Genomic DNA, 61,094 nt, shown 5'->3' with positions numbered 1-61,094 from the left:
CTTTCAAAATAGAGTGATGAAATAAATATTCATGTATCGGATAAGATCCGTAAGTACGTGATAATACTAGAAATTCTGCTTGTATGCATTGGTATTTCACCAATCATTGATTGCCACAAAGATGGTAAAACGACTAGGTATAATCGAAACAAAAAAAAATTATAATCGAATTTATAGTTATAACAACGAGAACATCGAAAATTTTTTCTTTTGACTGATTATCATCTCAACAACTTTTCATTCATATCAAATTTGGTTTGTGACCTTCGCACAAATCAATCTCGATTTGACCTTCATCTCAACAAATCAAACTGGACTTGTCCTCTCGCAAGTCTTCTTTTGATTGATCATCATCTCACTAACTTCATTAATATCAAATTTGGTTTGCGACCTTTGCACAAATTAAATTGGACTTGACCTTTCGCAAGTCTTCATTTGACTGAACATGATCTCAATAACTTTTAATTCATATCAAATTAGGTTTGTGACCTTCACACAAATCAAACTGGACTTGTCCTCTCGCAAGTCTTCTTTTGATTGATCATCATCTCAATAATTTTTCGTTCATATCAAATCTGGGTTGTGACCTTCACACAAATTAAACTGGACTTGACCTCTCGCAAGTCTTCTTTTGATTGATCATCATCTCAATAGCTTTTAATTCATATCAAATTTGGTTTGTGACCTTCGCACAAATCAATTTGGACTTGACCTCTCGCCAGTCTTCTTTTGGTTGATCATCATCTCAATAACTTTTCATTCATATCAAATTTGGTTTGTGACCTTCGCACAAATTAAATTGCACTTGTCCTCTCGCAAGTCTTCTTTTAATTGATCATCATCTTAATAACTTTTCATGGTTAGATATACAATTTTGTTTGTGACCTTAACACAAATAAAACTGGACTTGTCCTCTCGCAAGTCTTCTTTTGATTGATCATCATCTCAATAGCTTTTCATGCATATCAAATTTGGTTTTTGACCTTCGCACAAATTAAACTGGACTTGACCTCTCCCAATCCTTCTTTTGATTGATAATCATCTCAATAACTTTTCATGCTTATGAAATTTGGTTTGTGACCTTCGCACAAATCAAACTGGATTTGACCTCTCGCAAGTCTTCTTTTGACTGAACATCATCTCAATAACTTCATGTATATCAAATATGGTTTGTGACCTTCGCACAAATAAAACTGGACTCACTTCTCGCAATTATTCTTTTTATTCATTCCCCTTTCGATCATTTTAAACTTTGTTTCTGAACTCAAGCACAAACCGAAATTTTCTTCTTATTAAAAATTGATATTATGTTCTGTTACCTTCAGTGTTCATGTTCAGTAAAATAAACATGATTATTACCAAACCAAATCATATCGCTAAATTTTTGTTGTTATTCATTTTCGTTGTTTTGATATATTTCAAAAACTAAAGATTTCTCCTTCACGCAATATTATATATTTATTATTATCATTATTTTTTATGTTTAAGTTAACCATTCCAAAATCGATAAATTAAGTTCAGAGTCTCCCCAAACTTCAGACCTAATTGTTGTTCGTAATAAGTTTACGTTTACACAGTCCGCCATGCCTGAGCGACGAAGAAAGTGAATCCAAATCCTGTTCTTCAAGAGATCCGACATTATTGAAAATTCTTTTTTTTTTTTGCTTTTGTAGTGCTAGACTATTCAAATGCACATTAATCAAGCAGAATTTCATAATCACAACCATAGAATAACAAAATCGCTCAAAGGGAGAAACGAGTTGATAATGTATCAACACGATAATCGACATTCACAGTTTTTAGCATTTACACTATCATCTTCAGCGATTGTTGAGTTCAAAATGCTATAAGGTACACCGGGGTAAGTTGGGACGCGGGGTAAGTGGGGACGGTGGCTATTAAAACAATACTATCAACTATTTTTTCAAACTTTTAATGCAGAATGTTAAATTTACTTGTAATCTATCCAATAACTGTAAAAGAGACACGGTTCTGACAATAACGGATGTTTACGATGACTTTTCGTAAATTTTCTATTTTTAACTACGATGTGGAGTTGATGTGCATCTTTTTCAATCGCGAATTTCTCGTAAACTAGCTGGCTCTTGACGAAAAACTCTACATGGAAACAATCCTTACATTCCTAACATTAGAACATTAGAACAATCCTAACATTAGAACTTACTAGGAGTAAAATACGTCTGGCCTGGTAGAGGCGGTGCTATCCTTGTAAAACAAACAGATACTTCTAAACCAGATGTTATTAAAACAAAACTTGAAATGAACCATTTTATGAGCAAGCACATCACTCAAGGAAAAAGCGTTTCATCAATTCCCAAGGAAACCCCATCTCCTAAACGCAAAAGGAATAATGATTCAGAATTAAAATAAATTTTATTTGTAAAAGGTCTTGTGATTACCTTTTATATAAATAATTTAATGGATAATCTAATTAATGTATACCATGACAATGTCGATGATTTTAATTTAAGAACTTGTGATAACAATTTAGGAAATTTAAGAGTTTTGCAATGGAATATATGTAGTATGAATAGTTTAAATAAGTTTGACTGTGTGTTGCAGACTATTGAACATTTAAATGTCTGTATTGATGTAATTGTTATTTGTGAAACTTGGGTTGCGAAGCATAATTGTAATATTTATAACATTCCAGGATACACCTCGATCTTTTCTTGCCGTGACCAGTCCTATGGAGGTCTAGCTATGTATATTAAAACAAATTTAAAGTTCAAAATTACTGAAAATAAGGTCATTGAAGGTTTCCATAGGATAAGCATTCAAATATCTTTGAGTGGTCAAGTTTTTAGTGTTCATGGCATCTATAGACCACCCGCATTTCCATTTAACTCATTTTGCGATCAAATTGAATCCTTGTTAGCGTCTGTTGCCGATAACCATTCTTGTCTTATTGTAGGTGATTTTAATGTCCCCATAAATTTAACCAATTTAAATACAGTTACGAAATATAAGTCGATTTTGGAATCCTTTGGTTATGTTTGCACAAACTCCTTCCCCACTAGACCAAAAACTAATAATATTTTAGACCACGTCATTTCTAAGCAGATTGATCTAGGCCGACTGAAAAATGACACTATTTTTACTGATGTGAGCGACCATTTACAGGTTATTACATCCTTTAAGTTATCAAGTAATAAACAAATGGCAACTTTAACGAAAGAAATTACTGATCATTGTAAACTGAACAATTTATTTTTGAATTATTTGAATAATGTTCAACTACCAGATAACGTGAATGTTGGTTTGCAAGATATCACAACATCTTACAGCCATTTTCGATCAATGTCTACTAGGACAATAAAAAAAAATGTAAAATTGAAAGGCAACTACTGTCCATGGATGTCACTAGATCTTTGGACACTCATAAAAATTAAAAACAACTATTTAAAACGTTCTAAAAGGCACCCCGATGATGTCCAACTAAAACAAATGTTGAGTCATATAAATAAAAAATTGTATTTAAAAAAACAGGAATGCAAAAAGTTATATTATGAACGTTTACTGAACAACACACCACATTCGAAGCTTTGGAGAAATATAAACACCCTCATGGGTAAAAACAAACCAACCACATCAATCAACCTGTCTGATGAAGAAGGCAGCACTACCAACAATTTAGAAGTTTGTGAAAAATTAAACAGGCACTTTTCCACAATTGGCAAAAGGTTAGCTGAGGAAATTCCAATTGACCCTGGCTCTGACCATTTATCCCGTATTGAACATGTACAAAATACAATATTTCTACATCCAGCTACTGTGAATGAGGTAAGGGTAGTCATTCTATCCCTTAAAAATAAGAAGGGCTGTGGACCTGATAATTTCCCAGTAAGTGTCTTAAAAAATTACCATGACAAATTCTCTATCATACTTAAGGAATATTTTAATTACATTTTAGAGACTGGAATTTATCCTGAATGCCTCAAAATCGCAAAAGTTATTCCTGTTTTTAAGGCTGGCGATTCCCATGATATAAACAACTACCGTCCAATATCTACCTTAAGTGTTTTTAGTAAAGTGTTTGAAAAACTTCTTGTGACCAGAATTGTAAATTTCCTGAACCAGCATGACATACTTTATAAGCTGCAATATGGTTTCAGATCCGGCTCGAGCACACTAATTGCCATCTCAGAACTAGTCGACTCCATTATTTCTAAAATTGATTCCAAAAATATTGTGGGAGCATTGTTTTTGGACCTTAAAAAAGCTTTCGATACATTGAATCACGAAATATTACTATCCAAACTAGACAAATATGGAATAAGAGGAACAGCTAATAATATCCTTCGCAGTTACTTAGAGGGGCGGAAGCAATTTGTAGTGATTGAAAATACCAAAAGCGTGGTAAGAAATATTGATATAGGTGTACCACAAGGTAGCAATATAGGTCCGTTACTTTTTTTGTTGTATGTTAATGATCTCTGTAACTTACCATTAAAAGGCACAGCACGCCTATTCGCTGATGATACAGCAATTTTCTACTCAGCAGCATCTACTGATATTATCATTCAACAAATTGAAAATGACTTGAAATTGTTATCTAAATATTTTAATACCAACTTGCTCTCACTCAACTATACGAAAACCAAATACATGTTATTTCATTCTTCACATAAAAGATTACCTCCGAATATTGACCCAACGATAAATGGAAATGTTATTGAGAGGGTAAAATGCTTTAAATATTTAGGAATCTACCTAGATGAAACTCTTTGTTGGAGTCGTCACACAGAATATCTAGAGAAAAAAGTTTCTCCTCTTTGTGGTATCCTATGGAAATTGAGAAATTTTGTGCCTCAACATGTTTTATTGAAATTTTACTTTGCGTTTATTCACTCTCATATTAACTATCTTATTATGATATGGGGAAGAGCTTCCTTGTCAAATTTACAAAAACTTCAAACTCTCCAGAATAGATGCTTAAAAAATATTTATAGACTACCGTTGCTCTTTCCTACCCAACAGCTCTACACCTTAAGAGCCCATAACATTCTTCCATTAAAAGATCTTTGCGATTTACAAACTGTAATATATGTCTACGACAATTTACACACAAGTTTCAGTAATCAAAACATCCATTTTACAACGGGATTGCGTACTCATAACACTCGCCAGTCAGATTTTTTACAACGAAGCCGATCCGTGACATCCTTAGGTCAAAAAAGAATATCATTTATTGGTCCAACTAAGTACAATGCCTTGCCTAATGAAATAAAAACCATCAACAACCGTTCCACGTTCAAAATCAAAGTAATACAGCTATTAAAAGAAAAATTGAGTCGTTAAAAACCGATCGATCAGTGACCAGTTTTCTTCTTTTATAATTAATTTTTGTAGCAATTTAGTTTCTTTGTGTGTTCTTTTTTTTTTTTTTATTAATTATTTAAATTATAATGTCTTATTTGATTAAATGTTTGCTTAGTAGTATTAATATCAAATAGTGGATCTCTTTAAAGGAAATCTGTTTTCCATTGAGATCCATGTAGTATTTAATTTAGTATTATCATTACATTTCCTCGCACTAAATTTAAACATTTCAGTTCTCAGCATGAGTAAAATTTTGCCCGCGTTTTTTATTAATTTTTGTTGCTGCCAGACATGCTGAGAACAGTAGCGTCCATTACCAGGGGGCTCTAATGAGCTTTTTGGTGTGGGGGAGTGTGGTGGGCCGCTACAAAAAAAAAAAAACAACAAGTTAGAAAAAGAAACGGCGATTAAAAATTAAGAAAAAAGAGTTTATTTTCAAAAATCTAAAATATTGTCTCCAAACCCTACCTGGGGTAAGTGGGGACGGCTTCAAACATACTTGATGGTTAGATATTTTTTAAATTTTCTCTCCTTCATTCAATACATTTTAGCTTTATTTAGCATACGAACCATGAAAAGTTGGGAAAAAACTTGTGTTTTCTGGAATAGGCATAAATTTTCGATAAAAGCGGATCTCGTGTGTGCAACATAAATTACACACAATTATCACTACCATGAACTTTTTTCCAAAATTTTTGACGGTTCGAGCAATAAAGTAACGTATTCAACCAAGAAAACACAAGTTTGTTGAAAATTTCCTGAGAAATCAAAGGGAAAATCTACCGTCCCCACTTACCCCATAAAGCGGGGTAAGTGAAGACACCAGCAGTCCATAACACTTCACGTGATAACTTTTTTCGCTTTTCGTTTATCAAGCTCATCTCTTCAGCATTTGTAAACAACATGTTCTGCATCACATTGAATGCAATTTTATCAAAATTGATCAACTGCTGATTTTTTAATGATTTTTTAAAGTTGAACTATACGAAAAACCGTCCCCACTTACCCCGGTGTACCTTAATATATTGTTTTTAGAACTGTCCCAATAAGCATTCCTTGCAATACTTAACTCAACTAAAAATACGAAGTTTTAAATATCAAACCGTTTTTTTTCCATTCAAATATTTTTATAGTTGAAAAGCATTTTGGATTTGACGATTTAAGGTGGATGTGAGTAGCCAATCAAGCTAAGCTAAGCTATATACACTATATCATCTTCAAACTTATAACAGAACTAGCTGATTTTACCCGGCCTTACTCGGGTTCGCATAAAATATAAATCAAAATGAGTCGTTGGACTTTTCGAAATTTTGGAAGCTTTGTATTCATCATTAGATATAAGAAATTTCGCCAATTTTAGGCCATGTGAGCTATGTAAGTTTTGTTAGTCTTTTTTATGTTTTGATTGAGAATATTTATTGTTTTCCTCGTGTTCATAATTTAAAAAAAATTGTTTGTATTTAAAGAAATCTAAACTATTTCCCTAGAATGCTTGTTCATCCTATCATAACAAACATTTTTTTCACCCACCATTTCTAAGGAAGCTTGAATAGCATTTACCTGATATCTTCAGCTGATTAAACTGTTTTTTTTTACTTTCACATCCCCCATTCAATATAAACTTCTTTTGGAAATCATTCCAATTTTCAAGTTACATGATCTCCCTGTACAATGGTATATTCAAGTTTTAGTTACTTAGAAATTTTCTAAAAAGACTTTCGAATCTTGTTGAATTATGTTCAAAACTCACATTGCATGTTTTCAATTGTATGTGTCTTTTTAAAATCACACTGCTTTATGAGTACTTGTTCTTAAACGTTAAAAGTTCCACTAATAGTTTTTTAAAGTTATCGAGAACAAACTATCTCTGAACCGAAGTTACCATTATAATGCTATGAAATAGATTCCATTTGAGTTATATTTCAATGTTTCCATTGTTGGACACAATCATCTCATTAATTATTGTGAAAAGTGATCAATGTTATCAAATCACATTGATGACCAAAAATGACTCAAAAGTTAGAGATTTGCCAATGAATGTGAATTGTATAAAACTCAAAACCTTAGATTTAATTTCTTACTCAATTTTCTAAACTCCCGTTTGAATTCCTCGAAGGCTATCTAAGAGGCTGAAAGCCGAATCTAATAAATTTTTCTTTCTCTATGAAAAATCCCATAAATATTAAAATGGTTGGCTCTTAAAAGCTGGAATTTATGAAAATCGGTTCAAAAGTTTGCTACGAATCGGTAATTATCTTGCGAGATTAAAAGGCGCAAACTATACCGTCGGCACTTAAGCGCCATCCACTAAGAGTAGATGTGCCAACGGTCATCAATCAGTTAGCCCGGACTCTTACCCCAGGGGGGGACAATTTAAATTTGCGCGGATCTCGTTTGTTGAAACTAGGCAATCTCAAGGGAAATATCGGAAGTATAGCGAACAAATTTTGGAAGTAAAATAAACTTACCGACGACGCGCCAATCACTTCCGTCAAGCGTCTTAGCGCAGACCTTCAATTGGCCTCCAAGGACCAGGTTCAACAACCAGTAGGCACTTCCGCTATCCGATATTCCGTTAACCGAACCGAATGCACAACAATAACGTGTCGGAGACTACCAGCTTCAGCAATTATTAGATTTCCGATTCTATATTCCAACGACTACGGACTACGAATTTTCCGATTTCTGAGCGACTTTTCCAATCAGTGTCTCGAATATAAGAGACCGGTTTTCAGTTTCCCAGCTAGCAAGAAGGCTTCCCGATCGCATCCCCCTATGAGGTTGGCTTCGGGTTTTTGCCAAGACAATGCTAGTAGATCGCGCGCGAAATTCCAGCATTTCTTCTCAGCGGTTGTATGTACGCTACACCGACAAGCCATTTTACTTCTGGTAGCCCTCTTGACGTCGGATCGTGAAGTTCAATCCGCTTCAACAGGGCCGGTTCATTATTCGCTACCTAGAGATATTAAACTTGAGATTGCCAGTAAAAAGAATTCAAATATAAACATAAGTTGCAACGCAACATTACCCCCCTCTTAAAAGAAATGACATACGATCGTTAACGCGGTGCGCTTGCCCATAAAATTCAGTTGCCACTCCTGTGTGGTCTTGATTAAATTAATTGGATTTCAACAAGAATTCAAAGTGTTTCAATTAAAGCTTAAATTTAATACAAAATAATTACCGATTAACTAAGCAAGTTCCAATTCATACCAATTCGGGGTCATATACGTTCATCGTGGTAAACCACTCCGTCTCTATTTCATCCATCGGTAAACCGAGGAGTTACTGACCTTCAACGTCGTCGACTCGGGTCTCCAGCGAAAAAGTTGAATTTGGAAGACGCTGAATTTTAATGGCATGACGATTATGAAAATTATTCTACTTATACTCTATTAGTTCATTCAAATCTAGGTAATTAGAAATAAAACAAAAATAATAAGCGACCAAAAAAAACTACCACCTATTTTAAAAATACAAGCTAAAGTTTAAAACAAATTTAGGCATCAGCTAGGTAGTCGTTCAAACATTCAAAAATCTTCGGTTATATACCGCCGTTCCCGAGGTCAGATGAATCCAATCTCTGGAACGCTTGTATGACCGTGGCTCCCTTGTTCCAGATTCGAAGACCGAAGTCGAGGCGGTGATTGAGTCTTGCAAGCATAGGAATACTTCCCCCAACATCCTCAGCTTCATTCCGGAAGGGGTTACACACACACGAGCCCCAAAGAGCTCTAAATGATTGAATAGCTATCTAGAATTCCTAATCTTCCAAGTTCCTCTAGTATTTTGGTTCTACCATTCGATTTAACCCAACCAAAATTATTGTTTCACACTTAAGTTTTAAAAGCGCAATTAAAATTGTCACCCTTGAAACTATTGCATGGCCGTGGCTCCCTTGCTCCAGAATTTAAGTCCGAAGTCGAGGCGGTGATTGAGTCTTGCAAGCATAGGAATACTTCCCCCAACATCCTCAGCTTCATTCCGGAGGGGGTGACACACACACGGACTCAAATAATTGGGTTTGAATTAAATGAAAAGCAGAAGAAAATACAAAAGAAAACGGAAAAGAACGAGCTAACAACTTCTATACTGCAGTTCATCAGTGCTTTTTCATGAACTCCGTGCTATATGAGCCTATTTTTCCGGTTTCAACGTCCTCTAGGAGGTAGGTGTTAGAACCTTGCTTTTTCCGAACGATGCATTTGATAAACAAAGGCCCCAACTTGGCGCAATAGTTCTTCGAAGCGTCAGACAGAGTGAAATTTTTCCTCCAAACTGTGTCTCCCACAGAATACTGTATCGGGCGTGTTCGAAGGTCATATCGAGCCTTGGAATTCTCGTATGCCTTTTTAATGTTTTCCTTAACAATTTCCCGAACTTGTTTCAACTTTACCAACGCTCTGGTTCTATCGATGTTATCAGATATCGAAGGCATTTCAGAAGAACGCATTTCTTTACCGTAGTTCAAATAGAAGGGTGTATATTTGGTAGAATCGTGAACTGAAGTATTAATTGAACACACAATTTCCGGAATTAATCTGTCCCACTCCCTTTGGTCACTTCCCAAATAACAACGGATAGAAGTCCCGATAATACGATTAGTTCGTTCGGTGGGATTGGCCTGTGGATGGTAATATGAGTTCTTCCAGTGCTTAACCTTAAGATCGCTCAACAACTTGGTGAAATTTTGGGAAATAAACTGTTTACCATTGTCCGTCACTACTATTTCCGGAACTCCAAACCTACACTGAATCTCTTCCCTGAAAAATTGAATCAACGCCTCACTATTGGCTGCTCGATAGGGCTTTGCAATCACCCATTTCGAAAACCAATCTGTAGCAACCAACAAAACGGAATTTCCCTTTTTAGATCTGGGAAAATGTGTCACAAAATCCATGGATACGACTTGAAAAGGATAGTCGCCCGGTTTCTGGGCTCCCATTGGAGCTACCTCACAGCGATTAGTAGGCTTAGAGCGCTTGCAGACTTCACAACTTCCCACATACCGATGAACGTCTCGTAATACTCCCGGCCAATAGTATTGCTGCCAGACTCGCTTGGCTGTTTTGTTGATACCTGAATGACATCCTTGTGGACTATCGTGACAAAACCGGATAGTATCAACCCTCTCGAATTCAGGAACGACTTTTTTCCACGCTAATGCTGAATCCGGAGTTTTAGTTTCATCAAAATACTGAAGACTACCTTTAACTACTCGAAACAAAGGAAAATCTTGGGATTCTCGGAAACGTTTCTAATCATTTTTGAATACCATTTATCTGGACACTGCAAACTCGAAACAACTACATCAACATCTGGAATCCTCGATAAAGCATCCGGAACTGTATTTATAGCCCCCTTTTTGTATACAACATCAAAATCATAAGAGCCGAGCTTCATGGCCCAGCGCGCCAGGCGTCCATACGGGTCCTTCAGACTCTTCAAACAAGTCAACGCTTGATGATCCGTATACACGATGAAATGCGAACCTTCTACATAATGTCTGAAATGTTCAATGGCCTTCACCACGGCTAAGCATTCTTTTTCAGACACATGATAATTTTTCTGAGCACCTACCAGCTTTTTACTCATAAACGCTATTACCTTTTCGTCGGACCCTTCTCCTTGACAAAGAACCGCACCAATAGCATTTCCACTTGCATCGCATTCTATCCTGAAAGGTTTACTATAATCAGGCACAGAAAGAACAGCTGCAGACACAAGAGCTGACTTCAGCTCATAAAAAGATTGTTTTGCTTCCTCCGTCATGTAAAAGGTTTCACCTTTCTTTGTGACATCGGTCAAAGCGGCAGCTACCTTTGAATACTGTGGAATGAACCGCCAATAATATCCCGCCATCCCTAAAAATCTACGAACCTCTGTACACGATCTTGGAATGGGATAGTTTACTATAGCAGAAACTTTTCCTGGATCAGTACGAATTCCCTCCTTGTCCAAAACATATCCCAAGTACTGCACGGATGGTACACAAAAGAAGGATTTCGCTTTATTAACTGTAATTCCCGCGGAAGACAACCGATGGGACACCTCTTTTAACATGTGCAAATGGTCTTGAAAATTAGCAGTAGCAATCAACACGTCGTCTAAAAAATTCCATACTTTTGGTTGGAGATCCACACCTAACACTCGGGAAACCACCCTACTTAGGGTAGCAGGAGCATTAGTCAATCCAAACGGCATGACCTTGAAATGGTAAAGACCTCGACCGGGAACTGTGAAAGCTGTTTTGCATTTGTCCGATTTCTTCAAGGGAATTTGCCAAAAACTATCACTCAGATCAATTGTTGAAAGGTAAGCAGTTCCCTCTATTTTACTTAAAATGTCTTCTATAAACGGTAAAGGATAAGCATCTTTGCGAGTTACTTCGTTGAGTTTTCGAGCATCCAAACACAAACGTACTCTTCCATTTTTCTTCGCTACACAAACTAATGGATTATTCCAAGAACTTTTTGAAGGCTCAACAACATCGAGGGCTAACATCCTATCCAACTCAGCATGCACTTGATCAAGGCGGAACTTAGATATAGGGTAATACCTTTGCTTGATAGGTTTTGCATCTCCCGTATCTATTTCATGCTCCATGATAGAGGTTCTTCCTAAATTTTGTTCTGAAGTATACGAAAATTGTTCCACCACTGTAGTCAGTGAGTCTTGTTCAACTTGACTACGCTTACTCATCTTCTGTTCATCAACTAGTGAATCGACTAAAACCACAGAAACGTTCTTTTCAGGTTTCACAAACTGAGGAATGATTTTAAATGCTTTCCAGAAATCACTCCCCAAGATTAAGGACTTTTGAATGGTGGGAAGAAGTAATGTTGGTAGAACTCTAATTTTACCTTGAACATTGTATGGAATGTCAATATATTCTACAGCAACATGAGATGAGCCATCCGCCGTTGAAATCAGCTGATGAGTGGAATGTCTATCTAATTTCAGTTTTGTAATTCGTGAAATTCCTTGTTTCCCCAAAATGCTACACATCGCACCAGAATCTAACAACCCAACGAACTCTCTACCCAGAATAACAATTTTCAGATGCGGACGGTTATCATTTTCTACATAGCAAACTAACGAATTTATTTCTACTGACAAATGGTTATTATGAAGAGGCAAATCTCGTTTCGCAAAGCTCGACCCCTCTTCTAATTTTTCGAGCTCGCTTGACCTTTTCCCATAGCATGATTCTTTTTATTCGGACAGTTGGCCGAAGTTACTCCGCGGTGTCCGCATTTGTAGCAAATCATTTCACCCCTAGGTTTGGGACAAGAATAAAAGAAGTGATCCTCTGAAGAGCAATTCCAACACTTCCGCTTTACTTCCCTAGAATCGGCCGCTAAAGCGGCAACATTTCGAAGCTCACGTTCTTGTCCATCCTCTTCTGCTTCGGGGCATGTCTGCGAATAATCTTCGGGTTCTTCTAAAAATTGGTGACCATCTCCGTAAAATGGTCTAGATTCTATTTGGTGGACATTTTTAGGACGATCTGGGGTGGATAGAGAAGGTTCCAACATGAAATAGCGCGGAAGTTTACGCGAATACCGCCTTCGATCGAGTAAAAATTTCGCTGATTCGATTTTCTTACAAATTGAAACCAGCTCATCGCTAGACTTAGGGTCATGAGCGGCAACTTTCTCTAAGTAAAAGGTGCTAAGATTTTTACGAAGGTAGTAGAGCTTTTACCCATCTGTTAAAGGATATCTTATCCAGCGAAACAAAATACCCATGGCTGAAAAGTAGGAGGTAAAAGATTCTTCTTCTCCCTGTATTCTTGATTCGATTTCCTCCATAAGCAATTCATCGTAATGAGGCGGCAAAAATTGTTCACGAAATTTTCTCTGGAAATCATCCCAAGACAAAAATGACAAATACTTTTCCCTATACCATCGCAAAGCAGTTCCGGTTAAAAGATGCACTATCGCGGATAGCATATCCCCATCTGACACATGTTCAGCTCGCTTATACAGCAAAACTGTATCTAAAAACTCATTAGGACTTAAACCACTATCATTACTAAAGCTAATCCTCCACTGCACAGTGGTCCAAACAGGCCTGAAATGGAACTTTTTTCCTGGTGACTTTGTCTTTCATTTTAGCTATTAGATGTCTTCAGAACATTTACTAGTAAGATTGTTTCCCAAAACGTGAAAGTATCAAAAATTAGTCACAGCCTACTACGATAAAAATAAAAACACTAAATTTTTTGTTTGAAGAGATAAAGACCAAATTTGTTCTACAAAGTTGTAGATATCATCAAAATATGAAACTTTGTTGAAATAACAAAAGCTTTCTCTATTCAGTGCAGAGTTATAAAGCTTTTAGTTTAAAACATACTTAAAATTTGTTTTTTGTACTTAACTATTGTAAATTTTGAACTTACAAAAATATGATGTTCACAACACTTATTGCGATACTCAATACGCACATTTTGCACTAGATCTTAAGTCTCTACGACCTTGTCTTCCGAAGTTATCGCAATTTCAAGTTTTATTTTTGCTTAATTTCACGAATTTCTAGGGTAAAATGGGGCAAGTGGATTCAAAAACTAAATTCCACATCTTAAAGTATAACTCAAGTACTACAAACTTAGCCAAAAACTACTTGTCTCCACGCGCCCGTTTTTGAGAACGGTCGACATAAATTTGTTGAATTCTTAGATTTTAACGAGAAAATAGAGTTTTATTGTCATCTTTGAAATAAAAACATGCTTAAAATGCACATAATTTTATCAGTTTTCAACTGAAATCATCAAATAGCACATCAAAACGCATTTAAATTTTAACACCTTTTCAAATTTAATATTAAAAAAAAAATTAACTAAAAGCATTTCCAGTTAAAACCGTAAAAACGCTTCAAAAATTGTTTAAAGGTACAAACGGTATCATCAAAAATTCTCTAAAAATACCATTCAATAGCTCGTTTGTTGTTGCAACTTTCATTTGAAGACATCAAAACAGATAGTTCATTCCTTGGGAAGATATGACAGAATTATTAACAATCAATCTCTATTTTCTCGTTAAAATCTAAGAATTCAACAAATTTATGCCGACCGTACTCAAAAAACGGGCGCGTGGAGACAAGTAGTTTTTGGCTAAGTTTGTAGTACATGAATTATACTTCAAGATGTGGTATTTAGTTTTTGGGACCACTTGCCCCATTTTACCCTAGAAATTCGTGAAATTAAGCCAAAATAAAACTTGAAATTGCAAAACTTCTGAAGACAAGGTCGTAGAGACTTAAGATCTAGTGCAAAATGTGCGTATTGAGTATCGCAATAAGTGTTGTGAACATCATATTTATGTAAGTTCAAAATTTACAATAGTTAAGTACAAAAAACAAATTTTAAGTATGTTTTAAACTAAAAGCTTTATAACTCTGCACTGAATAGAGATAAAGCTTTTGTTATTTCAACAAAGTTTCATATTTTGATGATATCTACAACTTTGTAGAACAAATTTGGTCTTTATCTCTTCAAACAAAAAAGTTTGTGTTTTTATTTTTATCGTAGTAGGCTGTGACTAATTTTTGATACTTTCACGTTATGGGAAACAATCTTACTAGTAAATGTTCTGAAGACATCTAATAGCTAAAATGAAAGACAAAAGCACCAGGAATAAAGTTCCATTTCAGACCCTTTTGGACCACTGTGCACTGGTGGATCGGTTTCGATTTCGGCCTACCATAACTTGGCGATGGGGTGCTACGACTTGCTAATAGATCTACGTATTGTTGATTTCGAGTGTTAACGGATTCCTCTATTTGATGTAGCATTGATTGTAAAACACCAACCTGCGCGCTAAGTACCTCGTGACGATTTTCAACACTGTCAGAAACGCGAGCTGCGGGGTCGGGGTAAAATTGATCGAAAGTAGTAGAGTTCGGGCGCGAATGAAAAGGGTTCTGTCGTTGAGAAGGAGCAAGAAGGTTCCGATTAGTTTTGGGCACGGTTCCGGTTCTACTGACTCTCGGTGTAGCAGGAAACTCATACGGCGGTAGCTCTTCGTCCGAATCTATCCGAATGCCATCAAACATAGTAACGTTTTCTGAACAATTCCTAGAAAGCTTATCGATTCTGTTAGCGATATCGCTAATAGTTCGATTGATATCATCGTCTTGAAATGTAATTCTCGATTTCGATTTTGCTTTAGCTGGAGTTGGGTCTGATACGGTCGTGTTATCTGTGAAGGAATCCGGGAAATTTTCCACAATTTGCTCAAGGATGGACCTCGTTTGTATGAGGATGATTTCACGCGAGGTTTTAATATCGCTATCTAGTTCAGGTAGTCTAACTCCCCTATCATTTAAATGAACGAACTGAGAATAGTAAGGAGAAACCTCTTCAAACTTTTTGGTTTCCATAGCTTCTTCCAATTTTGGATATAACTTTTCGATGTACTGCAAAATTGTTTTTATTTCCAACTGTAAGTCGACTAAAGCATCCAAATTTGGGCAATTGATTTGACCCAAACTTTCTTTCATCATCGTTTCTTCCAAAATCCGTTCCCTTAATCCCCTGTTCAAAGTGTTGGAGATCGATCGAATGGAACACTCATAGATGAGCTGTTCTTCAAATAGATGTTTTATATCCATCTTATTCATGTTACCAAAATTACACAATCAACTCTTTGAAACTAAAAGAAAAAGTAAACTGACTACAACCAACTCCTATAAGTAACAAAATATCGTAAAAAAAATTTAGATAACTTTTCCCAGTTGCAGATTAAAAAAAAATATTAGCAAATAATAACACTCTTCGGTTCCACGAAAAATCGTTTTTTTTTTTCACGGCTTTGGGCATTTATCAACAAACCCTGCAGAGCAACTTCCCCATTCAGAAAAATAAACGCATATATCGCATACAGTATTAAAAAGCTAATTATTGAAAATCACAAAAAAATTAATTCAAAGATAATGAATGTAGAAATGAACCACCCTAATTGCATGAAACCAACTAAAAATAGAGTTCTTTAAAGACTCGAAATAAAAAAAAACCAGAACTAAATCTTCGAATAAGAATAATTCAGCATGCCTCGAAACCCGAAATTCCTGATAGCAAAAATGATCAAAATTATTCGCAACACTTAACCTGCGATCAAAAAAAATCTCTAAGGGAAACAAATAAAATGTAGCCACAGCAGTATTAACGAACTTACCCCGGATTGCTATCGAAGCCTAGAAATAATATGCGTTATTGCACAACATCAGATTCCCCCGACGATCCCGCAAAGTCAAACTGAATGCAGTTTAACACTTCCTTTTTTCCAGAAAAAAACGATCAGCCGATTTTAGAGTCTTGTAAAACAACAACTGTATGAAGCAGCAAAATGAGATGAAATCGTGGTACCTACTAGATTATTTCTTAGCTTAGCTTAGCTTGGTTGACTACTCATATCCACCTTAAATCATCGAACTGGAAACGCAGTGTAGATATGTTCATACAACGAAAAAAAAAGTATTCAGATATGACGATATATGATATGCTTAGATATGATCATTTTTTAAACTTCAGATAACATTTTTGATTATACTTTGCTCAACTTATGCATTTCCAATTCCATGATCGCTGGCGTGGCTAGACAGAACAAGTTCTACTTCGCCAATGGTTGCTACTCCGCGATTAACCGAGGCCATCAACTTTGTGCAAAGGCCAATAGAATGCTGCTTGGGATTAGCAGTACATTCTCGTTGCACAAAATTCATGCTCTCTCTCTTTGAATATGGTTAATAGCAGCGCCGGCCACGTCCTAGTAGTCAATGGGGGAAACATGAAAGGATGTTAGTTAGTTGGATATTTTCTAGGTTCAATCAACAACCATTTGTTCCTAGATATTCCAAATACTAGCTTTGAAAAATTTAGAAACAAAGGTAAGTCAATATCGCCAACTATGGAAACCGTCTGTACGTCTGCGAATCTATATTCAAATATCCATGGAAAGGGTTTTGTTAGTAGGGAAGGGTTTATAGATCAGGATCCATTTTGGTTAATGGTGCGATCGTTTTTCCTACACCTTCTATGCTCCTAGATTTTTCTTAAGGAAACTCCTATTTCTATCCTCGAGGCAGTGAAAAAAAGTTTAAAAGTTAAGTTAAAAAATGTGTTTCAATTTTCTTTTAACTAACTTGTTTTCCTAATTCTTGTTCCTGATATACCAATGTGTTTTCAAAAACGACGCTTCAGAGTGAAGACTACCAAACTTCGATGAATATGAGGAGATATTTAAAATATTAAAATTTTGTTGGTGGATGAAGTGAATCTCCTATTTGTTCTTTTAATTTTTGTTATGTAGATTGTGATAACTGAATTATATCGTTTTTAGAAACTCATCGGTACATTTCAACTCTTTGCCTCGTATTGATTACAATATTGCACGGAGGGAACACATCAACCAAAAACGTTGGTTATTCATAGTATAACAATAATTTCCGTGATGAATATATGATTATTTTTTAAACCCCCTAGCAGTAATTTCTAGATTTTCAAAACAATCTTAGTTCAAAGAAATGTATTGTATAATTTATTTACTTACTATTAGTTATCACACATATTTATTGTATGAACCGTCAACTATTTTTTCTGAATATTAAAAAACGGAAAAAGGATCCATCTAATAGCCTGTTTCGATCCTAATGAGTTAAAAAGCGAATTATAAAAATTAAAGTAACCTATACGTTAAAATTCTTGTGAAAAAAAAACAAGATTCTTAATAACTGTGTTTAATTTCAGAATTCAGAAAAGCAAATAAATATAAACTTCTGAAATAAGAAAAATGGTAAAAAACATATTTAAGGGTGAAAAATTCACCAGAGATGGGCTTGTAAAACATTTAATAAAATCTCATAAAAATCTTACTATTTCATTTAAGCTTCAACAATGCCTTTTCACCCAATGGATGGAATAAGAAAGCCGATCATCCCAATTCGATTTACGAAGCCTATAAATTATTTAAAAATAGAAGCGAATTACTAGAAACTAAACATAGCGCTCCTACAATACATTTTGATTCATTAACAGAAACAATGCTTCTGTCTCGATAATACCTCAAACCTACAAATGTTTCATCTGCGAACTGTATACCCCAAAAAAAATAACATATTAACTTTTAATTAGTCGAAATTTTAACATTATTTATTACCATATTTCAATGTTGACCGTGTGTTCTGATGCCAAAGACTTCTTATCGTTCCAAGCAAGTTTTCAATCGCGCCTTCAGGAATACGGTATTATTAATAGATAATCAAATGACTGCAGGTAACACTTACGCCTGGCATGATACTATCCATTAGTTTGCTACTGATATCTTAATTTTGTTTTACTACACATGGAGGTATGGATTAAACTGTCTGTAACGCTGCAACTGCCGTAACGCTTACGCCTGGCATGATACTGTTCATACGTTTGCTAGTGACATCTAGATGTTGTTTTGCTACACACGATAGTACGGATTAGACTGTCATGAAAAAACAGAATACAACTATGATTTTCCAGGAAACTGTTTTACTTCACAGGAAAACAATCAATCTACGGAAAAACATAATTCAACTCAAACTAGGTACCTTACACCATCAAACATACCAATTAAAATGAACTTGCAATTCGAATTAGTATCTAAATTTCTACAACTATAAAAGAGATAGACGTGATGAAATATATTTGTTCATCTAAATGTCATATATATATTTATATATTTAACGACTGTTAAAAGGAACATGATTTTTAAAAGAATCAGCAAACGGCTGACCAAACCGAAGATTTTAATATTCATAATAGAAATGGGTACTTAGCTTCATGTTGTCGATGGTGAGGCGAAATAGGATCAAACGCTAACGCTAGCGAAGATAAGAACCATCTGTTACGTTTTGCTTAGCGCCATCTTCATTTGTTTTATGATCGTTGAAGTTTCCAAAACAAATATCACTTTCGTGTCATCCGATGACCAAATTATGAAAATTTATTTCACGATTTATTCCAAGTACATAATATTATTTATACAAAATCCGCACTGAACTTTATCCGGCACACTTCAGTTATCGATTGCACTAAATTTTTCGAAATTAACCCAACTAGAACCTACACAAGTAAATTTTTATTCTTTAGCAGAAAAAAATCGCGTCTAACCAAAAACAGGGCTACCAGTCCTCTCCCGTGGTACCTACTAGATTATTTCTGTAACAAAACTAAAAGATAAAGAGAAACTCACCAATGGACATGGTCATGTGGAGTGTTCCATTGTACTGGCATTTCACTTGCCACGATTGAAATATGCCTATTTTTCCCAATTTTGGCAGAACAGATTTCTGCTCACCGTATTTTTTTATTCTTCAGCACTTTATCACACGTTTCGACAAATTAGCTCAAGCAAAAGATAAAAAAAACGCGAACCACTACACCAGGGTAAACTAACTCGATAGACGGACTTCGGCGACTAAGAATTGTTCTCGATCTGTATTCGATCGACCTCCTCCTCGCTCAAAATAATTTGCTGGGAGATGATCAAGCTAGGAACTCAATTATAGCACAATTATCAGTTTGCCAAAAAGCGATGCCTTGCAGAAGCGAGAATGATCGGTACTATTACTTTTTTTTCTATTTGCAAACTTATGCTGGTTTACACTTTTTTTGGATAGTAAGCAATTCAGATTTTGAATGATTTTTAATTTTGTAATAAATTTTATTTAGAATACAACGATTTATTTAAAAAAAACACACTTCAATTACAAATTAAGCCATCAATTTGGGCGCCATTGCTACGAATCGGTAATTATCTTGCGAGATTAAAAGGCGCAAACTATACCGTCGGCACTTAAGCGCCATCCACTAAGAGTAGATGTGCCAACGGTCATCAATCAGTTAGCCCGGACTCTTACCCCAGGGGGGGACAATTTAAATTTGCGCGGATCTCGTTTGTTGAAACTAGGCAATCTCAAGGGAAATATCGGAAGTATAGCGAACAGATTTTGGAAGTAAAATAAACTTACCGACGACGCGCCAATCACTTCCGTCAAGCGTCTTAGCGCAGACCTTCAATTGGCCTCCAAGGACCAGGTTCAACAACCAGTAGGCACTTCCGCTATCCGATATTCCGTTAACCGAACCGAATGCACAACAATAACGTGTCGGAGACTACCAGCTTCAGCAATTATTAGATTTCCGATTCTATATTCCAACGACTACGGACTACGAATTTTCCGATTTCTGAGCGACTTTTCCAATCAGTGTCTCCAATATAAGAGACCGGTTTTCAGTTTCCCAGCTAGCAAGAAGGCTTCCCGATCGCATCCCCCTATGAGGTTGGCTTCGGGTTTTTGCCAAGACAATGCTAGTAGATCGCGCGCGAAATTCCAGCATTTCTTCTCAGCGGTTGTATGTACGCTACACCGACAAGCCATTTTACTTCTGGTAGCCCTCTTGACGTCGGATCGTGAAGTTCAATCCGCTTCAACAGGGCCGGTTCATTATTCGCTACCTAGAGATATTAAACTTGAGATTGCCAGTAAAAAGAATTCAAATATAAACATAAGTTGCAACGCAACAAGTTTTTCAACATTCAGCCCAAATAGTTGTTCAGCTGAAAAAGTCAGTTCATTGTTCACTGTTCAGTTCACTGTTTGTTTTTGTAGACCCTCAAAGCCCCCCAGCGGCGGTAAAGAGCTGTGATAAACACTATGTACAATTCTTGTCAATATCTATATTCCTAACAGGCTAGTTAGATTTTTCAACTCAAAATGTAGGCATATTATGGCATCCAAATATCTCGTACCGGTTTCACGTGCTTTGAAGTAGAATGACAAAAAACACCCACCAAAATTTTCCCTTTAAAATTTTGAATGCTCACCAAGCTTTGATTTGCTATCCAGTACACGTGAACTTTAGATGGTCGTTTCTAACGCCCAGTCCATGGGGGTGGTGAAAACAATCCCGCCAAAGGAAACGAAAATCGGTCGACAAAATGGTGCCATGACTTTTGGTTCGTGGGAGAAAAAACGAAAGTTGTATGGGAGGGTCCCTTTTCTTAGATGGGAGGGGCTCAAAACTATTACTAAAACCTTACCATGGTCCAAATACATAACTGTACCAAATTTCAGGCTGATCGGTTAAGCGGTGTGGATTTGTATAAGGTGCATACAAACAAACAAACATATATAGTCCAACTCATCTTTATATATTAGATAGTATCAAATCCAATTTCGTTTACATGTATTGATATTATAATTTAATCAAAATTCCAATAATGGTTCTTATTGCTGTATCCTTGTCAAACGATTATATTAAATTCAAAGAACAGAAGTTTTATGCAATTTTGTGGGCAAAATAATCCAATTGAACAGGAATCCAACTCACTTTTTTCGAAATCGTTTAAATACACTTAACATTTTTCCAATAGTGCTTTAGATATAAATCAAACTACTCATTCGACACATGTAGCTTTCTCACCATAAATTGTATTTAAACTTTTAACTTTTCATCTAGCAAATATCAAAATTTTCAATCAATCAATCAATCACTTATACCGTATTTGTTTATGCCGAGTGCTGCACTGCTGCACCACTAGGTGCTGTCAAACTGTTTGTTTATTCGGACAGTGTTGCACTGGTTTTGACCTGGTGTTGCACTGCCATCGGGCGGTGTTGCCTCGAAAATTTTGTCAGTGTTGCGAGAGAGCGTGTGAGTGAGTGAGGTAGCAATACACTGGCGACGATTTGTATTAGTTTTTATCGGGTACGGTGGAACACTGAACGAGGGGAGAAAACAAATCTAGAGTTTGTTTTGATTAGGTCGTAAGAGCCATTAAACGAGTTTCGAGGAAATCGCAAGGAAAGTTTCAAAACACCTTTTTAATTCTAGTATTAAAACTATTGTTCAGAATTGTCTGAAAACATGGTTTTCAATCGTTAAAATGATAAAGAATATGCCTGTGTATTCGATATGAGCATTACTTTGGTTCTTACAAGTCAACATGTACTTACAACCTTTGGCATTGATGGTTTGGCGCAAACGTCATTTTGTCAATTTTTGAATTCAATCTTGATAATTGATTGAATTTGCTCAAAACTTCGCTATTCCGTTTGAATTGTGTGTAGTAAAGATAAAATTAATCGGAAACACAAATACCTCTTAGAAGTTCCTGCTCAATGGTTCTTTGAATCGGTGCTGCACCGGACTGTCCTTCGGCGAAATGTTTCTTTGAGACAGGACACTATAAGCTGTGCTATAAGTTACCACCTGTGTCTCAGTTGATCCAGCAAGTACAGCGTAAATGTTTCCAGGACTTACAAATTGTTCAGGAAGTATCTGTTGTAGTCAAAAAAAATGTATGAATGTATCTGCTGGTACAAATTATCACATATCTCACTTACCCAGCAAAATGTTAAGCCACTCGTTCTTCTAAGCCAGCTCACACACTCTAACAACCGATTTTTATCTCATTTATTCGCATTTGTTTCACAAAATTTCATGCACTTCCTTCAAAAAGGCAAAAGGACCGAACAACCAATCAGCCGAACTGTTGTTTAGGTCCTTTTGCATGCACGGCAATTTAGCGCAATGCAAAAGGTCGTTAAAACCAAATTGCACTCAAAAATGAGAAAGTCATTATGAGTCTAAAATTCAAATAGTTTTGTTAAAGTTAATTAATGACTAAATGATTTCATGTTTTCAGTAAACATAGAATACACTTTTTACAATCGTTTGCAGTCTAAAACTCAATTTTGTTTATAATGGTTCATACGACCTAATCAAAACAAACTCTAGAAATACGGTATTACTGTTATAAAAATTTCGCCCGTCACGCTTGACCCGACTAGTTTTGTTTTATCAAACGACTGGCACTGTTCTCAATTGACGGAGCCTCACTACTCGCATGACGGATAGAGCACGACAACAATCAACATTTCTCCATCATCGACTGGCGAAGCTCCTACACATGGTCAAAATTTCTCCTGAGAGTGACTGGCAAATCTCTTCACTCTTCACACTTCGATCGGCTGCTGACGGCAGGTACAACTAATTGAACGACTTGCTGGCAGAGAGCAACAATAGCAATAAAAAACTGAAAGACTTTAAATTTTACCCTCACTTAGCAGAATTGCTAGCATTTCCTTGAAAAGTTCTCAAGTTATGCTGGCGCGCTCGTAATTAATTCAATCTCAATGAATACTAAGAAAAATAATATTTCATTCCGATGATTTCATGACATGAAAATTAGAAATTATCCCAGTAACCGCAATATCTCCCGACAAATATGGGAGACCGACAGCTTCTTTCAGCAATGTGAATGTATACATATACTAGCTGACCCGGTGTGCTTTGCTTCACTTTCCAAAAATAAATAGAATTTGAAATAAAAAGTGAAATTTTGTTCAAATTTCAACATAATTCAGAAATAAACGCTTCAAAAAGAGAGTTGTAACTGGAGCTTCGAAGTTCAGTACAAAGATCATTGAATGATGTTTTCTTAAAATTAATCTCTAAATATGTTTTTCAAGATCTGAAACTTTTAATCTGTTTTATAAGTTTCATAAACTACTATAAAATCATTTTTAGTTTCTAAATGATGTAACATTTTTCTTTATTTGTCTGATAAGTTAACAAATTATGCCAAATATAATATGAATAAAGACTTGTCTCCTTCTTTCCGACTTTCCGAGTACGCAAACAAACTCTCTTCCTTTTGCTTGATAAGTTCTCGATTTCTACCAACAAACCAGGCGGCGGCAACGCTATTCAAACCGTATGGAGCACATCTCTCAAATTTCCCCTTTTTTCCCCTCGTTTTGCAGGGATCTGCAACAAACTTGTATTGCCCTGTCTGGGTTAGTAAATTGCAGATCCCTGCAACGTTACACGATTTGTCTATGTATCGTGTGACCAACATCTTTTAAACATGTGCTCGTGAATCTCGTTTTTAAGCTTTTTTTCCTCAGATTTAAGCTTTTTTTGCCTTGAGAGCATAGGAGACGAAAGCTTAAATCTGAGGAAAAAAGCTTAAATCTGTCAAAACGAGGGGAAAAAAGGGGAAATTTGAGAGATGTGCTCCATACGGTTTGAATAGCGTTGCCGCCGCCTGGTAAATTGTCAAGCTATACAACCCAATTTATAAGAAAACTGCATTTGTTCCTCTCTTCTTCATACTTCAATGCAAAAGCGTTTGTAACAAGCAGAGAAAGATATCTCATACCCAATACCTTCGCATATTCAAATCATGTTAATATTTTTTTTCGCAATATATGTACTAAACTTGTAGACATAACACATTACAACTTGAAGTGATGCCAAACAACACAAACAAAAATGTGTTTAAATTTTATTATTCGACTGAATTCGACGGTCCTTTTAAAGACTTTTCAAGATTTAAACTTTCTTACCTTATCTGTTCATAAACAATCGATTCAAAAGCAGATTTTTAAAAATTTAATGGATCGAAAAAAACCTTCGACGGTGGGTAGTATGAATATTTTCTAAAAAATTTCATGTAAACATCACAAAAAATTTTAAAATGAGGATTTTTGCGTCGAGAAACGGTAACAGTTAGCAAAGTTTCTTTTGCTTCAATTTCTTAATTTCAATTCAGATACACCAGGGCATGCTAACGGATTTTACCATAGTTTAACTGTGATCAGAGTGGTTTAACTTTCATAATTCTAAGCAAAAGATGTAAATCTTTAAAACAAATAAATTTCGATTGTTGCATAACAAAATCCATTCTCATCAAACTCTTGTGGAAATTAAAATATGCAAAACTGTTGACATAAAGATATTTCTAAGTTAACATTTGTCCGGTTTATTGAGGCAAGTGAAAACACAATGCTTTTTCGAAACTTATTCATAGATGCGTAACATAACCTCAAAAAATAATGATAAAAATTGTTAAAACATTATCATTAATTTGAAAACTGTTGATAAAGCATTTCGGGTTCAATGATTGAGGTGGATGTGAGTAGTCAATCAAGCTAAGCTAAGCTACTTATTCATAGATGCGTAACATAACTTTGAAATTTAAACCCGTGTTCCTGTTAGGTTTATGGTATTTATGGAAAAAGTGGTAGGAATTTTGACACTTGTAGCACATTTTCAAAATTTTACCATGCTTATTGAAGAGTTTTTTTTTCTAAACTCGAAATATTGGAAGAAAGAACTCACCTACCCTATTTGCTTGTAATAAAATTAATTTTTGTATCAAAATTCTTAATGGTTACAGAGCGGAAACCTTTCGTGTCTACTGTGCGGACCGGTTATTATCAACCTCCATTGTGTTGCGACAATAATCAGGAACGCCGCGAAAACAGGTGTAGATGTCCTTGCAGATATCCTCGAAAAGGTGAAGTATTACTGGAAATCGAGCGCTTACAGGTGGAGACTCAAAATCAAAACGATGTCATTGAAGCATACAAAAAGCAGGTGAGCATAAGTTTATTTTTATAGACACAAATCCTTTTAGGCTTCATTTCATAAATGGCAACACTAGCAATTTTCTGCCAAACCTTATTTTTTATGACAAATACCGTGACCGGTGTTTGAGGTCTCTGTACATTTTACAGGTTTCTATATAAGGTACGCCGGGCAAATGCAAACGGAGGGTGACTGCAATCAAGGCCGTTTATTCTCACAAAAATTTTAAAAATTAACTTTCTTCTTGAAAGAAGAATCAAATTTTTAAGAAGTGGAAGAAATCTGGCCTTGTTTATCTACTTTGTACGTATGAAACCTACCACCCCACCGGCGTTACTACCCTTTTCTAGGCCTCCCTCCCTTAGCATTAGGAAATCGCAGGGAGTTCTAACTTCAAGATCAGGAAAACCCCAAATATGCACTTCTCGATATTTTAAAATGCCTCAATTCTTCGGTTATGTTGCGCAATACTAGTAATGTCCCAGACGAATACGGTACCTGTAAGGGTCAAGCCATGGTTATCGCTATTGATGATGGCGGAGCTTCGACGAGGGCAATGCTGCTGCTCGACAACGGCTCTGTCGGTCCAATTCCTACCGGAAACCGGGATGTTCTTTTCGGGAATCTCGGCTACGAGAACGGAGGAACTGGTTGGGGGCATCAATCTCACCGATCCATAAGTCAGGAAATGCTCATCGTGTGGAGAATTACAGGCCAATATCGATTCTTTGCTGCTTTTCCAAAGTGCTAGAAGTCCTGATATACGAGAGAATCTATTCAGCAGCCACTCCAATACTCACCGAAGTCCAGCACGGGTTTATCAAGAAACGATCAACCTTGACAAACCTAATCATCTATGCCAGCGATTTGCATTCTGCAACAGGTAAAAAACTGCAAGTGGATTCAATTTACGTAGATTTTGCCAAGGCCTTCGACAAAGTACCTCACAGAATCGTAAGAGAAAAACTTAATCGATATGGATTTCCCGAGTGGGCAACTAAATGGCTGTACTCGTATCTGCTGAACCGTCAAGGCTATATAAACATTCGTGGGACTCACTCCTCCTTGTTCGACATGCCGTCTGGTGCTCCGCAGGGTAGTCATCTTGGACCGCTCATCTTCGTGATTTTTATCAACGACCTAGCTACATTCCTTCAGTCGCCGAAACTGCTGTTCGCAGATGATCTTAAAATCTACCGGACCATTGATTCGATATTAGATTGTGTTGCGCTTCAGGAGGACGTCAATCGATTATTAGTATGGTGTGGATTACACGGTATGGAAGTTAACGCCAAAAAATGTAAGTGCATAAGCTTTTTTAGGACCAGAGCCTCTGTTGTCTACGACTACGGTTTGAGTGCCACCTCTCTCGAATGAGTAACCTTTATTAAAGACCTCGGAATAACGTTTGACCAAAAGCTCTCATTTGTTCAACACACCGCGACTACTGCAGCCAAAGCCTTTGCTTTGCTCGGCTTCCTGCGGCGAAATACACTCAGCTTTGAGGACCCGTATGCTCTGAAAACAGTTTTCTGCTCATTGGTACGCAGTGTTCTGGAATACGCGGTACCAATCTGGGCACCCTACTACTCTGTCCACAGCGAAAGGCTCGAAAGGATTCAGAAAAAATTCCTCCGCTACGCACTGCGTCGATTGCCATGGCAAGATCCCGTACGGTTACCACCCTATTCTGAGAGGTGTGCCTTGCTATCAATGACGTCTTTGAGCCAAAGAAGAACTTTTCTACAGCGCACCTTCGTCTACGACATCTTGACTAATGTCGTTGACTGCCCGCAATTGCTCCGAAATTGAACATATACGTGCATATACGTTCCAGCACGCCGACTGCGTAATCAAACCATGTTTTGGCTGCCAAGAAGCAGGACAGTGTTCGGACAGAATCACCCCCTCTTTCGATGTTGTGAAGTTTTCAATGCTGTTTCTTACTTGTTTGACTATCATGTTACTAAATCTAAGTTTAAATGTGCAATCCGTGACGTCACCTAACTTAATTGCTATGTAATTTAATTATAAGCTAATCTTAAGCAATCAGTCTGTATGACAATAGTCAAAGACTTCAGAAATAAAAAAAAAGATTGTTCGATCCAAAGGGCTCGTAGATCGGAATCGACCACAACCTTCAACGAATGATCACCCAGATGATAACGGCTATCCATGGCGATCGTGGCCGAACCAAGGCTGATTCAGGGACCAGGGATCAGGGACAAAGGATCGTTTCTGTACCGCAAAACGGTTGCTTTTGACCAAAGACTTCGTCGTTGTATGAATCAGGAGTTGGTATTCCGTGCTTCAGCGGGAACAAAATGGCGGTTCGGCGTCTCATGGCTTACCTGGTGTCTGGTTACTATACTAAGTGTTACAAGCTTGATTTTGTGTGCTGGATATGTCGTGCAATTTGTACTTCGGAGTTTTGTAGTACTTTTGGAAGTGAGCCAGCATCAGGTAGTTGCCTTTGAACGGCCTTGAACAGAAAGTTCAGGTCATTGTTCTCTGGTTGTTACACGATAACACGATAACAGCTCCTTCGTTATCCCTTCAGGCGTCATACCGATCGAGGTCTTCAGATTATCATCAAAATTTTATAATCTGCTATTTTTTTGCAGATGGTGCTAGCTTCTTTTTTTTAAATTTCACTTGAAAACACAGTCAATGCGTTTCGATGTGCCATGTTATAATATCTGCTGAAAAATTTCAAAGTCATGGGGATTTCAAATATAGTTTTTTTCGACGTAAAAATCTTATATCAAATACCTCTTCAAACTTTTAAAAACGGTTTGAAAAGTATCAAGTTTAGTAGAAAGGAATTCTTTGGATGTTTCTATAGCCGGCGGTCACTGTTTGAAAATCCGATTTTATTGCATGCATTTCATTTGAAACTTCATATTGAATTGTTGAAATAAATTCAGCTTTGAAACTATCAATGATTGAGGTCTGGTTAACTTTTGAAATAATAATTTTAAAATAAGTTTCTGAACAAATGGTTTTGCAAAAGTATAACTGATCATTCATTTTTTGTGCAGCGCTTCCGATTAAATTACAACATCTGAAATGGGCATTCGTGAAGCAATACGCACATGTTAGAAGTGAGTTGAAATTTTTTTTCAGAACACTCGCAGTCGATACATATAATCACATCATTTTCTTTGTCCTTTTTTAAAGGAAAAGTTAGACAACTCAACAGGATTCAGAAATCAAAAACCAGAATTTTTATATTTTGAAAAATTGTTTCTACAAAAAAAAAAAAACCCAACAGGAGTTTGAAACTTAAATTTAAAACTTATGTGTATTTGACATAACTATTGCTCCATATAACAAATATTTATATTCTATTAGGTCTGGACAGACACAGAATGAATTGAATGAAATGAAAACGAAATCGTATTCATTTATTTGCTCTGATTATTTAAAAAAAAAATGATGGTTCACCAGCCTATCTCATCTCCAATATTTGGCCCGCCTGTTGAAAATGTCGGCCATCCATGGTTTAATGTATCTTTCAAAAATGTATGGCTTTATTTTTATTTTGTTTTGCATGATTTTGCCTTGGTATTCAATCAAACATCCACATATTCGTTATCAGTTTTTAGCAAATGATTCGAAATTTACTTAATGACTCTTTTTAGGCAAAAAAGGGCATACGGTTTTGGAAAAAAAAACTACATTTTAGTTGAATTTTGATTTTGCCGCATATAAAAACGATGTGACCCCTTGTTAGTGTGTGTATTGTGTTGTCTATTGCAATAAATTATTACAGATTTATCTTAGAATGTCAGCTTCTAGATGGAATTTCGATTTTTTGTTCTCATTTTTGGGCGCCAAATAGTTCGATTTACGGGTTCGCAAAATAATTTTTTCGGTCAAAGTGATTTTTTTTTTTGACGACGTTTGCGTTTATAAATTAGGCCGGAACAAATTTCAAATTTTTCTTTTGTCACTCGGAGTTGGAATATCGCGAGGGGGAGGGGCAATACAAAATAACGCGAAAAACAAATAAATTGGAATAAATTGCACAAAAGCTTGTATGTAACCAAATTGCAAACTATATCATTGCATAAAACCTATATAGCAAGTATTTTTTTTTTATCGAAAAAATCAATAAAATCAAGAATACAAAATGTGAATTAAGTTCCATCTTCCTAAATTTAGTTTTTGGACTAGTGATCTTTCGAATATTTGAATTTTTATTTGAAATTTACTTAAAATACTTTAAACTTTATTTTGCCCCCCTTCGGGATTTTGGAAATTTCGATGGGGGGGTGACAAAAGAAGAAATTGATATTTGTTCCAGCCTTATGAACAAACTTTAGGAGGTGATTTGACATCTACCGAAAAATCGATCAACTAATGCATCACCCAAAAAAATCAATTTACTAACGATGATGGTTTGTCAAAGGTAGCCTTTTTGGGCTATTTTATGAATCTGCCTTTTCCGATTTTTTCACCATCGACTGTCTTCTCCCATCCTGAATTTGTGTAACACATTTTTTTCGAAATTTATATCTACCTTTTTTATTTCGATACAAATGTTTTGAATTACTTGTATGTACGTACACGTTCTGTTGTGTCGTCCTTATCTTTTGCTGTAATCCAGATGCGTTATAACTAACTGCCGCTGTCATTGACCGCGCAAGAGTTCAATTCTTGGTGGCTGATAAGTAACCAATGAGATATTTTGCGAAGCATTGATAAAGGTATGATGAAAATTTCTCAGTAGGGGAGATGAGGGCATAACGAGCACCCGAGGCATAATGAGAAGTCCATTTTTCTACATAAGTACGTATTTTCTTAAACAAATTTTCATGAGGACTTGTTTCGTACTACCTATAGTATTAATTTTTCACCAAAAAAGAAATATCCTTTTCATATTTACAGAAATATTAAATAATAACCAGCTAGGTTCTCAAGTGACGAAAATATTATAATTTTTGAGCACCACCAAATAAGCTTTTATGACCTTTAAATCATCTTGATCTGAAATGTACGCACTGCAACATGATCTACACATTGTTTCTAAATTTTCAGCATCATAAAATTTTTGATTTTTCACTTTAATCAATTGTAAAACGCGTTTTTACTTTAATTTGTTCACTAGAGGCGAACAGAGCACTTTCAATGAAGGCATATTGAGCATTTTCTGCCGGAGAATCTAGCAGCGAATTCAACTCGTTGAAGTCAACTGAATAATAGAGCTACAGCTTAACTTGTATCGTCTGACGATTTGGCCTATTGGTTAGATGTCGGAGAGGTAATCAGTAGACTCGAGTTCGATTCCTGTTCGAGGGGATTTTTTTTTTGCACATAGCATTCATGATTGATTTTTTTAATTGTTACATTACACGGCTAATAGCATCAAAGCATCATCCGTCAAACAAAACACCAGAAACATAATGTATGAACATGTGTTAATTCTTTGAATTCTACAAACAGACCTAGATTATTTTGTTTTTGCTTTGTTTGATGAATCTACGCCTCACCGTTTAGTGCAATCATGATCATAAATGATAAATGAAGAAAAAAAAATCACCTTCACCAGGAATCGAACTCGAGCCTACTGATTATCTCTCCGACATCTAACCAATAGGCCAAATCGTCAGACGATACAAGTTGAGCTGTAGCTCTATTACTCAATTGACTTCATCGAGTCGGATTCGCTGCTAGATTCCCGGCAGAAAATGCTCATTATGCCTTCATTAATGGTGCTCATACTGCCTCGGGGGGTTTCTCATTATGCCTCTACAGTGACTGGTTTTCAGCTTTCGGCAAAATTTTTTAAAATGCATCTTTAAACGTTTTTATCTACTTTTTCAAGTTTCATCCAATTAGACAATAGACTATTTGAGTGTCGGAACACGAAACAATGATGTAATTCACATATTACAGCTGTTCTCAATGGTTAAATAAGCATTTTCCTTAAGGTGCCCATTATGCCCTCATCTCCCCTATAATGAACTATTTACATTTTCTATACTGCCCCTATTCGCAAAACAGTGAAATGAAAAAAAATATGAAATTTCCAAGATTGTGCTTTGGTTACGACCTGGAGCATTTTTTTAAATATTTGTTATGTGGCTGTTATGCGGGTATATTCGAGACCATTTTCAAATCTACCCGCATAACAGTCCCATGTCAATAAATTATTTCTGAATTTTCTAAAGCATTGAACAACTATAAAACATACTTTTGGGGGAACATCATGAATCCATGCTGTAACATGAATCTTTTTTTTTTTAATGTATCTGGTAGTGTGTTTTTTTTTCGAAGTCATCCCCCTATCTGTGTAACCTGTCTTTGAAGACTATTTTCAATATTTCTTCATCAACTGAATAAAATCTTCGCCGAAAATGAACCTTAAAAAGTAACTAAATTCGTAATATTATCTTTTTTATATTGTTTTATAATGTAGTCCTATAACCAAAATAACGAACTGAAAAATGACGAATGTGCATATGAGATTGTTATGCAAGTAGGGACAGCATAGTAAAAATACATTTTTTTAGTACTACTTCATCAAAATTTATACAAACACGCAAACTTGAAATTGTGATATATTTTAAATAATATTTATACTAAAAGTTGCAAAAAGAAGATTTTAATAGCATAAGTTTTACATGTTTCCAACGTTTGATGCAATTTCTATATAAAATTTAATTCTATAATAATTTTAATAAAGTACAGTCGGCTAACCATTAATCATTGAATATTAAAACTTAAATCACTGTCCATTATTAATTTTGTTTCATATTCGTTGAACTTTTGTATGTAGTTATCATCCATATAGTCTTTGTAATTGCCAATGTTACCATTTCGTATAAATCTAAAATAAAAAAAAATAGTATGAATCTAAAATAAAAAAAATAGAATTACAGTGCATTGTGAAAACAGCATAAGAAACAGTTTTTACTTAAATTGGTTTCCATCACTCTCTTGACGTTTTTTGCTGTAGTTTGTTTGTCTTGCCCATTCCACTAATAAATCCATGTTACACGCTTTGTTCGCTGGAAGTTCCAATAGCGTTATCAAAGAAAGTCGATGCATATAAATAATAAATATGGGCATTCACCTCTCATCGAATCTATCGATAAATGTTGAGTCAGTTGGTCTATTTGGGTATCGGTAAATGATTTTCCTAAAAACGAAGACACTGTTACGATAACCTGTCCCAAATCTCGTTTCATTTGCTCATAGGTAATGAAAAGAACATTTGGTTCATCCCGAATACGCCAATAATCTAGTACATGGCCACTGAAAGGTGCATAAATTAAACTGTCGGTAAGGAAGGCATCGAAAAAGTGCTCTTTCCGGCCTTCGTATCCAACAATGTTACGATAGTGATGAAAGAAAGAGGTAGCAGCATCTTTCGGATTCCTGGCCACATAGATGATCCTGGGTTTAACTTGCCATATCTGATCTGGTAGCAGCATGGCAGGAAGATGTGATTTTATGTGACGCGGGCGAGACAAACGTTCGACGTCACCAACCGAATCACCGCCGATCAAGGTTAGGGCACCTGTCAGTCTTTTTGAAAGTTTCAATTAGTGATTTGCACTAAGGTTTCTTTGTTATACGAAAGTTATGCGATGCTCTAAAAGACAGTTGGGTCACAAGTGCATTAAATCTTTTTGGAAGAGATCAGGCGAATTTTCATAACTATTTTGAAAAGTTGTGGGTTTTATTCAATAAAATTACCATGAAGATAAAAATTGAAAAATTCAAAAACCACAATTTGAACAGCACCTAAAAAGAGTAATAACTTGGCATTATTAACATAAGTTTGATAAATTGTGCACTTGTGCCTTTCTGGTTCTGAGGACCGGATATGCAAAATTGTTTAAGTGATATCATGCTGCTTGCATAACAAATTAACAGTTTTTGCGCGCGCAGCATCGCGCGGTATTCTCGATCCAACTAATTGTATTAACTAGATTGTTTGGACTAAATCCCAAACACGCTCCTTTCTACAAATTTTACTTACTCTAGAAATGGAAAACGCTCTTCCAGTGGTGTATTTTTTGCATTTTTAAAGTTGAGTTCGTTGTTCAAAAGCCAAACCATTTCTTGGGTCCATGTGGTACCACACTTTGGAAAGGTTATCACCCACACATCATCTTCATAAACCGTTAATTTTTTAATCTTTTCTGCTAGAGGCAAATATGTCTCGATCATTATGCTGAATTTTTGTTCCGCTGAATTTCGTAGAATATTAGGAGCATCTGACGAAAATCCCTTAGCCAGACTAACTTTATAATGTCTTTCAGTACCGGGACATTCAATACGACGAACAACTTCCGTATCTAATTTTTCAAAATTATACATTCTTGTTGGATATTGCAGAAAGCCTACCTCACGGATTGACGAACTAAGCTAGAATAGTTATTTTCCTTCAACTACGATTGAAGTAGACTGCCCTCGATGCTCCAACAGTTCTGCGATAATTTTGCGAAATGTGCATATGCGTTAGAGTGGTTAAATAAAGGGATGAAATAAACAAATGAAACCATTGAATTTAAAAATTGAAGGTTAACATCTGTGTCTAATAAGATATAATATTATTAACAATAATACATTCCTTGTAAGAATAATCAATTAATTGATATCTTTTCGAATACGCATGTTATTATGCGTTATTAGCTGTTTTATTATTTTTCAAACAGTTTTTTTATTTAATTTTTTTAAATTTCAATTATGGAATTATGTACAGTATGTCGTAGTTATGACTGCAGAAAAAAAATGTTTGGACTTTTTTTTAATTCTTCAGATGCCAATTCGAGTCATCCTAATGTGGTCATGCAGGTCGATCAAAGAAAATAGCGAAAGGCTGTTTGTGGAATGCAGTGATGCTGCTTCTTTGCTCTTACAATGCAATCATAACGGGATTATAATTTTCATCATAATTCCATCATGGAATTGAAGTAATTCATGACAAAAATGACAAAATTGACAAAAATGACAAAAATGACAAAAATGACAAAAATGACAAAAATGACAAAAATGACAAAAATGACAAAAATGACAAAAATGACAAAAATGACAAAAATGACAAAAATGACAAAAATGACAAAAATGACAAAAATGACAAAAATGACAAAAATGACAAAAATGACAAAAATGACAAAAATGACAAAAATGACAAAAATGACAAAAATGACAAAAATGACAAAAATGACAAAAATGACAAAAATGACAAAAATGACAAAAATGACAAAAATGACAAAAATGACAAAAATGACAAAAATGACAAAAATGACAAAAATGATAAAAATGACAAAAATGACAAAAATGACAAAAATGACAAAAATGACATAAATGACAAAAATGACAAAAATGACAAAAATGACAAAAATGACAAAAATGACAAAAATGACAAAAATGACAAAAATGACAAAAATGACAAAAATCACAAAAATCACAAAAATGATAAAAATGACAAAAATGACAAAGATGATAAAAATGACAAAAATCACAAAAATGACAAAAATGACAAAAATGACAAAAATGACAAAAATGACTAAAATGACAAAAATGACAAAAACTACAAAAATGACAAAAATGACTAAAATGACTAAATGACTAAAATGGCAAAAATGACTAAAATGACAAAAAATGACAAAAAATTACAAAAATTACAAAAATGTCAAAAACGACAAAATTGGCATGGTTGACAATATGAACAATATTGACAAAAAAGACAAAAATTACAAAAATGATAAAAATTACAAAAATGATAAAAATGACAAAAATGACAAAAATGACAAAATGACAAAATGAGAAAAAATAAGAAAAAATGACAAAAATGACAAAAATGACAAAAATGACAAAAATGACAAACATGACAAAAATGACAAAAATGACAAAAATGACAAAAATGACAAAAATGACAAAAATGACAAAAATGACAAAAATGACAAAAATTACAAAAATTACAAAAATGACAAAAATGACAAAAATGACAAAAATGACAAAAATGACAAAAATGACAAAAATGACAAAAATGACAAAAATGACAAAGATGACAAAAAATGACAAAAAATGACAAAAATTACAAAAATGTCAAAAACGACAAAATTGGCATGGTTGACAATATGAACAATATTGACAAAAAAGACAAAAATTACAAAAATGATAAAAATTACAAAAATGATAAAAATTACAAAAATGATAAAAATGACAAAAATGACAAAAATGACAAAATGACAAAATGAGAAAAAATAAGAAAAAATGACAAAAATGACAAAAATGACAAAAATGACAAAAATGACAAAAATGACAAAAATGACAAAAATGACAAAAATGACAAAAATGACAAAATAGACAAAAATGACAAAAATGACAAAAATGACAAAAATGACGAAAATGACAAAAATGACAAAAATGACAAAAATGACAAAAATGACAAAAATGACAAAAATGACAAAAATGACAAAAATGACAAAAATGACAAAAATGACAAAAATGACAAAAATGACAAAAATGACAAAAATGACAAAAATGACAAAAATGACAAAAATGACAAAAATGACAAAAATGACATAAATGACAAAAATGACAAAAATGACAAAAATGACAAAAATGACAAAAATGACAAAAATGACAAAAATGACAAAAATGACAAAAATGACAAAAATGACAAAAATGACAAAAATGACAAAAATGATAAAAATGACAAAAATGACAAAGATGATAAAAATGACAAAAATGACAAAAATGACAAAAATGACAAAAATGACAAAAATGACAAAAATGACTAAAATGACAAAAATGACAAAAATGACAAAAATTACAAAAATGACAAAAATGACTAAAATGACTAAAATGACTAAAATGGCAAAAATGACTAAAATGACAAAAAATGACAAAAAATTACAAAAATTACAAAAATGTCAAAAACGACAAAATTGGCATGGTTGACAATATGAACAATATTGACAAAAAAGACAAAAATTACAAAAATGATAAAAATTACAAAAATGATAAAAATGACAAAAATGACAAAAATGACAAAATGACAAAATGAGAAAAAATAAGAAAAAATGACAAAAATGACAAAAATGACAAAAATGACAAAAATGACAAAAATGACAAAAATGACAAAAATGACAAAAATGACAAAAATGACAAAAATGACAAAAATGACAAAAATGACAAAAATGACAAAAATGACAAAAATGACAAAAATGACAAAAATGACAAAAATGACAAAAATGACAAAAATGACAAAAATGACAAAAATGACAAAAATGACAAAAATTACAAAAATTACAAAAATGACAAAAATGACAAAAATGACAAAAATGACAAAAATGACAAAAATGACAAAAATGACAAAAATGACAAAAATGATAAAAATGACAAAGATGACAAAAAATGACAAAAATTACAAAAATGTCAAAAACGACAAAATTGGCATGGTTGACAATATGAACAATATTGACAAAAAAGACAAAAATTACAAAAATGATAAAAATTACAAAAATGATAAAAATTACAAAAATGATAAAAATGACAAAAATGACAAAAATGACAAAATGACAAAATGAGAAAAAATAAGAAAAAATGACAAAAATGACAAAAATGACAAAAATGACAAAAATGACAAAAATGACAAAAATGACAAAAATGACAAAATAGACAAAAATGACAAAAATGACAAAAATGACAAAAATGACAAAAATGACAAAAATGACAAAAATGACAAAAATGACAAAAATGACAAAAATGACAAAAATGACAAAAATGACAAAAATGACAAAAATGACAAAAATGACAAAAATGACAAAAATGACAAAAATGACAAAAATGACAAAAATGACAAAAATGACAAAAATGACAAAAATGACAAAAATGACAAAAATGACAAAAATGACAAAAATGACAAAAATGACAAAAATGACAAAAATGACAAAAATGACAAAAATGACAAAAATGACAAAAATGACAAAAATGACAAAAATGACAAAAATGACAAAAATGACAAAAATGACAAAAATGACAAAAATGACAAAAATGACAAAAATGACAAAAATGACAAAAATGACAAAAATGACAAAAATGACAAAAATGACAAAAATGACAAAAATGACAAAAATGACAAAAATGACAAAAATGACAAAAATGACAAAAATGACAAAAATGACAAAAATGACAAAAATGACAAAAATGACAAAAATGACAAAAATGACAAAAATGACAAAAATGACAAAAATGACAAAAATGACAAAAATGACAAAAATGAAAAAAATGACAAAAATGACAAAAATGACAAAAATGACAAAAAATGACAAAAATGACAAAAATGACAAAAATGACAAAAATGACAAAAATGACAAAAATGACAAAAATGACAAAAATGACAAAAATGACAAAAATGACAAAAATGACAAAAATGACAAAAATGACAAAAATGACAAAAATGACAAAAATGACAAAAATGACAAAAATGATAAAAATGACAAAAATGACAAAGATGACACAGATGATAAAAATGACAAAAATGACAAAAATGACAAAAATGACAAAAATGACAAAAATGACTAAAATGACTAAAATGACAAAAATGACAAAAAATACAAAAATGACAAAAATGACTAAAATGACTAAAATGGAAAAAATGACTAAAATGACAAAAAATGACAAAAAATGACAAAAATTACAAAAATGTCAAAAACGACAAAATTGGCATGGTTGACAATATGAACAATATTGACAAAAAAGACAAAAATGACAAAAATGATAAAAATTACAAAAATGATAAAAATGACAAAAATGACAAAAATAACAAAATGACAAAATGAGAAAAAATAAGAAAAAATGACAAAAATGACAAAAATGACAAAAATGACAAAAATGACAAAAATGACAAAAATGACAAAAATGACAAAAATGACAAAAATGACAAAAATGACAAAAATGACAAAAATGACACAAATGACAAAAATGACAAAAATGACAAAAATGACAAAAATGACAAAAATGACAAAAATGACAAAAATGACAAAAATGACAAAAATGACAAAAATGACAAAAATGACAAAAATGACAAAAATGACAAAAATGACAAAAATGACAAAAATGACAAAAATGACAAAAATGACAAAAATGACAAAAATGACAAAAATGACAAAAATGACAAAAATGACAAAAATGACAAAAATGACAAAAATGACAAAAATGACAAAAATGACAAAAATGACAAAAATGACAAAAATGACAAAAATGACAAAGATGACAAAGATGACAAAAATGACAAAGATGACAAAAATGACAAAAATGACAAAAATCACAAAAATGACAAAAATGACAAAAATGACAAAAATGACAAAAATGACAAAAATGACAAAAAATGACAAAAATTACAAAAATGTCAGAAACGACAAAATTGGTATGGTTGACAATATGAACAATATTGACTAAAATGACAAAAATGACTAAAATGACAAAAAATGACAAAAACGACAAAATTGGCATGGTTGACAATATGAACAATATTGACAAAAATGACAAAAATGATAAAAATTACAAAAATGATAAAAATGACAAAAATGACAAAAATGACAAAAATGACAAAAATGACAAAAATGACAAAAAAGGTAAAAATAATAAAAATGACAAAAGTGACAAAAGTAACAAAAATGACAAAAATGACAAAAATGACAAAAATGACAAAAATGACAAAAATGACAAAAATGACAAAAATGACAAAAATGACAAAAATGACAAAAATGACAAAAATGACAAAAATGACAAAAATGACAAAAATGACAAAAATGACAAAAATGACAAAAATGACAAAAATGACAAAAATGACAAAAATGACAAAAATGACAAAAATGACAAAAATGACAAAAATGACAAAAATGACAAAAATGACAAAAATGACAAAAATGACAAAAATGACAAAAATGACAAAAATGACAAAAATGACAAAAATGACAAAAATGACAAAAATGACAAAAATGACAAAAATGACAAAAATGACAAAAATGACAAAAATGACAAAAATGACAAAAATGACAAAAATGACAAAAATGACAAAAATGACAAAAATGACAAAAATGACAAAAATGACAAAAATGACAAAAATGACAAAAATGACAAAAATGACAAAAATGACAAAAATGACAAAAATGACAAAAATGACAAAAATGACAAAAATGACAAAAATGACAAAAATGACAAAAATGACAAAAATGACAAAAATGACAAAAATGACAAAAATGACAAAAATGACAAAAATGACAAAAATGACAAAAATGACAAAAATGACAAAAATGACAAAAATGACAAAAATGACAAAAATGACAAAAATGACAAAAATGACAAAAATGACAAAAATGACAAAAATGACAAAAATGACAAAAATGACAAAAATGACAAAAATGACAAAAATGACAAAAATGACAAAAATGACAAAAATGACAAAAATGACAAAAATGACAAAAATGACAAAAATGACAAAAATGACAAAAATGACAAAAATGACAAAAATGACAAAAGTGACAAAAATGACAAAAATGACAAAAGTGGCATGATTGACAATATGAACAATATTGTCAATAATGACAAAAATGACAAAAATGACAAAAATGACAAAAATGACAAAAATGACAAAAATGACAAAAATGACAAAAATGACAAAAATGACAAAAATGACAAAAATGACAAAAATGACAAAAATGACAAAAATGACAAAAATGACAAAAATGACAAAAATGACAAAAATCACAAAAATCACAAAAATGACAAAAATGACAAAAATGACAAAAATGACAAAAATGACAAAAATGACAAAAATGACAAAAATGACAAAAATGACAAAAGTGACAAAAATGACAAAAATGACAAAAGTGGCATGATTGACAATATGAACAATATTGTCAATCATGACAAAAAATACAAAAATGATAAAAATTACAAAAATTACAAAAATTAAAAAAATGACAAAATGACAAAAATGACAAAAATGACAAAAATGACAAAAATCACAAAAATGACAAAAATGACAAAAATGACAAAAATGACAAAAATGACAAAAATGACAAAAATGACAAAAATGACAAAAATGACAAAAGTGACAAAAATGACAAAAATGACAAAAGTGGCATGATTGACAATATGAACAATATTGTCAATCATGACAAAAAATACAAAAATGATAAAAATTACAAAAATTACAAAAATTAAAAAAATGACAAAATGACAAAAAGGACAAAAATGACAAAAATGACAAAAAAGGAAAAAAAAGTATAAAAATGACAAAAATGGCAAAACTGGCAAAAATGACGAAAATGGCAAAAGTGGCAAAAATGACATAAATGACAAAAAAAGGTAAAAATGATAAAAATGACAAAAGTTACAAAAGTAACAAAAATTACAACATTGTCGAAAATGAAAAAATGACAAAAGTGACAATAATGAAAAAATGAAAAAAATGACAAAAATGACAAAAATGACAAAAATGACAAAAATGACAAAAATGACAAAAATGACAAAAATGACAAAAATGACAAAAATGATAAAAATGACAAAAATGACAAAAATTACAAAAATGACAAAAATGACAAAAATGACAAAAATGACAAAAATGACAAAATGACAAAAATGACAAAAATGACAAAAATGACAAAAATGACAAAAATGACAAAAATGACAAAAATGACAAAAATGACAAAAATGACAAAAATGACAAAAATGACAAAAATGACAAAAATGACAAAAATGACAAAAATGACAAAAATGACAAAAATGACAAAAATGACAAAAATGACAAAAATAACAAAAATGACAAAATAGGAAAAAAAAAGTATAAAAATGACAAAAATGACAAAAAAAGGTAAAAATGATAAAAATGACAAAAGTTACAAAAGTAACAAAAATTACAACATTGTCGAAAATGAAAAAATGACAAAAGTGACAATCATGAAAAAATGACAAAAATGACAAAAAAAGGTAAAAATGATAAAAATGACAAAAGTTACAAAAGTAACAAAAATTACAACATTGTCGAAAATGACAAAAATGACAAAAGTGACAATAATGAAAAAATGAAAAAAAATGACAAAAATGACAAAAATGACAAAAATGACAAAAATGACAAAAATGACAAAAATGACAAAAATGACAAAAATGACAAAAATGACAAAAATGACAAAAATGACAAAAATGACAAAAATGACAAAAATGACAAAAATGACAAAATTACAAAAATTAAAAAAATGACAAAATGACAAAATGACAAAAATGACAAAAATGACAAAAATGACAAAAATGACAAAAATGACAAAAATGACAAAAATAACAAAAATGACAAAAATGACAAAAATGACAAAAATGATAAAAAATTACAAAAATGACAAAAATGAAAAAAATGACAAAAATGACAAAAAGACACTAATGACAAAAAATGACAAAAATGTCAAAAATGACAAAAATGACAAAAATTATGAAAAAGACTAAAATGACAAAAATGACAAAAATTATGAAAAAGACTAAAATGACAAAAATGACAAAAGTGACATTAATAACAATATTGTCAAAAATGACAGATGTGACAATAGCGACAAAATTGACAGAAATGACAAAAATGACAAAAATTATGTTAATGATGTTAATGACAAAAATTACAAATATTACAAAAAGACAAAAAAATGACAAAATGACAAAAAGACATAAATGACAAAAATGGCAAAAATGACAAAAATGACAAAAATTACAAAAATGACAAAAATGATAAAAAGACAAAAATGAAATGACAAATATGACAAAAATGACAAAAATGAAAAAATTGACAAAAATGATAAAAAGACAAAAATGACAAAAATGACAAAATGGCAAAAATGACAATCAAATGTGACATCAATAACATATTGACAAAAATGACAAAAGTTACAAAAGCAACAAAAAAGACAGAAATGACAAAAATTATATTAATGATAATCATGACAAAAAATTACAAATTTGTATTACAAAAATAACAAAAAATGACAAAAATTATATAACTGGTAGAAAATGATCAGTAAATATGATATTTTTGATAAACATTTTGAAATTCAAATAGGAACTTGTTAAAATGGTCCCAGATTATTGTATTTAGGACTGATTTTTTTTAAATAAAATTTCGATTCAAATTGTAAGGTTGATTAGAGCCAGCGGCCTTGACTCAAAGGTTAGAGCGTAAGTCTTTTTGGCCAAAGGTCCTGATATAGAATTTCGGTCATGGCATAAGTACAGTCGAACCTGGATAAGCGAAGGTTCAAGTTACAGAACTTTTGCTCTTGATTGAACATCTTAGAAAAAAGGTTAACAAAATAATTTGTAAAGGATGAGTCTTGATTCGGTCTCGCTTTTCGAAATCCTCTAAAAAAAGGATCTGTTATTTGTTTTTTAAATGTTTTACTTGAGTATATTAACTTTCGAAGTTTTCCTCAGTTCCACCTACGGCCTCAAAATATTTCAGAAATGTTGTTTGACCTTATAATTTCAATTTGAATAAAAAAATGCAAAAAAATGTAAATGTAAAAAAATGCGTAAAAAAAGAAATTCGTGTATTTTTAACATCATTTTATTTGTTAATGGAAAATACAAAACAATTCCGAACCCCATGATGAAGGTACCCGTAACACCTCAATAAAACATCAGTCCAATAAACAGAATATCTCGTAACGCTTAGCTTGAAATATACATCTTTTTATTCTCGAAATTTGAAATCGCTACCTTTGAGCTGAACATCGATCGCTTCTTGCAGACGAGTAATGTAATCGCTTGGTAATTCATCTTTGTAGCACCCAGTTTTTCCTTTTCTCATAAAACTAAAAACATGAAATACCGTTAATTGTTTATTGCTTTGAATTATGTGTAGAATTGCACTTACTCAAAATCAATCCGTCTGTTTCCCACAGAAGCGAGTGTTTTAACAAGAAGTGAATTGTTGGCGGATGGGTTTTCTGAAATAATGAAAAATAGAATTTAACGTCCTATATCGAACTCATGAAAACAAGCAGGAGGCAGAATTTTTAGTTTAAATTTAATCAGATAAAAGGTACATTTTTTTCCAATCGTACTTTCTCGCCATTTATAATTTCACTCCCACTGTTGATACTACAAAACATAAGATCTCATGTGTTGCATAATACATTTTATGCGTTAAAAAATTGAAGACATCATTTACCTTTCATGGTGTCAAATGATAGATGATGAGCGAGTTGGTTTAATTGTTCCTCGGTGAAAGATTTCTTGAAAAACTCACTAACTTGTTTAACAATCTGCTTCAAATCCTGTTTGCAAAAAAAAAAACAAAGATAAACAATAAAATCGCTAAGAAATCTCGTCTTTATTACCTTCTTCATATCCTCAAAATGAAGAAAAAGCACATGATCTCGGTGGCGAATGTTCCAAAAGTCTAAAGTATGCTGAACTTGGGGGCACCAGAGTACTTGGTTGGTCAAAAGTGCCTCTAGGAACACTTTATTGTCCCCTTGAAAAGCATGAAGATGACGATAGTGATGCATATACGAAACTGCAACATCCTTCGGATTGCGAGCACAATAAACAATACGAGGCTTCACCGTCCACAGCTGACGCGGAAGTAGGGCCAGAGGAAGGTGGGACTTGATGTGACGCGGACGCGGAAGTTTTTCCACTTGCTCAAGAGTATCACCATCATATTTCTTAATAATCCACGACAATCTGAAATAGATTACAATTAAAAACATTAATTGTTCTTAAACTCTATTAAAAATTTATATTACTCAAAAAATATAGACCGTTGTAGTAGATTGACGTTACGCGCTGTTTCGTAATCCAAATTATGATCAATCAGCCAAACCATTTCCTGGGTCCATGTTGTACCACATTTGGGAAAAGTTACAATCCAAACATCATCTTCGTACACTGTAAAATTGTGAATTCTTTCCGCTGCCTGTAGAAATTTGCTACTCACAACACAATGCGCTGGTCGGATGTTACGTTCACCAACCGGAAGTTCAGAGGTATCAGCCAATTCGATCTCGATCTGCTGGTCGTGCATTCCAGTGTCCAGATGAGGGATCAACTCGGATTGCATAGTTTTGTAAGAAAAAACTGCCATTTTTTTCACCAAGTCTGAAGCTATCGAGGTCTGTTGTTAAACTGAAACGCTTCCTGTAAGGTGCATATTAAAATTGCTGAACGAAAGCCTGCTGACTATGCTATTTGCATTGGCGCTCTCTCTGGCGGGGTGAGATGTGCTATGGAGTGCCAACACTCGATGATTGACGCTTTCACTTTTATGCCATCGTATTGTGGTTCCTCCCAAAAATTCAACACGCTGGTCACTCAAGTGAGCACTGGTCTAGTGGCACTTTGTTGTGAACTGAGAATGACATTGGTTGATCGTTATTCAAAACTATTTCCAAAAATGCTCACTCATTGAGGCTTAAATGAGCAGGCAAAGTGCCACTTTGTAGCATAAAATGTTTAACAAACATTTTTCCCATTTATAAACAGCTTAGAATTGTTATCTCTAAACAACTTGTTTCTATACCTTGAAGGTTCATATTAGAATTGTAAAAACAAAAACGGTTAATCTAATTTAATTGCTCTTGTTGATTCATCTTACCTGACAAGTTTGAGACGTAGTAGAAAATTGTACGTCGTGTTAAGTTTTCATGTTTTTTTTTATTTTACTCAACTATTCCATATTCTTCGTTTGTTTGAAAGGGGTTCTAAAGGAAATTGATGTATGCCTATTGACAAAATAGGATATCATTCAAATCTCTAAAACAAGCATGATACCCTACTACCGTACCTGTTATGAAAACTTCCTCATGATAATTAATAAGCAAACTCGTGCTAGTTTGTTTAATGATCGTTGATTTAGTACAGAGCTGATTTAACCTTTTAATGAATAGAGTTGTTTGAAAACGACACTGGAATAAAATTAACTCGGAAGCGTGTGGATATTTTTGAGTAAAAGTCTTTGGCTGGTTCGTTATTACTGATTCATCTATATATAAAACTGAAAAGTGATTTGCGTGTATGTTTGTTCGTTCGGATTACATTTTTTTATGGCGTTACGAATTTGTACCAACTTAGGTATAACTACTCCAATTGAATCGGAGGTGGTCGTAGCATACTGTATATCACGTATTATTATTCTGAGAGCAAGTTCACTAGTGTTGGGAAAAAGTGGTAGAAATTTTGTCACTTTTAACACATTTTGAAAATTTTGCCATGCAAAAACATTTTCAAGATCTGTGGCCTTCAAGTTATTTAACAACACGTGTTGTAGTTTCACATGCTGTGATGCAAATATAGCAATATTTCTATAACATACGGCTGAAATAGAAACAGTGCTGTAAAAAAATACAACGCCCAAAGATCTTGAAAACATTTTTGCATGGCAAAATTTTCAAAATGTCAAAATGTCTGAGCGATTTTCGATTCAAAATCTGCAATTTAGAAGTCATGGCATTCATTTTTCAAAGATTTTTTTTTGGCTATAGTGGGTTTGTTTTTCATCTTGACGCATAGCAAGCAATCATCCCGAGAGCAAGTTCACTGGTTTTGGGAAAAAGTGATAGAAATTTTGACATTTTAAAAATTTGACCATACAAAAATGTTTTAAAGATCTTTGGGCACGCGGCATAACAGCATGCGAAACTACAACACGTGTTGTTAAATAACTTGAAGGCCACAGATCTTGAAAATGTTTTTGCATGGCAATATTTTCGAAGTGTGCTAAAAGTGACAAAATTTCTACCCCTTTTTCCCAACACCAGTGAACTTGCTCTGAGAGGATAGTAACCAAAGCACACTGATCAGGGATCGCTAGGAAAATTTCGCATAAATTTGGGCGCCTTTTTCTCACCCAAGCATGTTTTCAATGCACATGGTGATGATATGCAAACTAGATTTAATTTTTTTTAGGCTCCTTGCTAAATTGTACCGCACATGGCGACGTAATGTGATGTGATTGCCTTCTAACTTTTCTTCGGTTTTGAGCATATTGTTCCGGATTCGCATTTTGCTGATAAAATCAAAACCAAAAGACCGATTTTCAAAAATAATGCCATTTTATGTTTTGTGTTAATGATCGCAACAATTTTCGTATCAAAAATATGATTTTTTTTTCTGATGCACATGAGGCAATAGAAATATTGGACATGGGTATCACAATTTTGCGGGTGTTTTATAAAAAATGAAAGCGGGAAGGTTGACATACAATTGTTTTAATCCATTACATCTAAAAGGAAAAATTTGAAGCAATTTGATCAAAGAAATGAAAATAAATTTTTTTTTAAGAGATTGGATGCGAAATTTTTTTAGCATGTACAATTGTGCACAGAGGGTGTATTTATAGAAGATATTTAAAAGAAAAAAAATACAGTAACACTGTTTTTTAATAGAACATCTATTTTTTCAAGAGTCATTTTCAGGCAAAATTGAAATATTTGGTTGGTGATTCCGCATACACTTAAATTTTTTTGAAGATTTGTTGTTCAATTGTTTTAATTTGTATCTGTATAATTGATTCAGTGCAATGGACAAGCAATGTTTTTTTTTAAATTTTTTTTTATTTTTTATATATTTCTGTTTCAAATTGTTCTATTCTGAAACTTTTAAAAATCATAGACCCGAAAGAAGATAACATGAAAAATTTAAGCTAGATCGAACAGTTGTAGGGACTTGCATTGAATCTGAATTGTGAATGGGATTTTAAGACAGGAGGATTCAGGAGAAGAAGTTATTACGGAATCCGAAAAAATGACCGACCTGGAACTTTGGCGACGACTTTTAGCATGAAAAAAAATAGAACACGAATTGGAACTTGAAACATTTTAACCCTTGCCCAACAAGGCAAGCTGGCTCAACTTACTTGCTGTTAAAAAACAAATTTTTTTAAACTACGTTTACTTTTGAAGATTTTTTTCCTTAATTTTCCTTTAGCTTAAATCAGAAAAACGTTTCAACTCCAAATCTCACTAAGATAAGTGTCATCACAAAAATGTTATTGCGGTTCCAAATATACTTAAACTTTTTTTTTTTTTTTATAAAATTCACTAAAATGTTTCCACTAAAGAAAATCTTAAGTTAATAGATTCATACATGGATTCAAAAAATTCCAGATAATTCTTATAATTTCAGATAATTTAAAATTAACTATTTAAAGTGGTGTTTTAAAACCTGTTCAGTTGTGTTATTCGTTATAAAAAAAATTACTCCAACAGCATTCAGCAATGACTTAACTACTTCTCCGTTGGTACGTAGTCTAGTGAAAGTCGAGATAGACATGCACTGCATTTTCATGGCTTTTTAACATTTTAGCTTTGCAATACTTTGTTTAATCTGAGTGCTCTAATTCTCGCGCAGTTCTTGTTCAAATGCTGTTTCTGAAAAAGAATCAGATTTTCTTTTTTCAGTAGTTAGCTATCTATGTATTGTTAAAATTGTGTAATTCACCTTATCGATAATAATATTTAACACTAGAAGGGCCAACAAATTGAATATATGTACATATTCGGACCGTGAACAGTCAGAATGACTGGTGAACTTAAATATTACAGACTATTTTATTTATCGAATTTAGAAAAGTTTCCACCATTAGTGCACGGAATCACTTCATTTCCGTAAAGTTGACGAATCGTAAGAATTAAGTACATATTTCTATAAATTTTCTAAAAAAACATGTTTTATTAATATGGCAATTGACTATGGAAGCACGGTTCCAACTCAATTTTGTCGCAGCAGGAGTTTTCTAGCACCCACTGTTCTCTAGTTCTTATGCAAATAACAAATATTGGTTTGTTGAAGCTTCAAAAGAAAAGTTTTTATATAAATACAGTAATTTATCATGGGTGCCGCCATTCAACTAACTTTTTTGCGTACTTAAGACGAAGAATATATCTACTATAGGTTCGGAAGAAAATTTGGGTAAAAAGTAAATGGTGGGGTTATTACGTATATGGATGCACGGATTTTCTTCATTTTATAAAAAATTAGTCGTTTTTGCTTATTTTAGAAGTACATCTTGTTTTAATAAATCTATAAATCTACCATTAACGTCCACGACGATTTCTTTAAGAAACGTTTAACCTGCGAATCTTAATACTCTAAAATCTTTATTCAACGCTTTAAATTCAATGGGTTACAAATGGATTGGGAAGGCTCTGTTATTGTTTAAAACGTCCACCCAGGTCACTGGTTGTTCAAGAAGTGAATTCAGATCACAAACTGGATGTATGTTCGACCAACCATATTGTCATCATAGGATGTATGAATCTCTAAGCTACGTAGTTTTAGGGTTGCTTAAAGTATTTTATGCTTATTATTTTTAGACTCAACAGGCTCTGTCATTTTGAACACTCGGAACTTTAAGTTTGATGGAGTCAAAATCATGGCTTTGGTCATACATTGATCGCTTCGATCTATTTTATTTTATTTTATTTCAGTTGTTAAAAGAGGGTAGAATAGAAAAGTTTTTACAGACAAAATTTGTAGACGTAATATTTACTATGAAAAATGGCTTTCTATATTTCATTTAAATTTTAATAAAAATCTTTCACCTCTCTCTTTTTTTGGTATAGATAGATTATCGAGATCGGGAAATTCAAAGATTAGGTGCCTTATTAGCCGGTGGACGGCCAGCTGCAGCTTTAGCTAAGGATTGTTGCTATAAAAATATCAGTACACTTTCAATAGACGTAGAAAAATTACAATCAGAGAAAATGACAATTCAAAACCAGCTTCAAGAAGTACTTGACAGTCAACAAAATGCCTCAAAAAAAATTCAAAAGCTTTCGGAACGTAATCGATTGTTGGAACAAGAGTTAAAAGAGATTGAAAATGTGGCACTCAACGTAGAGTCTGAAGCAAATTTGAACATATTAGATCGGGATAAACAAAATTCCGATTTACGTTTAAAACTGCAGCAATCAAACATAAGAATCAAAGAGTTGGAAACATTGTTGGAAGTGAAATCCTTGCAGACAGGTCCCTCAAGTTCATCAGCTTCGTTAGGGTCTGCTGATTTCACTTTGAATACTGCTTTAAAACAATCGAGTGAAGAAAAACGTGTTTTATACACACAGTTGAACGAACTTCGTCAGAGGGAGCAAACGTTACTGTGCGATTATGAAAAACTCAAAAACAAATATTGGAAAACTAAACTGAAGCTTTCGAATAACCATGAGGAAGTTCAACACGATTCGAGTAGGTGGAAGGATAAATTTGCTGCTCTGGAAGAATCGCATAAAACAATGAAATCCGAACTTGATTTTTTAAGCGATGAAAATAAGCAGTTGCGCGAATCACTGTTGAGACTTCAACGAAATTTCACCGAAAAAGATATGAAAATTTCTCAATTAGAAAGTGAGCTTAGTTTAAGCAAGAAAGGCCTCAATTGCGGTGGCCGTTTAAAAACTGCAGATTCAGCAACTTCCGCTCAATCTTCATTATCTGTGCAGTCAGCTTTCCATCGAGTGGAACGAGAAAGAGATGCTGCTAAACGGGAAGTACAACAACTGGAAATTGAAAGGAACTCGCTACGCGACAAATTAAAACTTGCCACAAAAAGCCAACAGGAAGAAAAAGCAAAGCACGAGGAAGTTATTTTAGGATATAGTGCTCAAATTGCGAATTTAGAAGCTGAAAAACGTGATCTTCTTTGTGGTCAAAATTCTTCGCATACAACAGTACAGCTCGTGCGGGAAGAAAACCAGGACTTGAAAAAACGGTTGAAAGAAAGTGAAGACAATTTCAGTAAGCTCAAAACAAGTCACTCGCAGCTGAAGATTTTGCAAGATCAAACCGAACGCGCTCTGACACAGCAACAAAGCCGTTTGCTGTGTTCCGAAAATCAATTAGATAGTGCGGAGGCAAAATTGTGCGAAGTTGATGGAACTATAGAAAATGCGCATAAGGATATTAGTAAACTGAGAGGAGACATCAAGATTTTGAAGGCTTCAAACGCTTCATTGCAGCACGAAAACGATAAATTATTGGTAAGATGTTAAAGCCCGAGAATGACGTTTTATGTTACAAATTTATTTTTTTCAGGCAGAACTAGATAAAAAGACCGAAAAATTGTTTGTCATTGAGGCTGAACTGAGCAACTATAAAACAGAGCGATCAGGGATGAGAGATACAATCAATCGGCTTCAAAAGAAACTCGAGTAAGTGTTTTTTTGGTAATGTTTCGTTTTTGTTTTTATTTTATTTTATTTTATTTAATTTTTCAACTAACCTATTCAGTCGATACTGACGATTCACTGAAATATCTCGGTTGCAAATATTTTTTTAAGATTCATGGCACTCGTTTACAACGTTATGTATAGACTTAGGTTGTCTCGTGCATTGCAACTTCAAAGCATAATTTGCAGTACATTATCGCCAATCTGTTTATAATTTTTTTAAACTAGTGTTATTCCGTTGGTTTAACTTTCTAGCTGGCAGTTCAATAACTTTCGGTTTCCATCGGTGCTAATCCAAGAAGACTCATAAACCATCTAAAATGAAGAATATTCCAAAGATTGTCAATTTTGGAAACATTTATCTAAATTGTGCGATTAATACCATCATTAAGGAAGGATTTACCATGCTGTTATTTAGGAATTTTAATGTTTAGGTTACCTACCGTTAGTTATTAGTAATTTCCGTGTTAGAACTATAACATTTTCTTAGAAAGATCCTAGCGTTAGATTTTCTGCTTTTGAATTTCTAAGATGAATACTATTCAAATACCTGGCAAGACCAATACTGGGTGGTTGACAACCAATTACGCCATTTTGCAACGGAGCTTCGTATGGGGTATATCCAGGTCTGCACACACACATGGCGGCACGAATTTTAGTCGGTACTTTTTTAGCTTCTAACCACTGACCAGGACCACAAGGTCCACGAGTATAAAGCTTATAACATTGTTTGCTGATTTCTACCATATCAGGTGTACTATCACACGCACTTTTAGGAACATCGTCTTCTGTGCATGATTGGTCAAGATTATGAATAACTCCAGAGCAACCACAAATGCCATTGTATGAAATTCCATCCAAAGAAGGGCGCGTTGTGAAGTCAAATATGACGACTTGATGTAAACTACATGGACCTTGAGATCCTATTCTGTAGCAAGTTTTTTCATGAGGAAAGTAAAGTCTTCCTTTTTCGCAAGGATTTTTCATGCACTCATTAGAATTCATAACAAACGATCCAGGTTCACAAGGCCCCTGGGTGTAAAGTTTGTAACAGTATCCATCTTTCCATTTGACATAGTTCTCTTTACATCGGCATTCCGCTTTCATCGATGTGACCTCTTGTTGACCCCGTTTGTCAGCTATAATGAAAGAATGTCCAATTGGGCATGGACCAATTGTTCCAAGTTCATAACATAGGTTTGTTTCGTTATGAAAATGTGGCAGTCGTTGATGGCAGGCACATTTCTTTGAAGGTAGAAACAGCTCTCCTGATCTCAAACATGGACCTTTGGTGAAAAATTCGTGACAACTTTCCGTTTCTTCGTGGAAATAGTTGCTTAGCTCACCATCGTTCTCGCACTACAATTAAAAAATATTATTCAAGTAGTAGATAGATATCAGGAATATAATTACATATGACTTACCTTGCATCTTGCGATGCCGTTATTATCTAAACTAATGAGTTTTCCTTTAGGACAAGGTCCTTTGGTGTATAGTTGGTAACATTTATTGTCTTTTGGCCAATGTACCATTCCGGTTTCACAAATTTCTGTTGTTTTGCATATACCCCAACGTTGTTTAGGTCTTGAAATGGAAAAAATTGGCTTAAAATTTCGAAGCAAAAATTAACTACCTTACATGGCACTTTTGACCTCCGAATCTGCTATTGGTGCGAAATACTGGCCGAAGTCGCATGGTCCTCGTTCGAAGAGAGTGTGGCACTTTTTGCTAAGGGGTGATTGTGCCGTACCTGGAGGGCACCTGCACTCAGCCGTTGAACCAGTACTTGTGTGACCAACCCCGACTGGGCTAAGTTCCATCGTGTCCGGACATGGATATCCAAGTTGAAATATTTTAAAACATTTTTTCAATGGTGCCCAATAAAGCAACTGCCAGCCTCCCGGTTCACTGGCGCAAGGATTTTTGTTTGGATCACTCCATGGCGGAGGGACGATGGCAGCTAGCGACGAGGATTGTAAGTTGTAGAATGTAAGAATACACACCCAAACGGATGCATACTTCATCACAGATCTGAAAAAGAACATAAAAAGTTTGTTGAAATTAAAATATTTTTACATAAAAAAGATCTTTAATTCTGAGATTTTTTATCTTTTTTTCATTATATATACCTACAAGATCTTGATGTTATGGTGCAATCATAAAATCCCTCTAGTTTATCAACCGATCTGTACAATGTTTATTGTTTTGGTTACCTCGTAACGTAACTAACATATGATTAACAGACAATTTTCAGCTACAGTCACTTTTTTCAATCTACATTTTATCAAATTATTTCAACTTTACGATTTTTTCATTCGACTTTGAAAGTCCTTAAAAATAAACGATTTAACTTCAAGGGTTAAAAACAACTGGTACGGATAAGGGCTAGAAGAAAGTCATATTTCCCTATTTTTTTATCATTAAAGAAACGGTAAATATTAGTTTTTTCTACCAAATGTTGAGCGAGATAGAACAATAATAAAAATAAGTATGAAAGGATGGGAAAAGATTCTTATATGATCAACTTATAATAATCCATCGTTGGAATTTAAACCACTGTTTAAACTGTTAAAGCCACCATAAGAAACTGGTAAAGCATAAGGACAACTAATCGTTTGACATAGCAAATGTACCAACGACAAAAGCTTCCTCAAATTTCCACACCTTACCATTTGGAAGGCCAATGTCAGCCCGGCCGTATGTGGATAGATAGAAAAAAACGAATAGGTGAGTTTTAGCGGGTCACACAACAAACACACGATCCGGTGATGTGTTTCTTTTTGTAATTGATATGCGGCACAAGGCGATGAACAAACCGGTTGATCAAAATATCAGTAGAATGATTTTTTTTTGTGTCTGGTAAAGATTTCGGTTGAATGGCCGTACCCTCCCTACCACAAAGTTTGACCGATATTCAAGATTTCTATTCAAACCTGATGACCATGAGCAACCGATGTTAAACTAAATAGATGTTTAAACTTTAGTATGATCAATGAATGCTAAAATATAGATTAATAATATTTGATTTTGCTAGAACGTGATATTTTAATAGAATTCAGATGATCAACAACTTGCATACAGTTGTCCATCTACAGCTTTTGTTCAAATCAGAAAATAAAAATGAATGAGAAAAATTTGATAAATTCAATCAAATAAAATCTCCATTTGAAGGCGAGGTAGATTATTTGAATCACTTTCGTTTTATTAGTTTTTCCAGAAATTAAAATCCAGTTGTCAAAAACTACAGCTAAGTGAAGTTTAAAAGCATGGGAAAACTGCATATGGACCTGCATATGGACCTGCATATGGACCTGCATATGGACCTGCATATGGAAAATTTTCAATTTGGTAGTCTCAGAAATCCTTGATCGATGTGTTTTCGATCTAAAAATCTGATTAGCAGTAAGGTCTGAGAGTTACCATCATTCTGGATTGATTTGTTTGAAGAAAAAGAATATCCTAAGTTAGGTAGAAGAGATGAAACATAAAACCCGTCTAAAGGCTGTGTTAGGGAAACAACAACAACAATTTAAAAAAATATTTACTAGGTATATGCAGTTCTCCTAGAAGTTTGGAATATCTCAGTTATATGTGGAACAATTATAACAAAAACTTATATAAAAATATAGTTTTTTTATGAATCTGTTTAAAATAAAGCTACACAAATACAATAAACTTATAATTTCGATTTAAGTGTTTTATCATCTCCGTTTTTGCCGAAAATAAGCTGCTAAGGTGTAGCTCCTGAACTTATCACTGTTATATGAAATAAAAACAAAAATTTAGCGTTTATAAATTCAGATTTTTGCATTAAAAACGGTATATTTACAAGAGTTAGTTTCATCAAAACATTTTTTTTTTTAAATCCTGAAACACATTTGAACGCTGCCGGATATGGTTCAATGAAAAATTTAAATTTCAAATTAATTCTTTCAGGAAAGTGAAATGTTGTGTTTCGGAATAATTCCCGAATTTTGGTCAGATTTGCTCGAATATTGTCCGGTTTTTGGATTGGGAAAACTGAAATCAAATGTCGGTTTCTTCCAGGTTTTTCAAAAATAGTCTGGAACTGCACGACCCGTATAAGGTTCAAGTGGGCACCAAAAGGAAAACTGTACACATATTCATACTTTATCCTAGCAGTGATTTTTTTTAAATTTGAAATCTTATTAATTTGGAATACGAGATGTTTATTTAGAATACTAGCTGATCCCATACGAACTCCGCTTCGCTTTCAATTCAGAATATATCATGAAAAGTTTGAATGAATGTCAATTGCCCGGAATTTCCCAGATGCATTGTTAAGCAACAATTGCAAAAATGTTTAACACTTAATATGGACGATCACTTTTTCTGCCGTTTGCTATTAAATTTGAAATCAGGAATCAATCCCCCGTGCCAAAAAAAACCCCGGATATGAGTTTTCTTCTCGATGCGATACAAACTCACCTTATTATTGCAAAAACAAATTTAACAGTTAATATGCACGATCCTCTTTTTTGTCGTTTTATACAAATATTGAAACCAGAAATCAATTGATCGTCCCAACCCCCGTGCATAAATTTCAACTGGATCCTGGATCGTTGCATCAACGCTATTATTGTCACAAAATTAAACCCCTTTTGGTGATCTCTTCCCTGAGAACGCTGGTGTGCAAATTTTCAAACCAATCCATTGCATAACAACGTCAATATCGCGAAAAATAGTGAAAAATAATGAACCAGCAATCGATTGTCCATTTCTAAAAATATCCGTCCGCAAATTTTCATCTTAATCCGATTTATAATAACGTCAATATCACAAAAATGTTTTAAAATTTCATATGGACGACCCCTCGACCCCTGACCCAAAATTCAATATCTGAAATCAATTGCCCATCGTTCAAAACCCTCATGTGCAAAATTTCATCACAATCCGACAAACAACATCAATATCGCGAAAGCAATATCTGTCTTGAATGGACGATCTCCTTCAAAAGGAGTGATCCGAAAATCTGAAAACATTGTTCATCATTCTTGGTCCTATTGAGCATCCATGCCAAATTTCAGCTCTCTAGCTCTTAAGACGGCTGAGCCTATACAGGACAAACAAACAAACAAACCCACAGGAAATGCTTTATATATACCTATAGACTAAATTGGCCAAATTGGGTACCGAGATTAAGGGTTTTTTGGAATGAGGAATCTGAGACTTTGGGTTTTTGGATTTGGGAATAAAGAAATTGAATTTCAAATTTCTTAATTCAAAATTGTTAATAAGCAAATGAGCATTTAATGTCCAGAACTCTATTTTGGATTTGCAATTTAATATTGCGAATTTGAATTTGGATTTCTTTGCTTGTGAATTTAAGATTTGAAACTCAGAATTTGTTATATTTAATAAGAAATTGAAAGTAAAGTAAACTAATTAAAGTTTAATCTGGAAATGAAATTTGAATTCATTTTTTTGAATGTATATGTAATTCGAATTTAAAAATTGAGGATTTATAATAGATAATTTGTAAAAAAACATATTTGTAGTCCTGGCAAATTGGTTGGTTTTAAATGATTGTTGGAATTGAACTTCTTTGTATATGATAATTTTGAGTCGTGGTTCAATTCAATTTTCTCGTTGCATAATCCTCTCAGGACTACCAACAGCATTTTCCCATCGTCACTGCAGAGATTCTTCAAGCTGTGTTCAACTATAGTGCGTATCAATTGAAGGATTAACCCATACTGAACATAAGAAAAATATACCTGAGCAAGAGAGCAACATCAATGATGTTAAACAAACTAATGTACCATTTTCGTTTTGCTAATACACGAAATCGAAAAAATGTTAGCTACACTTTACTGGTCTACCGATGTAGAAGGTTATGCAAAACTCATGAGGGTAGGAGGTGAGCCTAAATACTGACTATGGTGATGCTGAGATGCAAAAAGAAGAAAAACTAGTTTCGAAGCAATGGCAAAGCTCAAGCCTTTCAATTACCGATTTTTTTTATCATCATCACAAACTCAATACACGGTTAGATGACTGGGCTATTTGCCGAACAATAGTTTTTTTTTGGTTTTTGGGGGACCTTTTAATCAAAGATTAAGATTTGGGGCTATTCAGAGATGAGAATACATTGGTTCTCCCATGCACATATTTAAAAATGAAGCATTTTAATTTAAATTGATGGTCGAGGTACACTTTCCACTATATACAGCACATTCTCAGTTGGCATTATTTGGAACATGAAGCTAAGAATTGAAAAGACCAGGTTGATCATGACCCACCTACACTTTATTACAGTTGTAAATACTGTTGCATTGTACTTCATTTCCCACCATGACGTTTAACACAGATAGTGACAGTTCAAATTCATCTCTATTGTTGCAATGGCTCTTGCTCAGAATTATTTTTTTAATGTATGTTTTTTTAAAGGTATTAATTAAGCTTCATGTTACATTTATTTATCATGTTATTTCTGATATAAATATTGCTATTGGTAATCTAAGGTTTCAATTAACAAAAAAAATCTTGGCTCATGAGTATTGATTGTCTCATGACCAAAGAAACGAATCATCTGATCATGTTATAGAATATATCTACTTACGTCTACAAAACTTAAATTAAATTAATGATGATTATGTTTAGTTTGTTAGTGTAGCTTACAAATGATAAATTTGTTTATTGAAAAGTGTTTCAAGCGCTTAGCAACGTTGTTCATATGCACAATGGTAGCAAATGCAACAATGGCAATGTTATTAAAGAAAAGCGTCATGCAAAAAATTTTAAATTGATTTTTTTTTAAAAGCTAAAAGACTCATCAACATTTAAAACTTCGAAATTTGATGCTTTCTTAAAATAACTAGTGTCAAACTTTTGACAAACGAGGATAACATTTCTAATATCTAAGGATTGACTCTTTAAATTATACACATCTAGATTGAAAAAAAAAGTTTTTTTTAATCACTGTACTGCCGCTCCAAGCAAAACTGTCCCATGTGACTTTTGGGTCATTTTCACTTTTTTGCTGGAAACGGTCCCTTTAGTGTTAACTTTCAAATAAAAACAAAAACCAGTACACTTGGTTCTAAAGTGTCACACGAAGCATTTTTTGGTCTAATTTTCCGTTTGTAGTAGCAAATGTTACTTTTTTTTGGCAGAAATCATTGTAAAATGATAAACTTGAACTGTTCACTACGAAAAAATGTAGGTGAATTTTTGGTTTGAGAGAAAAATTGGATATATAGCTGAAATTTCAATCTCGTTTGGACAATTTGGCTTGGAACGGCAGTGTACCTAACAAATATTTTTGTCAGAAACACATTTTTGCCAAAAATTTACTTGATTATTTATTTTGGGTGGTCCAAAATGCAATCAAAATTTTGAAATTTTTATGGAATATGGCAAAGAAAATGGTATTCGTGGTATTTTTGTCATTTTATATAATTGTTGGAGGTTTACTTAATTTTTCTCATTGGAAAATTTTCAAGGGTCAAAATTTTAAAACTCACACTCCTGAATCGAGTCCGATTGAGCTGGAATTTTTATAGGAACTGCTCAAGCTTGCTTGGTATGGTGTTTAGCGCTTGTATAAGGATGTTTATAAATCAAGGTCATAATGTACTATGATCATTAAACACGTATGACAACTGGTATAACAAAACAAGGAAACCAAACACCATGACCCGCCCACCATTGCAGTTGGAATATGAACGGCGTCAATACTGTGGTGAATTTGTATTAGACTGAGTCGACTTGGAGGCATTTTCGAATTTCTCAAACCATGAGGTCTTCGTTTGGGTTCAAAACTCATCCATGATGTTTTGCATAATTTTAAAGTAAGCACTTAACGTTTATATGAGTAAATTTTAACATTTTGGTTTGTATGTGAAAATTTTATATTTCTTTTCGAAAAACGAACATAATTTTTCTTTTTATAAATCCGCTGAAGGAAATTTTCTGCTGAACAACTGTCGAAGACCGTAACTTATTATCTAGTCAGATAACCGGGTTATAACCTGCTAAATGAAGGTTTGCCTTCGGAAATTAAAGAAAAATAATTTAGGATTCAGAACAAAGTTCTGAAAATGATTTTGCGGCTTTCACCTTGGCACAGCACCGAAGATCTTCATCGGATTGCAGGCATTGAATCTATCGAAGAGATGGCCAACAAAATCATCTCCAACTTCAGAGGCAAATCGATGCAGTCTTCCATCGCAGAGATTCGTTCTCTTTATGTTTAGTTTAATTTTAAGATAGTGTTTAGTTTTAAGTATAAAATATTTTTGCTATTACAGGATGTTCTCCTACATTAAAAACTTGATTGCGCTCAGCAAATTTAAATCTTATAAATAAATTTTTATAATCTAGTTACTTATAGGGCTATGAACAGTTCATTATTGAGCTGAACACCTAGTTTAATGCAATAATGTAATATAAGTGTAATCATGATTTGATACAAATAAAGACATATTTAAAAAAAAAAAAAAAGAAAAATAATTTGCTCATACATACATGTTTTTCTTCAAATTAGTTTTTCGGGTTTGATGTAGTTGCCTCCAATCTCTAAGTTATCTGAAGAGATACTTATATACGGTCTTCGGTGAAGTTGTTCAAAAAAAAGAAAATTCAAGAAAATTTACTATAGAGAATTGGCACACAAATGATTAAATAGGTAGCTCGGTTCTACAGTGAAAAGAAAAATCATGATCGTTATTAGAGCAAAATGTTAAATCGTCCCATACAAACTGAAAAATTAAAATTTACTCTTGTATACGTTACTTTTAATTTTTGCAAAAAAAACACGTGGATGAGTTTATAACCAAAAGGAAGCATTTTAGACCTCGGGATCTGAGAAATTAAAAAAATGACCCTAAATCGACACAGTCTAATGTGTTTGTGAATGATATCAAATGCATCCAAGCCATTCCGTCGATACAAATTCAAATCATTATAGTTTTAGATCAATACACTGTTCTTGGTTTTTCATTATTTGATTGAACTCCTCGATTGGTGTTTTTTCTTTAGTTGAAACTTAAAATAACATGAACGAGCGTATGTACCTATGTATGCAAACAAGGCTTTTTGAGAACCCACCATTCATTAGCAACCAGTTCAAAGCAGTCTACAGCAATAATGTGGCAAAGCCTGAAGCATTTGTTCCGCTTCATTAGCACAAATCTGTGGCAAAGCGTTTTCTACTTATTGTGGAACAAATCATGTTTCGGTGTTTATCAATTTTGCCTCGAAGTGAGCTTATGAATTAAAGGTTGTTTGGGTTTATCAATTAGCTCAATCGTATCATCTGGACGAATATATACAATCAGGAGTCCTGATTCAGGACTGCTGATCAAGATTCATCAGCAAAATGTGTAAGATTTTTTTTGTAAGACTTCTTTTCTTAATATACATATAGGTAATAAGCCTTCCACGACTCAATATTAGAAATCTATGGGTATTCCCTCCCAATTATAATGAAATTATCTCTTAAAATTAAACTTGACATTTATATAAAGTATAATCTTCCAGTTCAAAATGTTCATTGAAAGTGCATTGTTTATATTTTCTGAAGGCAATGAAAATTGAATTTTTAGTTTAAGAAATTTCTTAACACATTTTAAAGATGAGAAACTTCTTGAATTCAAAAATAATTTTTCCCTCACTTCAGAAAATATTGCTGATATAAACAATGAACTTCAATTCAACATATTAAACGGACAATAAACAATTGTTTGCTTAAATAGCTGTGGAACATAAAAAAAACCTTGCACTTCAGATAGGTACATTGACGTGTTGTTAGTTAACTAAACATAAAAAAAAACAAATCGATACGAAGATGAGGGCCACATCTTGGGAGTAGCAAATGGTTGGGTAAATGCCGATAAATGGCAACCATTATATAGGTTTCGGGGCCTTTCGCGCCACCAAACACGTGATGAATTTGTTTTGACGGCATAAACTGGTGTGTAACATCTTCTGTTTGCCAGAGGGGGGATGCCGAAGTACACAAAATTTTACTGCGCACTGCCACTTATACGCGGTTTTTTTCAAATCTGTATAGAATGTGCCGTTTTCTACACGTTAGCCTCTTATCTGTACAGATTATTTTTATGGTTTTAGGCTTAAATTTCCATAAGATTGGTTTTATGGTGGATCAAGGAAACTTAAGTTTTTCTTCTAACGAA

General features: G+C 33.3%; 4 protein-coding genes across 7 annotated transcripts; 1 reads left to right on the top strand and 3 right to left on the bottom strand.

Moving 5' to 3' along the window:
- Positions 1 to 25,552: 25,552 nt before the first annotated feature.
- Positions 25,553 to 50,937, top strand: LOC129743558 (centrosomal protein of 135 kDa). The gene is made up of 3 exons (XM_055735595.1): positions 25,553 to 25,762; positions 49,330 to 50,745; positions 50,801 to 50,937. The coding sequence occupies exons 1-3, from the start codon at positions 25,553 to 25,555 to the stop codon at positions 50,918 to 50,920; spliced, it is 1,746 nt and encodes a 581-aa protein (XP_055591570.1). The 3' UTR covers positions 50,921 to 50,937.
- On the bottom strand, positions 32,376 to 34,178 carry LOC129744877 (luciferin sulfotransferase-like). Of its 2 annotated transcripts, none has more exons than XM_055737622.1 (4): positions 33,747 to 34,178; positions 32,835 to 33,289; positions 32,676 to 32,769; positions 32,376 to 32,614 (listed from the first exon to the last, which is right to left on the bottom strand). In XM_055737622.1, the coding sequence occupies exons 1-4, from the start codon at positions 34,085 to 34,087 to the stop codon at positions 32,500 to 32,502; spliced, it is 1,005 nt and encodes a 334-aa protein (XP_055593597.1). In that variant the 5' UTR covers positions 34,088 to 34,178; the 3' UTR covers positions 32,376 to 32,499. The 2 variants fall into 2 exon arrangements, with proteins under 2 accessions (XP_055593597.1, XP_055593596.1); XM_055737621.1 differs by having other exon boundaries at positions 32,376 to 32,588; positions 33,747 to 34,173.
- Positions 43,313 to 45,122, bottom strand: LOC129744879 (sulfotransferase 1B1-like). The gene is made up of 5 exons (XM_055737623.1): positions 44,515 to 45,122; positions 44,104 to 44,452; positions 43,935 to 44,040; positions 43,638 to 43,710; positions 43,313 to 43,575 (listed from the first exon to the last, which is right to left on the bottom strand). Exons 1-5 carry the CDS (start codon positions 44,850 to 44,852, stop codon positions 43,455 to 43,457), a joined length of 987 nt encoding a protein of 328 aa, XP_055593598.1. The 5' UTR covers positions 44,853 to 45,122; the 3' UTR covers positions 43,313 to 43,454.
- On the bottom strand, positions 50,924 to 53,282 carry LOC129744876 (uncharacterized). 3 transcript variants are annotated; one of them, XM_055737619.1, is made up of 5 exons: positions 53,064 to 53,282; positions 52,573 to 52,965; positions 52,359 to 52,518; positions 51,378 to 52,293; positions 50,924 to 51,249 (listed from the first exon to the last, which is right to left on the bottom strand). In XM_055737619.1, exons 2-4 carry the CDS (start codon positions 52,956 to 52,958, stop codon positions 51,421 to 51,423), a joined length of 1,419 nt encoding a protein of 472 aa, XP_055593594.1. In that variant the 5' UTR covers positions 52,959 to 52,965; positions 53,064 to 53,282; the 3' UTR covers positions 50,924 to 51,249; positions 51,378 to 51,420. The 3 variants fall into 3 exon arrangements, with proteins under 3 accessions (XP_055593594.1, XP_055593595.1, XP_055593593.1); XM_055737620.1 differs by having other exon boundaries at positions 51,485 to 52,293; positions 53,064 to 53,278; XM_055737618.1 differs by having other exon boundaries at positions 50,924 to 52,293.
- Between the last annotated feature and the right edge of the window lie 7,812 nt (positions 53,283 to 61,094).

This window comes from Uranotaenia lowii, chromosome 2 (genome assembly GCF_029784155.1).
Source record: "Uranotaenia lowii strain MFRU-FL chromosome 2, ASM2978415v1, whole genome shotgun sequence".
In the NCBI taxonomy this organism is placed as follows: domain Eukaryota; kingdom Metazoa; phylum Arthropoda; class Insecta; order Diptera; family Culicidae; genus Uranotaenia; species Uranotaenia lowii.
The sequence above is the reverse complement of the archived record's forward strand: the minus strand, read 5'-3'. Positions and strand labels throughout refer to the sequence as shown.

Excerpts from the sequence above, each read along its gene's own strand:
- LOC129743558 (XM_055735595.1), top strand. The coding sequence starts at position 25,553 with ATGGTTACAGAGCGGAAACCTTTCGTGTCTACTGTGCGGACCGGTTAT. Across the intron at positions 25,763-49,329 it reads TTGAAGCATACAAAAAGCAG|ATAGATTATCGAGATCGGGA; the intron begins GTGAGCATAAGT and ends TTTTTGGTATAG. Across the intron at positions 50,746-50,800 it reads ACGAAAACGATAAATTATTG|GCAGAACTAGATAAAAAGAC; the intron begins GTAAGATGTTAA and ends TATTTTTTTCAG.
- LOC129744877 (XM_055737621.1), bottom strand. The coding sequence starts at position 34,087 with ATGTATAATTTTGAAAAATTAGATACGGAAGTTGTTCGTCGTATTGAA. Across the intron at positions 32,770-32,834 it reads ATCGATAGATTCGATGAGAG|CGAACAAAGCGTGTAACATG; the intron begins GTGAATGCCCAT and ends TGGAACTTCCAG. Across the intron at positions 32,589-32,675 it reads AGTGATGGAAACCAATTTAA|ATTTATACGAAATGGTAACA; the intron begins GTAAAAACTGTT and ends TTTTTATTTTAG.
- LOC129744879 (XM_055737623.1), bottom strand. The coding sequence starts at position 44,852 with ATGGCAGTTTTTTCTTACAAAACTATGCAATCCGAGTTGATCCCTCAT. Across the intron at positions 44,453-44,514 it reads CAACGGTCTATATTTTTTGA|ATTGTCGTGGATTATTAAGA; the intron begins GTAATATAAATT and ends AATCTATTTCAG. Across the intron at positions 43,576-43,637 it reads AACAGACGGATTGATTTTGA|TTTTATGAGAAAAGGAAAAA; the intron begins GTAAGTGCAATT and ends TCATGTTTTTAG.
- LOC129744876 (XM_055737618.1), bottom strand. The coding sequence starts at position 52,958 with ATGAAGTATGCATCCGTTTGGGTGTGTATTCTTACATTCTACAACTTA. Across the intron at positions 52,519-52,572 it reads TCGGAGGTCAAAAGTGCCAT|ACCTAAACAACGTTGGGGTA; the intron begins GTAAGGTAGTTA and ends TTCCATTTCAAG. Across the intron at positions 52,294-52,358 it reads ACGGCATCGCAAGATGCAAG|TGCGAGAACGATGGTGAGCT; the intron begins GTAAGTCATATG and ends TTTTAATTGTAG.